This window comes from Perna viridis, chromosome 13, assembly GCF_037379345.1.
Source record: "Perna viridis isolate PV_CMFRI_1.1 ecotype Kerala chromosome 13, ASM3737934v1, whole genome shotgun sequence".
NCBI lineage: Eukaryota > Metazoa > Mollusca > Bivalvia > Mytilida > Mytilidae > Perna > Perna viridis.
Genome location: NC_142457.1, coordinates 26854765 through 26926853, shown reverse-complemented (window position 1 = coordinate 26926853; position 72089 = coordinate 26854765). Strand labels below are relative to the sequence as shown.

At 33.3% G+C, this 72089-nt stretch overlaps 3 protein-coding genes, 2 long non-coding RNA genes and 1 pseudogene across 21 annotated transcripts in view; 5 read left to right on the top strand and 1 right to left on the bottom strand.

Annotated features, from left to right (window-relative positions):
* LOC148600149 (uncharacterized) overlaps positions 1–355 on the top strand; it is a 7849-nt gene extending 7494 nt beyond the window's left edge. For all 12 annotated transcript variants that reach the window (XR_015917923.1, XR_015917918.1, XR_015917919.1 and 9 more), the window contains one exon: positions 1–355. This exon is cut by the window's left edge and continues 715 nt beyond it. This is a non-coding gene — a long non-coding RNA (uncharacterized LOC148600149).
* A 9971-nt stretch (positions 356–10326) lies between these two features.
* On the top strand, positions 10327–26962 carry LOC148600148 (ras-related protein Rab-5C-like). 2 transcript variants are annotated; one of them, XM_088556983.1, is made up of 6 exons: positions 10327–10462; positions 14852–15069; positions 17365–17516; positions 18558–18680; positions 20587–20680; positions 22885–26962. In XM_088556983.1, exons 2-6 carry the CDS (start codon positions 14907–14909, stop codon positions 22995–22997), a joined length of 645 nt encoding a protein of 214 aa, XP_088413109.1. In that variant the 5' UTR covers positions 10327–10462; positions 14852–14906; the 3' UTR covers positions 22998–26962. The 2 variants fall into 2 exon arrangements, with proteins under 2 accessions (XP_088413109.1, XP_088413108.1); XM_088556982.1 differs by lacking the exon at positions 10327–10462 and adding an exon at positions 10602–10731.
* A 1374-nt stretch (positions 26963–28336) lies between these two features.
* On the top strand, positions 28337–39654 carry LOC148600147 (ras-related protein Rab-5B-like). Of its 2 annotated transcripts, none has more exons than XM_088558050.1 (6): positions 28337–28599; positions 32477–32680; positions 35599–35750; positions 36758–36880; positions 37807–37900; positions 39083–39654. In XM_088558050.1, exons 2-6 carry the CDS (start codon positions 32518–32520, stop codon positions 39193–39195), a joined length of 645 nt encoding a protein of 214 aa, XP_088414176.1. In that variant the 5' UTR covers positions 28337–28599; positions 32477–32517; the 3' UTR covers positions 39196–39654. The 2 variants fall into 2 exon arrangements, with proteins under 2 accessions (XP_088414176.1, XP_088414175.1); XM_088558049.1 differs by having other exon boundaries at positions 28339–28599; positions 32462–32680.
* Positions 39655–43248: 3594 nt separating this feature from the next.
* Positions 43249–50213, top strand: LOC148600146 (G protein-coupled receptor 157-like; annotated as a pseudogene). The gene is made up of 4 exons (XR_015917882.1): positions 43249–43272; positions 44094–44391; positions 48827–49039; positions 50047–50213. The product of XR_015917882.1 is annotated as a G protein-coupled receptor 157-like (transcript).
* A 1357-nt stretch (positions 50214–51570) lies between these two features.
* Positions 51571–58939, top strand: LOC148600145 (uncharacterized). 3 transcript variants are annotated; one of them, XR_015917871.1, is made up of 5 exons: positions 51571–52585; positions 53224–53350; positions 53785–53925; positions 54400–54496; positions 57982–58911. It is a non-coding gene; the product is annotated as an uncharacterized LOC148600145 (long non-coding RNA). The 3 variants fall into 3 exon arrangements; XR_015917872.1 differs by having other exon boundaries at positions 53234–53350; positions 53785–54496; positions 57982–58939; XR_015917870.1 differs by having other exon boundaries at positions 53785–54496.
* A 3980-nt stretch (positions 58940–62919) lies between these two features.
* On the bottom strand, positions 62920–68902 carry LOC148600144 (uncharacterized). Its single transcript, XM_088559172.1, has 3 exons — positions 68606–68902; positions 65123–65323; positions 62920–63640 (listed from the first exon to the last, which is right to left on the bottom strand). The coding sequence occupies exons 1-3, from the start codon at positions 68886–68888 to the stop codon at positions 63381–63383; spliced, it is 744 nt and encodes a 247-aa protein (XP_088415298.1). The 5' UTR covers positions 68889–68902; the 3' UTR covers positions 62920–63380.
* Between the last annotated feature and the right edge of the window lie 3187 nt (positions 68903–72089).

Genomic DNA, 72089 nt, shown 5'->3' with positions numbered 1-72089 from the left:
CAACAAATAATGTTCTAATGGTTATTGATGTCAATGGATTTGAAAATATAGTACTTCTCGGAGCCCATTTGTTTTTGAGAAAAGCAAATATTCGTGGAATTTTAGTTAACTTTTCTTCTCACAAAGAAAAAAAATCAGGGCGCGATATTACGCAGATCATTGAAAGAATAGACCTTCAGCCTTATCGGTTAATTGGAAGAACTCTCGTACATTTAGATACAAATAAACTTGATGATTGGCCCGACCTCGTGTTGTGGCTCTGAAATGTTATTTTTAGTTTCTTCCGAGGCAGCTTGAACTCATCGTTTAGATATCGCAGTCTTTCCACTTATGCAATATATATACCATTATTACATGTCATTGTTTTAAATGTTTCAATTAGTTCAAAAGGGGGACGAGGGTATCATCAATCGTTTTGGTTAGAGGTTCATTTTACTACTTCAATCTTTAATTGCATCTTTATGGTTTTGCTCAGCATGAAATCCTGCCAATCTAATCATTTCTTATGTATTTTGTTAATTTTTTAGAATCTTTGTGGTGAATTTTAGCTTAAGTTGAAAACAAAAGAAAAAAGACAAACATCCATAATAAACAATGAAGACTTTATACGAAATGCCCAAAGTGGATAACAGTTTATATTTTCGTGTAACATGTTGTAGTTGTCCCTTGTTGCCGTGCGGATACTGTCGATTGCCCATTCGTTGTGAGCTTTTTCCCTTAAAACAAATTAATTGCGTCTCTTGAAAAACACACGTGCCATTTACGAATTTATTGTTATTAGTCATGAATTATGTGTTTTTAGGTAAGTATACAAAAACTCATGCATCACCAGGGCATTTTTGGACAATGGAATACATTTTATTGTTTTCAAATGGAGCTGAAGATACAATAGTACTTGAACAATTCGTGTTTAATCTTGAGATATGAATGTTCCTGTGTGTTCTGTTGTTTCATTCATGTTTAAGGTAATGCATTATTAATGCTTGGAACAGCTCCGATTGTTCTTTAAGTTTGAAAGATGAATAATTTTCAATTATAAAATTTTCAAATATAAAAGGCTATTGCAGAAACTCAAGATTGAGGACTTTAAGGCAAAACCACCTGACTGTTCTTGCAAAAACTCTCCATTCAAGTATGGTCCTTCCGGTCACGTGGTTACGGGAGATTTAACCATCATCGATAAAGAATCTGCGTAATATCCTTTCTAAAGATCCCAAGTACCGTGAACCACGCTCCATAAATTGGAATTACACATGTATGACTTTAATGTTGTTATGGATGCAGTGGAGGACTATGCAAGAAAATGGATCAAACGAGGACATTGATTATTTGTCAGAGTGGATAAAGGCTGTGAGGTCTTTAATTTCGAAACGATTGAAAACTTTAAGTAGGTCAATGAGTGCCAATGCTACATCAGTTTTCAAAGACCCCGATGTATCAAAAACATTGTCTACTATATATGACAGATATGTTGTCGTTCCAGCAGACAAAGCCCATAACAACATTGTTTTTTCTGTAAAACGTATTACATCCAATGTTTTTTACCAGAGGTAGCCGTAGAAAATAGCTGTGATAAAATCTATACTGCAACTACACTCAAAAGAATAGATAGTGGATAATCATAAATCTGTGCTATCCTTTTTTGCTCTCTCTACCAAAGATATTGATTGTGATTTACCGTCTATGTACTAGATTCCTAAACTCCTCAATATTCCATACAAACAACGTTACATAGCTGGATTTGCAAAATGTACCACCAAACGTCTTTCAAAACTTTTAACTTCTATACTCACAGCTGTCAAAGAGGGTCTCCAGTCTTACTACAACACTTGTTACTTCCGTAGTGGTATTAATTCAATGTGGATCCTATAAAAAATTCGAAAGATCTTTTGGAGACCCTCAATTCAAGATTATTATCAGAATATAATAGCATAAAAACCTATGATTTTTCAACACTGTATACTTTTATTCCTCATATTTAGTTAAAACCCCGACTTTTCAATATACATTATCATTGTTTCTCCAAAAAAGATGGTACACGTAGATATAATTAGTTCTTGGTACCGATTCCTCATACTTGTGAAAAACAATTCCAAATCATCTTCCAAATATACAGAAGATGTTTTCATAATGCTGGAATATTTGATCGACAACGTATTTGTTCAGTATGGTGGACGAGTTTTTCAACAAATGGTCGGCATTCCAATGGGAACAAATTGTGCTCCTGTACTGACTGACCTATTCCTACACTCTTATGAGGTTGACTTTATAGCTGATCTGATCCGAAAGAAAGAACATCGTTTAGCTAGATCCTTTAATCTCAGTTTCCGCTATATAGATGACATACTATCGTTAAACGATCCTAGATTCGGGGACTTTGTACCTCGCATCTACCCCAAATAACTTGAGATAAAGGATACTACAAACACTGTTGTCATATCTTGACCTACATTTAGAGATCGATAGTAAAGGAAAACTATTAACCAAACTTTACGACAAACGTAATGACTTTTCATTCAGAATTTTCAATTTTCCTTTCATCTGTGGCAAAATCCCTTCAGCACCTGCGTATTGAGTTTTCATATCACAACTCATACGTTATGCCAGAGCTTCCGGTAATTACGCAGACTTTGTATCGAATATTTAAAAAGACCGGCCAAGCTTGTTCCCATAGATTCCAATTGGCTTGTTGAACACCTGTACACCAAAATCGACAAAACAATTGTCGACCAGAAATTCCAATCAACTTATTGTTGAAAACATATTTTATAATTATTGATTCCCTTGATTACTCCTTTACTCTAAAAATATGCCGTATCTCTACCTACTTTATAACATATTTTCTAGTTCTATTTTTGTATATAAAACATTAGTGAATTATATTTTAGTTTGTCATGTCTATATACGTTGAATATAACGAGAATGTGTATTGTGTATACGTTAAAAGACAACAACTCCACGGGGATGAAAATGTCTGACCAAGGCCATCGATTGGTCTTCAATGAACGAGGAGGAAATCCTCAAACCACAGGACAGAGTGCAGCTTGTCCCAAAACATATTTATATACAGGTACAGCGAAAGAGTTGTCCATATATACTCGAGTAACATAAAAATAAACTGAAAGTGAAAACGAAACAAGATATACAGGGGTCAGAATTTTCTGACCTGGGACAGGTGCAAAAAATGTGGTGGGTTTAAGTACTTAGGCGTAACCACAACCTTCCCCTTTAAAATCTGGCCACTCTGGAAAAAAAATATTTCCAAATTAAACGCTTAAAATTAGTTCAAAATGTTCTGAGTCGCCTGTTACAACGGATATAAATAACTGAATAGTACATTTGTATTTTAAGAGTGAGTTCCGTGTATACGTTGAAAAATTTTGTGAATGTTTTTACACGCTTGTGATATCGAAACCTTGATGTCGTAATCTCTCGATTATATCAAGATTTCTTTCGTTAAAATCCGAAACATTGTTCAAATACGAGTAAATCGAACAAATTGTGATATGTAAACACTATATGATGATGACATCTAAAAACGGATAGTTGACAATAGGAATGAAAAATCATCCCTTTTATCGTAAATTTTAGTATCAAGTTTACCATTATCGATATGAATTCTTATCAAGAAACAGGCACACTTTTTTTTATTAATATTTACTTCATTCAAAGACAGTTCTACATGATATTACAAATGTATATCTTTAGTATAAATATTGGTCATCGTTGTTTAGAGCCAAAATATCGTCCAAATATCTAAACGTGTTATTAATTTTTTGGTGCAGAATTAGTTCCATGGGAATACCAATAACTTGACGATAAACGGTTTAGCTAGTTAGACAAAAGCTACTGAACGCAAGAGCGGATCCAGACACTGAAAAGGAGAGGTGCCAGTCGGTTTTTTTTCAGAAAAAGGGGGTGCCAGGACATTAATTACTATTTTTATTGTCAATTTTACACATGAAAATAACAAATTTTCAAATCAAAAGGGGGTGCCAACCCCCTGCACGCCCTGGATCCGCCACTGGGACATTCCAGTGATGTCAATAGAACAAGTACGCCGCTAAAATTCTTCGGTCGTCACTTTAACAGTTAACTGAGCTGACACTATAAGATATACAATATTGATGTTCTCCCTCTTTAATTGAAGGAGCGGCATACAGTGAAAAAAATAGTCACTGTTCCGTAGTTCATCTTTAGTTTAGGGGGTTCAGGCTACTTGTACATGCAGAATGTCATGTATAGACACCTTTTGGTTACTCTTTGTTGAATTGTCATTTTGCAATGTCCTGCGCAGAGGATATTGTCCTTAATTCAACGCTTAAATTCATACCTCTGACACACAGTACGAAACCTCGCCTCGTCACAAATGAGTATAGTACAACGGAAACAGCTTCGCTAACATGCCTTATGAGAACTTTCACATCCTGTATAGCAGTTTATACATGTAAGCAATCGTCGCAACTTCGGCCGAGTCCGTACCCTAGTAGCAGACTTACTCGAGGTTTACCGATTGAGTCTATAAGCTAGCGGAGTGATACATATAAATTAGGAAGCAGTTACAGGTCTGCGCAGTAGATTGGTTTTGTAGGGTCTATAATATAGCGGGGTCGTCATCATGAACTCGTGGATCGTTACGGTGTATCCATCTGCGCTATGAAAACTGATTTGTTCAACGTGTCATAGTTTTCCTTTCCTCTTTCGTCTACCGTGGACTTTTACTTTTTATGAGCAACTCGGCGGGTGTTTCTAGAAAAGCAGAGGACGCTTACCTTACCGGTGCACCTGGTCCATGCTCCCAGTTTTTAATGGAGTCCGAGTTGCTCATTTGCTTTTGTTACTTTTTATGTATAATTTTAATTACTTTATGTTCTTTGTTGTGTATGTCTGTTTTCCATGTCTGGTCTTTCTTCCTGGATTACGTTCTTTTGATTACCGCTATAATCTTGGTTCCCTTGATTACTCATATATTTTGTCATGAACCCCTCATTTGAACCTGTAGTATTTCTAGTGGTCTTATTGAAGGTACTTATTTCGCAACATTTCACAAATATAGTCAAATAATTTCTGACAATTAGGGAAATTAAAATTGAATTGTTTTCATGAAAAAACTTAATGATAATGAAAATTACTAAAAAGAAAAAAGATAACAGAGACACACCTAGCTGAGACTAGTCGACCAATATCGTTTGTCACTCGCTGTCATACACAGTAAGACAGGATTTTTATTTGTTATAGTTAGTCGCACAGTAAAATAAAATAAAATAAAATAAAGTAAAGTAAAATAAAACAGGAAACGAGCATACGGACCTTTTGCTGTTTATTAGAGGGCAATGGAGGGCTGATGCTCCCAGTTCTGCTCTCAATTCGTGTTGCTATTTATTTTAGTGGCATTTGTGTACTAAAGTATTTTATTTTCTTTTCGTATTATATTCCATTTCAGCTTACCTGGTCGAAAGGAACATGTTTGTTGCTGCATGCTATTTGGCTTCCCTCGTCCGTCGTAGTCGTAGTCAATTTTTCGACTCTTCTCCTCTGAAACAACTTAGCCAATTTGGACCAAATATGGTATGAATGTTCCTTGGGATATTCTGCATAGAACAGAGGTGGGGATTTGTGATCTGTCGAAAAAAGAACATGACCACCGTACGCGTTACTCCCAAAAGCGTTAGGTTAAGCCTAATTCTGAACAGGGTATATGTTCAGCACGATGAGATCTATCTGTGGTCAAATTGTCAGGTAAATTTGTTTAGTCATGTTGGAGTTACTGTCCTTCTTCGACACTTTTTGCTATTTTTGATGTTTTTACTTAATTTTATTTCTCCTCATAAACTACTGGACAGAATTTAAAGAAAATTGAAATGATTGTTCCTTAGGTATGAGCGTAAGGAATTTTTATCCCATAAAAAATACGACCGCTTTTACTAAACAATAGAATGTTGCTTATCGAACCAGGTGAGCAATTCAGGATCTTTAGAGGCTCTAGTTACTTTCTTATTTTCATAAGCAACCCGGACCATACAGTTTTAATATGTTTAATTAGTTTTTAAATCACCGACTCTAAATAGAAATTACTTGACTCGACTTGACTAAAAATTTGGATAATAATTGAATATTTGTTGCATTAAATATCTATTTTGACTCATTTGTTTCGTTTTGTTTCAATTTCATTTCTTTTCGATTTGTTTCGTTTGGTTTCGATTCATTTCCTTTCGTTTCGAATTTTACATGTACCCGTCACAGACAACGCTCAGCAGCAGAAACATTAAATCACAAAAAAACAATGTTCAGTCAACAAGATCGTATTGCGTTGTAAAATGCAGTGTTGTGCGTTTCATTCTATCAATATATCAATTTGATTTAAAATTAGTCATCTGGTTGGTTGATTCTCCCTAAAGCTAGGTATCATATAGGTTTTTGTGTAAACTGATTCGGTATACTATGACGACTTCGTATATAGTCAGATAATTCACAAGAACCAACAAATCAGCCATTTAATATTTTAATGCACTATTTATACACAAGTTATTACAGTATTTTTACAAACTTTAAAAAATAAGTTTCCGTACATTACCGTTTCCGTGCCAGAGTGACACTCCATTTTTAGCTCACCTGGTCAAAGGCCAGGTGAGCTATTGCCATCACTTGGCGTCCGTCGTCGTCCGTCGTCCGTCGTCGTCGTTGACAATTATACAAAACTCTTTTCCACTGAAACTACTTGACTGATTAGAACCAAACTTAGTATATATGTTTCTTGGAGTATCATGCGTAGAACTGATGTGGGGATTTTTGATTCGTTGAAAAAACACGGCCGCCGTAACTAAAAATAGAACATAGGGGTCAGACGGCAGATTTTTGCATATATCTCCAAAACCAGTTAGCTAAATTCTGACAGGGTAAAAGTGTTCAGCATGATGAGATTTATAACTGGTCAAATTTTGGTTTTAATCCGTTAAGCCATGATGGAGTTATTGCCCTTTTTCAACGATTTTTGCTATTTTTAATGTTATTTCATTCAAAAAACTCCTCCCCTGACTCTACTTGACCAATTGAAACCAAATTTGTTATAAATGTTCCTTGGGGTAGCCTGCATAGAACTGGTGTGGGGATTTTTGATTCGTCGAAAAACATGACCGCCGTTACTAAAAATAGAACATAGGGGTCATACAGCAGATTTTTGCATATATCTCGAAAACCATTAGGTTTAGCTAAATTCTGTAAAAGTGTTCAGCATGATGAGATCTATAACTGGGCAAATTTTGGTTTTAATCCGTGAAGCCATGTTGGAGTTATTGCCCTTTTTCAACGATTTTTGCTATTTTTAATGTTATTTCTTTCAAAAATCTTCTCCTCTGACACTACTTGACCAATTGAAACTAAACTTGATATGAATGTTCCTTGGGGTATCACGCATAGAACCGATACAAAACTCTTCTCCTCTGAAACTAGTGGACTGATTAGAACCAAACTTGGTATATATGTTCCTTGGGGTATCCTGCATAGATCAGATGTAGGGATTTTTGCTCGTCGAATAACATGCCGGCGTTACTAAAAATAGAACATAGCGGTCAGACAGTAGTTTTTCGCATATATCTCCAAAACCGTTAGGTTTAGGCAAAGTCTTTCTATAGCTGAAATGATCCTTATTATTCCAGGTCAAATGTTGTCAGATGACTCCTTGTAAGAGTTATTGCCCTTGAAAGGGGAAAAATGACTTTTCAGTCAATATCTTGAAAACTATGATAGAATAAAAGAAACTTTCAATTGTTTAAATGATCCTTCTGATAAGCTCTACCAAAGACTTCTTAGTAAAATTGTTGGACAACTTCTTGTTAAATTTATTGCCATTGAAAGGCAAAATTCAACAAGGTGGGCGATTCAGGCTCCTGGTAGCCTCTTGTTTTAATTGTTGCCGCCCTATTATTTGTCGCAGTTCTTGGATAACATCATCATATTATATGCAAATTGCTATGGATTTGCAGAATTTTTTTCTGGCTGTGCATTGCTCTTCTGTATGCAAGCGACACATACATCGACCCAGATCCCACACATATTTTCTCATTGATTATTTTGGTGATTACTTTCTTGGTCACCAAACTTTACGAAACATTTGAAACCGAACCTCTATTGGACTTAAAAAATGTCCAGTTTAAACAAGTGTACAGTTGTCCTTTAATGTTTTAAACACATTTAAATTGATGTAAAGGGACTGTTTAAAGTGGCAGATTTTAGGTTTCACTTTATAGTAAAAAACACTGAATTTTGTTGTTGTACATAGTCCTGCTTTCGGTGTCACACAAGATAAAAAAATGCACCCCGACTGGTATAACAGTGTTTATGTTATTTACTAGACAAATTTGGGTCGCACATATTTCGAGTAAGTTATATAATAGTCTGGGTTCATGTGTTTGCGTTACATGTGTTTTAGTACTTTAATTAGTCGGGTTGCACATGCACCGAGTGTGACATGACTAGGGTGTAGGTGATCTTTTTATGTTTTGCAAATTAAAACAAAATAAACAAAAACAAAACACCTGCGACAAAGAAACTTATTTAGCTTACTCGCTGATTTATACATTTTCAATTCTTATTTTGCCAATGATTAAGATTAATGTTGAATAAGCTTTAAAATTACGTTCATCTGTGCAATGATTTTTTTTTATATTTTGTTCAGATCTTGGGTTTTGTCAGGTGACCAATAAAATATTTAAAAATGTATATTATTCGACTTGTCGTCACATGTTTTGCAATCACATAAGTTAGAAAGAAAAGCGTGGTAGCATACATCTATACAGGTACGAGATCACAATTATCTGCCCTTAGCTTTTCGTTGTATACGAATATAGTTCCTATTTTAATAGGTTTTTTTTAAAATTATTTAGACAATCTTACCTTTAGAATTTATTATTCTTTTTTTGGTTCAATTGAAAGAAGAATAATGGAAGAAGAGAAGACCAATAGGTAAAATCTAGGAGGCGTTATGATAAAGTAAGAAAACCGAAACCAAAGATTATAGAATCCGGAATGGAACCGGGGCCATCATCATCGGCACCGTTTGTTGTCAAGCTGCCTATAGTCTTCAAACAAAAGGGGGGAATTTAAGTTAAACGTATCGACTATCGCTGAGAAAAGCATACGGGGACAATGAAGGACTCAGAGAAAAGAATCTTGATCTTACCAGAAAAAAACAAGACATTGCAGAAAAAAGATTAGAGAGAATAAAACATCAACGTGACCAGAGTCTGGAAACTTCTAGCGCTGTTGCAGACGAATCGAGCATGGAAAGCGAAATAAGCTTCGTCGAAATGAAACCAAGATCAAAAACAAATGCACAGATTAAATCCTTGGGTAAAAAGAAACAACAAAATGTAAGACGAACACTTTTGCTGTCAAATACTATTGTCCATAATTTCAAACCCTCTCTGAAACAGAAGAAAAAGAGGAGTAGTCATGTCGTGTGGACCAAAGCACTGGCAAAGTATCGTTGTCTCCTGTTCCCACGAAACTAATGTTTTAACAGCGAGTTTTGTAAGGCAAGATCAATCGGAAGGACTACTAAAATTGAATATGGGAAAGTTTGCTTTATAATTTATCGTAATACACTTTCAAATACTTCAAGTAAAATGTTACGGAGGTTATCATTACATACTGAAAACATTAATTTCAAGATGTTGAAAAAAGACACTCAAATGATTAAATATCATTTTTTGATTAGGTTTTGAAGCAAACCAAACAAGTATAAATGGATTAATGAAACACTGTTAACCGATAGTGCTATCTTTATTTAACCTCCGTAACAGAAGAGAACATATTTCAGTCAGCTGAAATCAGAATCTAGTATTACAAAATTGTATTGGAATAGGTTATAAGATTGAAGTATGATAATGAAATTATGTCTTAAGATAAGATTTGTATAGGTTACATGACTCATAGCGACAATATCCTAAAAGGAAAAAGTATATTAAGAATTTATTTAGAAAGATAGAAAGTCTACTGACCTTCTGTTGTTGAATTCTCAAACATGACACTTGTAAGATTACATGTTCAATAGTAATTATTTTATTATTTCGCATCTTTAAATATAACAAATTATTTTGGTTGCAAAACATTTTGTTACTGCTGAACTTCAAATTTGTGTTATTTTTTCTAATTGTGCCAATTATCTGAGAATGACTGAAGTCCTACGTATTGTCCAGTCAAGGATTTTTCTTCTTCTGGTTTTCGAACTTCAGTTGAAAATATATTGATAATTTACGATAAAGACCAGAAGTTATATATTTTATCATTATTTTATCTTTAAATGTTTTCGATTAAATATTATGCAAAGAAAAAAGATAGCAGAAGAAACCACGACTTCCTGTATGATGTCATGAATACGGGTTGCATTTTGATAAATCAAGGTGCTCGTCATATGATAATATTACTACGCCATATTGTCATCGCTGTAAACAAACATATTTCTGTAAGTTTTCGTCCTTTTCTATAACGTTTCGATCAAATTGTGTGATGTGAGAGATAATATAGTGTCTATATTTAGTTTTACCATGTATTTTATGGAAATTCCTGTTCTTTGATTTTTTTACGGATGTGCATCCGGAAGTAGGTCATTCGGCTGCATCTCAAAGGAGGGTGTTTCTACGTAGAAAGGGGGCATTGCGTGAATTAATTACAAGTTAAACACAACTGTCCTTCGATAAAATAAGAGTTAATCTATTTATTTACATAGATTTGGTAAGAATTCATTTAAAAAATTGCAAATTTATACACAATAATTGTTCAAACAAGACAAACAGTCAAAATCAATAACTGTCACTTGCCAAAAATAGCCTCGTTCTTCCGTGTTTACATTTTGTTTACATCGTTGAAATTGACACTTTCCTTCTATGCTCCTGTTATAACGATTCCTATGCCTTTGATATTAATGGAGCTTGTATACTTACCACGATTTTATCAGTATCACTTGCAAGTTAAAAGTATTAGTTGCTACACAGTCCTGTTGTTACTGCTTACAGTTTAAAGTTACAGTCAGTGCTGCCTCAAGTCAGACTCAGAGGTCCATCTCTCCATGCCTCCTCTACTATGTTGCCACAAACAAAACATTAGCCTTTCCTTGTTATGTGTACGTTTACACAGTTATTTTTGCATTAGTAAGCATAGAAATTTCAGTGCTTGCCTTTAGCCACTATCCCGAAGCCCAGGGCTAGTAATAATTGACTCTTGCTAGTGAAATGATGTGCACTTATCATGTTTCGGGCCTGTTGAATCCTGTACACTACTCTATTATTCTGGCTAGTTGTTGAGAATATTTAAGGAAAGGACTGAAATTTATTAAGTTGTAACATGGGTTCCATATCGTATTGGCATCTGAGGTTGCTGGAACATTTTTTCCATTCTCAGTCTCATACAGTACTAGCAAGTATCTTAAATCATCTTTTTCTCAGGAGAATAAATGTGAATAACAGTTGACCCTAGCTTTCCAAAGATGAAATGTACTATTCAGAAAGTAGATCTATTGTCTTGATCGAAGCAATTATTGCCAATCTAATCACCAAAACTTATTTTCTAAATGAGAAAAACATACTGTAAAAAGCAGAAATGCTCGTTGGGGATTTATTCATGTTTATTTCTTGGATAAAACAATTCAATGAAAAAAAAATCCCTAGGAAAATGCAGCTGCAAATATACAGTATATTTCAAATAAAAGTAATGCTGAATTAAAGTGCCATTATACTAAAAAAGATCCTAATCAAACATATTTACATAAAATCAATAGTAAAAATTTTCTCAAAACATGCAGAAGTAAACCTGTGTGTGCAACAAAGCATGTAATATACAATAACAGGAGAACTATAAACTGTCCTTGAATCTGTGTCATTTAATTAAAAGATAAAGAAGATCATTTACAAAGGTATAAACAATTGTCACTAATCATTTAATCCACTTGATGAAATGTTTCCAGATGTCAAAACAATAAATGAGCTTGGAATATTTAAAATATCTTTTCATTAAGTGTGACAGAGTCGTTGTTTACCCTTTTGTTTTAGTAAAATGCTGGACTTGAATATAACAGGACTTTTATATATATTACGGCTGACTTGTATAACAGAACTAAATTTCATCCTATTCAAAGTGATGAATAACGACATATATCAAAAACGTGGTAGCAGCAAAACATGCTTCTTTCAAAAGATTCTCAGATCTCCATTTTCAAGACTGGTTGGGAGCAATGCAGTTTACGTTGAAAGCTAACACGAGTTGATGAGAAGTGAAAAAGTCAATGCATCATGAATCCATGAAAATTTGTCCCTATGAAAACAGTTTCAAAGACAAAACCATGAAATTTTATCCCCACAAAAATTAATGATTATTCAGTAGAACAGACTTGCCTACCCTTACGATTTTGGCGTAAGGCTATGATATTTCGGGCTATCTTACGCCATTACGATTGTTGCCAAATTTCGGTATTTCTGGATTTTTTTCATATCCAGTCTCATGATCCGTATACTATACATACTTCTGCCATTTCCAGTAAACAAAAGAAGCATGTCAAAACATATTTAGACAAGGATTCCAAGCAACTAGTTAGAAAAAAGTCGAACCAATGGTCACCAAAGTTCAAGGAAGATTATACTGAACTATGGTCTGCCATTGTAAAGTCAAACAAAGGTGTCCACTTTGCATTTTGCACTATATTAGAATAAGCCATGTTAGCAAGGATAATTGTCGGAAGCATGTTTTCTCCAAAAAGCATCTTGAGATGGCATCACTGCAAGCTTCCTCTCATAAGATGTCAACTTTCTTTTCCCCACGGAATGAAATTACTGAATCTGATTGTGCAGTAGTGAATGCAGATACCTTCTTTACTGAATGTATCGTGAGTGTAGCTGATCATGCCAGTAAGCTTTTCCAAAATATGTTTCCAGATTCCAAAATATCTGCTAAATATGGTTGTGGTAGAAGTAAAAGTGGTGCTGTAGTGCATTTTTTGCCCAAACCTGGTTCCTTACTACATGTATTTTTTAGCTTAGCTTACTATTCTTTTAGAGGCAACTTACCATTTCTAATAAAGAGGGGCAGGCAAATCTGAGTAGAAGGATAGCTCAATTTTGAGAATTAATAATGTTTGTCTACAAAATTGGGCTTGAACTTTTCTAATTAGGAGAGAACAAAAAATTGTGTAGTAAGAATTTCTCCCCACAGTGAGCTAGTCTACTATTGTACATTTTAACTTTTTTTAAACCAATGTGTTTTCGGATGGCCTGCATGTACCTGCATTGTAATAGGTTGTGATAATTACATGTACATGTATGTTCATGTAGATAGCCAGTTAATTGACTTGATTAATTCTGTAGCCAAGTCAGTTACATGTATCACTGGCCTGTCACCAATTGGTCAGAGTTCAATCTTTTGTGGCAACAGTAGAACTTTTTGAGGTTAATATTGCTCTCCTCTTATATTTACCACCCACCAAACTGAAAAAGCCATGGTCTTCTGGATAGCTATTGAGCTAGTTGTGTTAAGAGTAATTCATGATATGATGATTCTTGGGGTAGTTGGAGTGGGCAGGACAACCTACCAATATTGTAGTAGTTAATGAGATTTAAGTAGCCAGTAAATTGTTCAACAGTAAAAGGTTAAAAAAGCTCTGGGATTTGGCTTGAAGAATATTTTTTTCAACCCCTGTAGGGGAAGAGACATTTTCTGCTGAAAATTAGAAGTCTATAGTTAAAATTTTCTAGTCCAGGGCATCAGATTTTCAGAATTTTCAACCCATGCTCTTCATTTCGCACTGACCTTTCCCTTCTCAAAAATAGAATCCACCTCTCCCAGTCTATAAACACTCCTCCTTTTTAACAGGACATATTCTGATAAACTGTTGTTTGTCTGTTGTTCCTACTTCACAGCTCAAAAACACTTCCACCAATTTTCCTGAAACTTTGCTGAATTGTTTCTTTCTATTGATGATTTTATAAATATTGATTCAAAGTTATTAAACTTTATTCGTACAAAAATGGGAGGATTTCCTTATTGGTCTATCATGTGAAGTTATGGTACTTTATTCATAATAATAAATGAGATCATTTCCTTCTTGGTACATCATGTGGAGTTAAGGGACATTCATTCATGGCCTTCAGTTGTTTAGAAGCAAGTGTGCAGCCATTGTTGTTTACTATTGTTAATACTGAGGCCGATCTAGAGAAGATAACAAATAAAATCCGGATGTACCACAAGTAATTAGGGTTGGTTGGTTTTTTATTAGTGTTTTTTTTCATTTTGGCATAAAACTCTAGGATTGGTTAAAACTTGCATCAGTCGGGCAACTGGAATTACAGATATTTTTTTTTATTTGGCCCGATTTACATGTATTCTCAAGTAGCTTGTGCCCTTACCTATCACCTTTAAAGGTACATGTGTATGTTTTTACATTAAAGGTTGTCCTATTGTGTGGAATTAGTGAAACTGTAATACAGACATATATGAGCATGATAAGTAAACTTATGCCAGGGATAAACACTTACAGTAGTCCGGTAGTCCTGCATGACCCTAATTTTGGAGAGGACTACTTGAAACAAGAAAAGGACACATCATTTCACTTGCCCAAATAAGTTTTTACCAGCCCTGGGCTTCAGGCTAATTGCTAAATACGAGGACAACCAAATCTTACAATGTATATATTTTTCAACATGCTCTGAAACTTCAATTTTGGGAAGTAGAATTTTCATCAGATTGCCCGATAGGACGGGGTTCATAAATTGTGAACTTCATACCCTGTACTATGTTGTGTTCTGAATACAGAAACTGACTTGCATACTCAGACATTAATAATATTTACAATCATTTTTATTTTTAGGTCATTTGTTTATAGATCAAAGACTTGATAATAGACTAAGAAGAAAAACAAAATCATGGCAGGCCGACCAGGCGCCCAGAGACCCAATGGGCAAGCACAAGGAAAAATATGTCAATTCAAACTTGTTTTGTTAGGCGAGTCTGCTGTAGGCAAATCCAGTTTGGTGTTAAGATTTGTAAAAGGACAATTTCACGAATACCAAGAAAGCACAATTGGAGGTATGAAAAGTCTATGTGTACAGTAAAACCTGTCTAAACTGAACCCTTTTTAGACTTAAGTTTAAAATTGGTTTGTTTACTAAGGTTCAAAATACATGTTATCTGATATACATGTGAAGAGATTTAAAAAGTATCTGGTTTAAAGAGTTTTTTTTTATATTGTTCGATGTTTCATATCCTCATTACCCTTTGCGCAGTTGTTCAGTACCATATTATACAGGTTAAGTTGAATATGCAACTCCTCAGAAACTGCTTTTACAGATTTTGTTAAAATTTTATTGGATTGTTAGACACCATTTGTAGTCTATCATATTGCTCCATCATTTTGATTGTACAGATTTCGAGTTATAGGACCTTTACACTTCAACCTTTTTGTTGCTGTGGGTAACATATGGCTATGAGTAGCTTGTTTTAGCTAGGAAGTGACATATTTTTTCACTTTATATGAAGAAACAATCTTGTCTTATGCACACCAAATGAAGTGCACAACAGTGGTTATTTCAGATAGACAGAAAAACAGTTTTCATTTCAATGTTGACCTATTTTTGTATATAACTTTGAACACGAACAATCATTCTTTTATCCTGTTTGAAGGGAACTTTTGGTTTGATGAAAAGTAATAAGAACTGTTCTCATAGGCAGATCCAAGGGCCCAAATGCCCCCCTCCCTTAGGTTGGAAAAAATTGGTTGATTGTGTAGGAAATCGCTGAGCCATGACAGAGCTGAGCTCCCTCTTAGGCCAGTCAGGAGCCCCCTTCTATGAGTATCTCTTGGATCTGCCTCTGGTTCTATTCTGTGATCTACATTTTGTAGGATAAAAGTTCTGATGTTTAAGTAAATTAACCAAAAAAATAAAATAATGATTGACCATTTATGTTGACAAAGACTGAAAATCTCGACAGGGATATAAATTTGCATTTAAGGATGGCAATTCCAGGACCTTTGTTAATTCCATACTAAAAGTGATAAGTCCATCTGATGTAAACCAAGGTCTTCGTTAGAGTTTCAGTGTGTGGTTTTGAAGGCCCGAGACCTTTGCCAAGGAAATTTTAAAAAGGCCAGGATTAGGAATAGAATATAGGGTCCAAGACTTTATTTCTAGAAAGTAATCGAAAGGATTCAAGACTTAATAAACATTATAAGATGGTAGTGAATTATTTAATAGTTTATATCATTATCTATATTTACCTGCATCAACTACATGTACATGTACATATAATGTCCGTCAATTGTTCATTACCACTGCTGAAGGCTCTATAGGGAGATTTGAAGTTAATCAGTGGTAATGAACAGTTGAGGGATATTGTGTATTGCTGATTCAGGTAAGTACAGATACTTCATACACAGGGTTTTTTTACCACACTTCCTGTGAAATAAATTTATGTGGTTTTACAAAATGTACTCTTGACTTTCTCCTGACAAAATGCTACAAGACTTTTCTTAAGTGTTATTAAGTTAACTTGATGTCACTGATAATTTTACATATCAATCTTCCAATTAGAAAATTTCAAATTTATTTGAAAGTAAAATTGCTCAGAAAATCTTCACATGTAAAATAGGATAAGTTACTGTGAATAAGCATATATATAATTACTTGTGCCAAGAATGCTAGGAGATTTAAGTCATTGGTGGAACAAATCTTACTGTTCTTCGACACTGATATTATTTTTATGGATTATTCATTTTTTTCAAATAATATCCATGGTTGTCAACAGTAGAATTGTTATGTAATAATGACAGAGGATAAAAAAAACCTGGACTTTTTCATACAACATTTTAAACATTTGTATAAATAAGTAAATATTATATTCATATACATGTAGGTATTGACATTTTTAAATGAAAAATGTTAAAACTGGTCAAAAACACGTATATAAATAGTCATTGTCTTTGCCAATTTTAGTTAACTGAGATTCCTTAGGATTGACATTTTCAAAACAGAAAAAATTACTACTTTAGAAGTTGTTTACCACTTGTTACATGGGAAAAAAATTGATGTTCAAAATTGATGCAGACTGATGATTTAAATGATTACCAAAAATGCCAAGACAATTTGTTACTTTAGATAATTCATCCACTACTATTGATAATAGCAATGGATTCCCTGAAACTTTAGTTTCAAAGTTCGGATTTAACAGCATGTCTACAATGAAGATAAGATCAGTATTGATATTTTGGTTGTCTGTTAAATATCACGCATATTTCTGTTTTTGTAGGGAGTCAAAGAATTTCCGATTAGTTGTATATTATATTTGATTTTATATGATATTATATTTTGTATCTGTTTATTTCAGCTGCATTTTTAACACAGACAGTTTGTTTAGATGACACAACGGTAAAGTTTGAAATCTGGGACACAGCTGGTCAAGAAAGATATCACAGTCTAGCCCCCATGTACTACAGAGGTGCACAGGCCGCCATTGTGGTATATGACATCACAAATCAAGTAAGTACATTTTGTACATCCGTACCTAGAGTCCTCGGGGTTCTCCATGGATGAAAATTTATTTAGATCAAGAAACTTATTGGCAATGTCATAATTATTTTTAGATTGGCTGAGTTGTAAATTTATCGTTGTTAATTGAGTCAGAATTAACAGCATTAAATAATTGAAGGCTGATGTTATTGGTAAACATAAATCATGGGTACAACAAGTTACCCCTGGTGGTGATTTTTAACCATGGCAGTCCCATGCTTAAAAAACTCGTGGAGAATCCTGAGTCCTTGAATGTTTTGTTTACCTTTATAGAAAATACAATGGACTATATGTTCCCAGAATCAAAGGAAAAGAATGGCCATTAAGAATTCCATGGGCCATGATTACATTTCAATAAAGGGCTTATTGGACTTCTTTTAATGAAATGCAAGGGCCACAGAAAAAGTGAAGGGACAAAATCCCTTCCAAAGTGATCCCAAAAATTGAGTATCGAAAATGTTATTACCCAAACATAGACTGTTTCCTATTTATAAATTGATGACCTGCTAAAATCAAAGTTATATTTTATAAATACTGTAAAACTGTGAAAACAAATTCAGGTACTTGTTACAGTCTTCGAAAGTGACTACCAGCCCTACAGCCATGGCTGGTAAAATTGTTGATTGGCTTGCAGATTTGGCTAAGATGCTGATGACTACTACATGTATATAAGTTCATTAAATTTTTTGAGCTCGGACTTGTTGTAAGAAATTTATATGGCAAAGTCTGTAATGTTACTTGTATCTGCTGATGACTGTAGCATGCAAAAACACTGAAGTTAGCAAACAAGAATTGTTGAAAGTGGTCAATTAAATTATTTTGAAGTAACTTTATGGCATATTTTAGCCTTCATCTCCAGGAATGTTCCATTTAAAACAGAAAACTTAGTACTACATGTACATGTATTGCAAAACCAGTTTCCAACATTGATAGATATGAGAACTATGGTCAGATATGGTTAAAAGGAGTTGGTTGACAAAATGTAACCTTTATATTCTCTGCTTTTTACAGGACACATTTGGAAGAGCAAAAACTTGGGTGAAAGAGTTACAAAGACAAGCGAGTCCCAACATTGTCATCGCCCTAGCTGGTAATAAATCAGATCTGGCTAACAAACGAATGGTCGAATTTGATGTAAGTTGGTTGTCATGCCCCGTTATGAAATTGGGCAGTATACCATAATTTGGGATATATTTAAGCATCAGGTTATTTTTGGGGTTTTCCGGCCAAATATGCATGTATTATTTAGGTGTGTTTAATTTAGGTGCATTCAAAATATCAAGTGTTTTATTTGGAATTTTTTTCATCTGTCATCTATTATTCTATCCTAAAAAAACCAGTTTTGGCTAATATGACCATTATTGTTATCACTCAGTAAGATAGCAATCAAATAACCATTAAACTATTGTCACATGACTTGCTTTTGGCCACACCTACCAGTACACCGATATATTAGCTGTTTAAATTTTCGCAAATATTATTTTTTGGTGCGTTCGGTTTTGGCTCTTTCCTGAGAGGCACCAGATAAACCAAAATAAAACGACCACTAAAATATTCTCAGGGTTTGTACAGGTCCTTGAATCCTTGAAAAGTCGTGGAATTTCATTTTGAAAATTAAAGGCCTTGAAAAGTCATTGAATCCTGTATTTTTGCCAAAAGTCCTTGAGAAGTCATGGAATTTTATTCAGATGACATATTGTTTTTTTAAGTGCTGAAATAACCAATCTACAGTCTTCTTTATCTCACGTTCGGGAAGGTAAGTGAAGGGGGAATAATCTGTAAGTGTTCAGGGACTGGTTTCCGTTTGTGAATGTCATAAAGGGAACCAGATTTAACCGGTGTGAAGACATCATGACCTTATAAAACAAAATGTCAAGAAACTGTAATTTTCAACCCAAGTGGGTTGAAAAAGAAGAATACAAGGCAAGAGTTGGCTTCAAAGGGGAGGTGGTGCAGGAAAGGCCAGGTGCACAATCTGTTCAAAAGACATTGACATTCCAAGCATACAGTCATAAAAGATATCGAGGTTAACTGAATTCCGTCACGCAGGACACATGTCTCTAACCTAAAGTTCTCATCAACTACGTTGGCCAAAACATATTGAAGGGCTGAAGTATTCATAAAATTAGTGCTAAGTTTTTTATAGGTCAAAGCAGTCTAATGTGCGTAAATCTGGTACTTAAGAAGCATAGATTTTGCTCCTGTTTGAAGCCGTGGTAACACATACCAGCTTTTTGAATGTGTTCAAAACATTTGGCATATATGTACATAAATATTCTTACAATAATTGAAAAACTTATCAAAAGATGCGTAATCATTTGTGGTTTTGGGTATGGAATATTTAAAAAAAATCCTTGAAAAGTCCTGGGAAAGTGGAGCAAATAAGGTATATGAACCCTGTATTCCAATTTATGGTATAGTGATCATGGTGTATGTCTGTTCGTCAATCTACACCTTCTGTTTTACAGTTTTTTCTGCAACTACTTTTCACAACCACTTGATATTTTGACAGAAACCTTATATGGGTATGCCATATCATAGTATTCAATTTCAAAGGAGAGTGACATTGACTTCCTGTCTGGCGACCTTGGTTTTTTTTTAAGTTTATTTTGTACAGATGGCTTAAAACAACCTTTCCTTAGAATCCTATTCATTCAAATAAGTATATATGTTTAACTGTTGTACAAATACTACATTTAGGTGTTGTTTATAGTGAAGATGAGGACTAATTAACTTTTAATAGTTGTCCCTCAAATATTGCTTGAATAACTAATTATACAGTTCCATATCTTAAAACTGTTATTATGGTGCAGATGTTGAATTACCTGTACTATAGAATTACTTGTACTATAGAATTAATTACCTGTACTATGAAGTATACTTTTATTCATCGCTTTTTTCTGAATTGCCAGTACTATAAAGTAGACTTACATTCATGGCTTTTTCTCCAGGGAATATACATGATATACATTAAATCACTCTGAAATTTTTGGTTCATGTAGAATTTTCTTTTAACAGTTGTTTATACTATTATTTACAGGAGGCACAAGCATATGCTGAGGAAAACAGTTTATTATTTATGGAAACATCTGCGAAGACAGCCATGAATGTCAATGATATATTTTTAGCAATAGGTATTGCCTTTTTCCCTGTCTAAATAAAAAACAGTTTATTATTTATGGAAACATCTGCGAAGACAGCCATGAATGTCAATGATATATTTTTAGCAATAGGTATTGCCTTTTTCCCTGTCTAAATAAAAAACAGTTTATTATTTATGGAAACATCTGCGAAGACAGCCATGAATGTCAATGATATATTTTTAGCAATAGGTATTGCCTTTTTCCCTGTCTAAATAAAAAACAGTTTATTATTTATGGAAACATCTGCGAAGACAGCCATGAATGTCAATGATATATTTTTAGCAATAGGTATTGCCTTTTTCCCTGTCTAAATAAAAAACAGTTTATTATTTATGGAAACATCTGCGAAGACAGCCATGAATGTCAATGATATATTTTTAGCAATAGGTATTTCCTTTTTCCCTGTCTAAATAAAGAAAGAAATCTGTATCCTGACATAGTTGAATTGCAATACAAAGAGTAATCAAGGGAACCAAGGTTATAGCGGTAATCAAAGAGTAATCAAGGGAACCAAGGTTATAGCGGTAATCAAAAGAATGTAATCCAGGGACAAAGACCAGAGATAGAAAACAGACATACACAACAAAGAACATAAAGTAACTAAAATCATACGTACAAATTAACAAAAGCAAATGAGCAACTTGGACTCCACTATAAACTGGGAGCATGGACCAGGTTTCTGGTAGGGTAAGCGTCCTCTGCTTTTCTAGAAACACTCGAAAAACAAAGCAATGAAAGTTACATATTATTTTATGGCAATTTGAATTAAACTGCTACCACTTTCAATATTGATATAGCTAAGTTTCTGGGTGATTTAAATAGCTTTAAAAACATAAAAGACTGCCCATATGACTGTATGATGTTAAATGGTAATTATGAGGCACATTTTGACATATTGTTGAGCATAATTTAACTAAGGGATAATTCAACATTTAGATTCCTAACTAGATTTAGATTAAAAAGGGGTACATGTGTACCAGTTAAATACAAATTGCCATAAATTATAAATGTGCTCAAATAAAGAAAAAACCCTTGGAAATGTTACATTCAAGTACATAAACTATGCAATTTTAAGTCTACACTTAAGTAACATTCCAGCTAAGAATCATGCAAACTGTGATTCATGGGTAAAAAGCCTACTAATTTTTATTTTTGATGTTTTGTTTGAATTGGCATAGTGAACAGAAATCAACATTTGGTTTTCCATATAACCTGTGTTCTTATGAGATAAAATTATATAGAATGCACTGTAGATTTCAAAATTAATGGAGATAACTTTATAAATGACTCTCAAATACAATAGAATCTATTGGATTATCTCCGAAGAGAAGGCGGGTATGAATGAACAATTACACATTTCATAATATAGACTCATAAAACAAATTCATTAAAAAAATTAAAATATGTAGCCTTTTTTGGGAGTTTGTCAGATTTTGCAAGATTCTTACAAAGACAGCTACTTAAAAGTAGTCCCCACTAAGAATTATGCAATATATGATTTATGGTTGGAAAGCCTACATATTTTTATTTTTGACATTTTGTTTAAAATTTTATTGTGGCTTTTTACATGTATATAACCCCTGTTCATAGGAGATATAAATTATAAGGAATATGCTATAGAAATCAAAATTAAGGGAGGTAACACTGCAAATAACACTGAAATACTGTAGAAACTATGGAATTTTTAAAGTAAATTATCTCTTTAGACAGACAGATTGAAATAATGCATTTCATTATATAGACCCATAAAAGAACGAGGTAACAAAAATATAAATATGTAGCCTTTTTGGGGGTGTATAACAAGTCACAGAATTTGCATAATTCTGATAAAGACTACTACTTAAATACTTAAACATGTATTAGTTTGTCAAATTTTGTAAAACATTAAAAATTAACTTTATTCAAAAATTAATTCTACGCATTGCATTTGCATATTTATTTTGTGAACTTGTAAAAGGATTGAGCATCAGCAATGTTCTATATATGTAGTGCAGGGGCAGATCCAGACATTTTGAAAAGAAGGGGTGCCAGCGGGGGTTCCTCTGAAAAAATTGGGGATGCTAGGTCATTATTTGCCATTTTCTGTCTATTTTACACATGAAAGTAAAAGAGGGGGCTAACCCTCCTGCACCCTGCCCCTTTATCTGCTACTGTAGGGACCTGAAACCAAGATCATGTTATTTTCTTTTCAACAGCTAAGAAATTACCTAAAAATGAAGGTGGTGGCGCTGCACAACCAAGAGGACATGGAAATATAAACTTAAATGGAACATCAGAGCGATCGGAAGAGGGCGGGTGTTGCAAGTAACGAGAGTTCCGGTTGTTTATTTACAATGTGATTCATTCATGTTCAGCAAGTTCACATACATTTTTAATTTTTCGCGCAAAGTTGGTGAACACCATTAAGATCGGGGCAACTGTAGGCATTTGATGGAGTTATTTGTCTATCTGGATTATACTGGATAAAACTGGATGCCTCTCTGCCATTCTAGATAAATCTGGAATGAATTTGAGCACTTTGGATATTCTTGGACCATATTTTTTCTCTCACTGTATTTATTCTTACCTGTCTGGATTTATCAAGACTGAATGAAGAGTTCCGAATGAAAAATTATCTTTACACAACAGAACCCTCATTGAAAACAAGTGGTCATATTTGCATGCATTTTATGTGTTTTTACAGTTCTGAAATGGTCAGAATTCAACCTTTTTTTAATGGTATTGAATTTGCATAATGCAGTTAACTTATGTTATTGATAAATTTTTAAAGATCATGTTCATAATTTGCTTCGTTTCTATTTATTCCTTCTGAATTGCGGAGACATAGTTGCCATGGTGATGTATACATTAAATAAATGAGAAAATTATGTTGAAAATGGATGCTTGCCCACTTGAGCCGAAAAAAAAGTAGAGCAACTAGATCTCTAGAGAAACTTTGGAACAAGTCAAAATGATATTATTAAATTGTCAAGCTGATTCGTGCCTGTTTGGCAACTTTGAGAAAAGGATAAATATAGAAATAAACAAAACTATTTATCTTGAGTTAAAGGTACAATTTAGCTGAGAGAATGGGCAATTTATGAGTTGAGCTTATTTGTAGGTGTTGAGTCTTATTTCCACCTCCACATTTTTTGTTTTTGTTTTTCTTACATCCAATACCACACAAATTGGAAATGTGTACAAAATATCTGTATATAAGTTTGTCTTAGAAGTATTGTGTAAGCATATGAAATATTTATTTTTTAAAGAACTACTTCTGTACTTGTAATTTTCATTTGTGAACTTTATATGACGGATGTAAGTGCTTTGATGAGGAGTGTCCTCTTCAGATTATATCTTCATTACAAAGATGTAAATATACATGTATACAAAGGAGCTACCACTCTGCATTGATAACTTGTTAACATATAAAATGTTTTCCTGTACACATAATTATGTATAATTGTTTGTTGACACTTTATGTGTGATCTATTCGAAAAAAAGTCAATTTTGTCAAAGACTGTGATATGCAGTGAAAACTTTCTATATTATTTAATTAGTGGTTTGAATTCACTGTCAAGAGTGGAAGGTCCAGCAGTCTTCTTTGCAAAACAAAAGTCAAAGTTATGATGTCACAATACTTTGATCTTCAATGATGTCATAACTTACGCTTACGATTATTGTGAAAAGGAGGACTGGACTTTTCCAGGTTTGAGTACAATGGTCCATTTAATGAAGACCATAAGGAAGTGTCAATAAAAAGAGTTTGAAGTTCCGCGACCTAAGTAAATGAAATTTCAAAGGTCCAAGCACGTCATTTTGTATGTCAGAAATTGAGGATACTGGGCCTTGTACCCAGCTAAGTGTCAGTCTCTGTAAGAATAAGGCAGTTGGTTAAACGTTGTATGAAAGAAAAAAATGAAAGTTCAATTTGACTATTTGCACTATCAGAATCGAGGCAAGACAAAATCTTCCATATCGCTTTGGTAAATTAAGTTATAATTTCAATGACAGCACTGACAATAAATATTTCATGGGCTGATATCTGTCAAAAATTTCATTTTTCTTATATTCTATTGAAAAATTTCTGAACAAATCCAGTGATGCAATGATCAAATAATGGTCTTTTCAAATAGAGAAGGCATTGTTGAGTGAAATAGTGGGGTTTTGACATGAATGGCTCTGATTTTTCCCTTTTGCCTGATTCTTACAAAAACTTACACTGATGTCAGAGCTTCAATTCCACTCTTTCTTAATGAATTGTCTGAAATTCTATGAACATGTATGCTCATACATTACTTCTAAGATGTTTTAGAATTAATATATAATTGTTTTGTCTTTGAACAAAGTGTAAAAGCGATCGGGAGGTCATTGTTGCTTGAGTGAACCGTGTTATGTGAGAAAATTGCAAGTTTTTCTTGTAATTACTGTATTGTGTGTTGTGTTTCTAGGTTTTTGTATTTATTACTGTGAATAACAATGAAATTAGAAAAGAGTTGCAACACTTTGAATTGAAATATTATTTGTTGTAATTGCAGATGATAGTCTTGCTAGAATACTGCAATTTTCTTGAATTACACGTACAGTCAAACCTGTTTCAACTGTTCTTTCTGGGAGAGCAAAATCATGGTCACATAAGACAGTTGGTCCAAATAAACAGGTTATTATTTTTACATGGAATCTACTTTACAGTAATGTTTTAATGGTAGCCTTTCAAGTCAGTCTATTGCTGAATACAGGTGGTCACTGAGACTGATTTTACATTAGAATCAGACAAACTTGTGAAATGTGAAACACACATGTTAATTAGACATCTACAAACATGAACATATAGTTGTCTGTAATTACTAATTATTGGGAATAAAAATGACCATTATCTAATTAGAATATTTTTCAATCCAATTTTTTGAAATCATATTTTATCTCTATTGATATTTAAGATTATAAGAGATGAAAAATTACACATTCCATGATGTTTAATAATGTTCACCTGCTGCCTGACTTTTACAGAGACTGGTAACTGTAAATTTAACAACACTTATTACATGGTCAGTGAAGTGTGCTTAAACTAAACCGTATTTTAAGAATATATTCATTTTAGACAGATTTAATTTGCCCTAAAACTCAAGTTCAACAGAAATTTGGTTTTGACAGTTTTTTTGTTGTATTCAGGTGAGCTGTGTTTGCATTGTACCTTTTTGAATAACAGGTCACTTTAAACAGCATAATTTCCGTTTTTCGCTGGTATAGTAAATAACAGGTCTCTTTAAGCAAGATAATTTCCGTTTTTTGCTGGTATAGTAAATAACAGGTCACTTTAAAGAAGACAATTTCAGTTTTTTGGCTGGTATTGTAAATAAGATGTCACTTTAAACAAGATAATTTCCGTTTTTTTGCTGGTATAATGTATGCCAAGGGCGGCATAGGACAAGTTGTTGTCACTAGGTGGTCATGTTTGTTCAAAAATAACTTTAGGAACATCATCTGTAACTAATGTTACTAGCATTTGGTCAATTTTTTTCTAGAATTAATCAGTTTATTAATTAACAAAATTCATTTCTAAAGTACAAAGTAGTTTATAAGGTTTGAGTGTAATAATTTGGGTTGTTTAGAAATATTCTAGCAATGATATATGACAAGAAGTTGATGAATTTCGACATACACTGCACTAGTTACTAGAAAAACTTTATCGTTTGTTTGTTGTCTGTAAGAATTGTGGCCATTCATTCCTGTAATTTTGTTAGGTGGAAATAGCTGTAACCACCCAACATATCATTCTTCAGAAAGCGAGGTCTCTAGAATAAATATTGATATGAAATATGTATCTTAGTAAATGTCATTAACAATATCCTGTAATTTCATTGGTCAAAAATATTTTTTTTATATCATATACATTTGAAAACAAATTGTACAAGGGAACACTTGCAGTTAACTTGAAATGCTAAATTTAGAGTCTATTTTTATTTTTTAATTTTTTTTGGTGGTCATTGATTGAAGTTTTAAGAATGACTGTCTTGTGTTTGGTATTTTTTTTAGGTGAAAAAAGAAAATTTGGTCTGTTTAATTTGCTTCAGATATTTTCATTATATTAATTGCTCACTAGTAGCCTGTCAAGGTTTTGTGGGTAATAAGTCAGTAATTATAATTGGCAGTGTTTCATCTTAATATATTGTAAAAGCATTTGATATTTCTACACAACAAAATTTCAGGAATAGTCGCAATCATTGCATTTTTTCTGTAAAATTACAAGGAATTGTGATATAAACCAGTGTAATAAAGAGACTATAGAAACATTTTCAATCTTTCCTTATTTAGCACTTGTGACCTAATTTGACATTTGTGGTCGTCATTGTCCAGATTTTCATTTTCTCAAATATCTTACCCTCTGGAATTACTGCATAGATTTCAAAGCAAATTTGTGTGATTCATCCTTAGAGTATCCTAAAAAACGTAGCCAAAATTTCTTGAAAATCTGGAAACTGATGTTGGCCCAATTGTCCTTTTTGATGCATGTTGCTCATTTTGATGTTATTTAAAAAAATCCCCTCTGGAACTGCTTAGAATTTAATGAAACTTGATAGGATTGATCATGGACGAAGTGTATACTTCAATAAAAACATGGCATCCATCGTCTGTTAATTATCGTCTCTGAAAATACTGGGAATACATCAGTGATAGTCGGTATGACTCTTTTTGAGGGTACTCCGCACCCAATGACATTTGGGATTTGTTTTGTGAAAAAATACGTCGTTACGAGAAATAGAACATAAGAATCAGATTACAGTTTTTTGCCTACATTTCAAAAACCGTAACAGGTAGAAGAAAAGTAATTTTTCTAAAGTTCTTCAGTTTGATGACTTTTCTTTAATTCGAAAATTTACATTTGATCCGGACTAGTTTTAGAGTTATTGGGCCTTTTATTCAATTTCTACCTGCAAAAATTTAGCGGTTGTATAATAGTATAATGGACAGATTCCAATCGGGTTCCAGAATAAAATTGACTGATGGTATTTGGGTTATTCTTTGCTTATTTGCGAAGCCTGTGAAAAAGTTCACATTACGCTACTACAGATTCACGATATAGTTAAAATTGATGACTTAAACGTATTAGAACAGAGAGAGGCCGTTGACACGCCTGAAATGAAATTTAAAGTGTGTAAGAAGTTCACTGTTGAAAAAAAACGACATTCTTCAACATATAAATCTATCCGGCAATGAAGTACAAGAGCTCTCCATCTTCAATGTAAGACCATTAAGCCTGACCATAGCACCATCAGGATATCTCTATATCAAAATAAAAAGCGAATCGACTGTGAAAATGATCCATGAAAAAACGGAAAAAATAATAGACACTTCTTTAACTGTCAAGCCGTGGATATTGTCCTGTGTCCATGTAACAAAGGACTATAAAATAGTTCTAGGAAGCGACGAAGAAGACAAGGTTGTACAGTAGTGTCAGGTGAAACCGGTAAAGAATAAAAGCGATACGAGAACGAGGGAAACAAACCCATATGGACATATCCTAGTCATTTAGCTATTATAAGAAACGGGAATATTTTCATATCAGATGATATCAATTGTAAAGGTAGGGTAATAGTGATAAAACAGAACGGAGATATCAAATACTGTTACGGTCTTCCTGATATTAATTTTGTTGACAAACATTTTAAACCTGTAGAATGGTAGTGACATCGAGATAAACGTTATTCTCATTTACTTAAATACTGGCTCTCTCCGCATATTGAACAACGAAGGAGACATATTAACATACAACAACCTTACATACATTGGCGTTATCAAACTACATTCTCTTGCTCTGTCTCCTTCAGGGAAAGTTTACGTTGGAGGTGTCAGTAGAGTATATGATCCACCAGACACTAAGGCTACACTATACGAAACGCAATATTCTGGTGTCTAGGAAGTTTATATAGGTGAGATACAGTTATATATTCTATTATCACCCAGTTGTGTAAAATATGATTAACATTGTCCCTTTAAGGAGGTAGACCTTGGGTAAGGGATATGACTCATGAAATCAGTGATATATATGTATTATATTCAATTTTACCAAAGCCTTTCAAGCTTTTGTTTGAAGCAGAATAAAATGAATCCAAGTTGATTAGATGCTTACATAAGATTGATGTAAAATGCTGAATACAAAAGTTCCAATGACTTTTAAGAGATATGTCCCTTTCCCTAGGGCCCCGTGCAGGTCCGGGTGTTAAAAAAATAGGCCAGCAGCAGCGCTAAGCTTGTCGTATAAGGCGACTAAATAGTGCTCAGAAACCTAGCCGGGGGCTAGGCGCTCTGCCCACAGAGCAACTGGGATGTGTGCCCCAGGTGGTGGAATGGGGTACCCCTGGCGTGTTACATGCTGGGGTTGTCTGGCTATAATACGGAAAACCTGACCGCAAACCATAGTGGTGCACCGTGTTGGGAAAGATGCCACGTTCCTCGCACGTTAAAGAACCCGGCTGTGGTATTCGATAGAAGTAGGAACCTTTGCGCTCCGCCACAGGAGGCTAAATTGCCCGACCTTACCCATCCCCCTTTTTCCAGTGGCAATCAAAATTTGTCGACCCTATTATCCTTGTGACCCATCCTTTTTTTTTCATTTCATGTTCATTTTATCATCCATTTCATGTTCATTGTCTGAATATAGCTGAAATATTGCTGCTCGGACGTTAAACCCCAACAAACAAACAAACAAACCTTTCCCTAGGTTTACCTCCTTAATACTTTATGTCAAGAATGGATACAAATCAATAACTGGAACAGTACGGAAATACAGAACATGAAATAACCTAAATAACTGACAAATAAAGGTACGTAGATGAGCACAAAAACTGGGAGTATGGACCAGGTGCACCAAAACGATAAGCGTCGTCTGCTTTTCGAGAAACATCCGCCGAGTTATCAAAAAATGTCACGTTGAAGGTAGCAGAAAGAGTGGAAAACCATGACAAGGTGAGCAAATCCGTTCTCATTGTGCAGATGGATACACTGTCACGATCCACGATATATATATATATATATATGATATCATTATATAGATAGCAGTGTATCAATTTCGAAACAATGTAATCCATTATGCTACCAAAACGTCACAACACATAAATCAATCCACCGATCACAAAAATTAAAAAATAGCAATATATTATGGCGGAAATATGTAAAATAGATAAAATAATCAATAACCAAAATATAAACACTCGTGCATAAAACGCGTTAAGATTTAACTCATGCACAGAACAAATTCTTGGCTTTCATCGGCACTCGTGTTCAAATTTTCATTACTAGTCTTTACTCTTTCCAAATAATTACCCTATTACTATGGTATGGTGTAGGCATGTGTATATATCTATAGAAGAAAGGGGGGGGGGGCAATATTGATCCTTTTAACCTCACTATATTCTCTTAAGCTTTAGCGGGGCTGATTTTTAATATGTACAATGCCCACAAATCTACGGAATAAGCTACATATAATCTGTGACGAATGCACATTTAATTGACGTAACAGACAGCTTTTGCAGAAATTCCAAATTTAATCATGCATTTCGTTTTATATCTGCCACATGAAGTCGCAAGGTTTTATGTGATATTCCCTGAAAAGTTATGAGTCCATCCCTACACCTGCCTGTCTGTCCACAAAGGTTTCCAGATGATACTTTCATATCTTAGTAAGGCTATGCTTCGATTTGAATGATAGAATCGGCTCAATATTTGTTTCAATGCGAGTAAGGTTCAATTAGAAGAGCTTCCTCATGAATATACATTATGAAGCAGACAAAAATGAGAAAATAATGGACTGAAAACAGTGAACATTTTCAATAATAAGTATTAACGCAAATATATTTCCATTTTTGATCCCGATATATGTTTTTTTTTTCACTTTTTGGCTGTGGAACTTTTCTTTTTTGTGCGTTCTATCAAACCCTTTCCGTTTAAACTAATGACCAATGCTTTTTTTTCCACATACATACACATTGCTGTTGAGCTCACTTTATGCTCACTATTACAGTATACAACATTTGCAATATAATATTTTATATATAAACATAAATATATTATTATGTAATGAAAGATAGTGCCAACATTTTGTATTAAGTACCATTGTATAAAATTTGAGACCGGAGGTGATTCATACACGTTAAAACCCCACCGATTTTAATTTTTTGTGCAGACCACTTGAATAATCAGTCTTGGTTGGACATTTGGTTGTTGTGAGTTTGAGATTAAAACAAAAATATAAGTTATCTCGTTGATTTCATTTAATTTGGTTGATTTCAGTGGGAGGTTAAAGTGTGTTTCTTGTCAAAACTTGAGATCTAAATACAAAAAGTCTATTGTCACATAAAAATGTATCATATGTAGACCGAAAAGGCATCATTTGTTCCTTTAGTTTTTCTACACCATGACTCACCTCTATAATAAACAGTGTCTGAATTTTATATAGATTGAAACTTAATTTTCTTCAAATAAATAATAAAGTGGTTGCTTTTTAAACATAACGCTATGATGGGGAGGAGTCGACAGGAAATAAAATTAGAAAACATATGTTATGTTAAAAATGCCTTTGTATCGAAATCAAATAAAACAAAAACAAAACAAAATAATGTTTACATAAATATCTGAAGAAGACTTTACTATACTGAAACCAATTAGGTATCCGTTAAAGCACATACGTCTCTTTTACTTTTGCTCACGTTCTAAACTTTCAATGGGAAACAAAATGAAATGAAGCTTCTTGTCATGAGTAAGACAGTGTTTTAAGATTAATCAATGGAACCAAGATTCTAAATGAGCAATAAAAACTGGGAGTATGGACCAGGTGCTCCGGTAGGGTAAGCCTTCTCTTAGAAATAATTAAAGTGCTGAAGAGTTTTTAAGCCTTCTTACCTTTCACGTACCACTTCGCGAATATAAGCTATACCTTGCAATAAAAATGAAAATAAGAAGATAACTATTGTGGAAAAGCAAAGAAGGATAAGATTTACCATCACCTCATTGCTAGAAAATAAATCTGTTGACGATACCCAGCAATTCTGAGTACGGATAGACAAAAAACTGAAGCCCTTCAAGTCAAAAAAATGTTTTTTTTAGGGGAATTAAAATTTGATAGACGAATTCTTCACAAGCAAAATATATGGCAGTTCAGTCTCATCGAAGAACCCACACTCTATCATTAATCTTGCATATATTTGGAATGAATTTTAACAAAACTTCGGTCGATTGGGCAACTGGAATCACACATTTTTTTATTTGTATTATCAAGTAGCTTGTACCCTGACCTTTTACCTTTAAAGGTAGATATTTGCTGCAGGGTATGACGTTAAAAGGTTGTCCTAATGCGCTGAATAAGTAAAACTGCCACACAGAAATGTATAAGCACGATAAGTAAACTTATGCCAGTCCCTTCATTCAAAATTCTCAATGACTAGCACGAATAATAAAGGATTGAATAGGATTCTACTAGTTTGAAACAAGGAAAGTACTCATTTACCTTTTACCAGCTCAGAGCTTCAGGCCAGTGACTAAAGGCGAGGACTCTTATACTTGCCTAGAGTACAACCAATTCATATATATTTTTCAACATGCATAAACTAAAGGACAACAGAATTTTCAATTTAGGCAAGTAGAATTTTCATCAATTTGTCCAATAGAACAAGGTTAATAAATTGTCAACATCATACCCTGTACTATATTGTATAACTACACAGTAACTGAACACAGAAAATGACTTGCATGCTCATACATTAATAATTTTCACTCATCTTTTTTTTTTATTTTTAGATCTTTTGTTTATAGATTGAAGACTTGATAATAGTCTAAGAAGATAAATCAAAATCATGACAAGCCAATCAGGCCCCCAGAAACCAAATGGGCAAGCACAAGGAAAAATATTTCAATTCAAACTTGTTTTGTTAGGCGAGTCTGCTGTAGGCAAATCCAGTTTGGTGTTAAGATTTGTTAAAGGACAATTTCACGAATACCAAGAAAGCACAATTGGAGGTATGAAAAGTCTACAGTGTACAGTGAAACCTGTCTAAACTGAACCTTTTTTGGTCGATTTACCAACTTCAAAACACATTTGAACGGAGATTTTAAAAAAAGTATCTTGTTTGCACAGTTTTTTAAGTGTTTTATATTCTCTTTACCCTGCGACACGAAGTAGCAAGGTATTATGCGATATCCTCCGAAAATTTGCCTGTCTATCTGTCCCCCGACAGTTTCCAAATGATAACATGAGAAAAGATAAGCAATTTATTTTTAAAATTTTGCACAGTTGCTAAGTATCATATAATACAGGTTAAGTTAAATTTTCAGCCAAATCCAATATGAAGTTTTCTAGTTAAGCCATTTTGAAAAATTTGTCGCCCCCCCTTTTTCATCATTTCATGGTGGGGTGTCACTTTATAATCCAATTATGCCTTATTTTAGTCCTCTGCTACTACCCTGCACTTGGACTTTTTCTTTGTTGCGGCGGGAACATATGGATGCGACTTGTTTGTTTTATCTGACTTATTATTTCACTATATCTGAGGTACATTAAATAAACTGCACAACAAAGATTATTTCAGGTACACAGAAAAAATATTGAAAAGAATGGAATGCAGTTTTCTTTTAAGATTTACATATTTTTTTGTAAATAACTTGCACATTCTTATATGAGCAATCATTCATTTATCCCATTTGAATAAAATTTTGGTTTTATTGAAAAGTAATGATAAAAACTCATAGGCGAATCCTAGGGCCCCAGTTGATTGTATAGGAAATCACTGATTCATGACAGAGCCGGGCCTTCTCTTAGGCAAGTCACGGGACTCCCTCTTTGCCCAGTTAGGGGCCCCCTTTTAGACCAGTCAGGTGATCCCTCTTTCAGGAATCTCTTGGTTCCACCTCTGGTTCTACTCTTTGATCTATGACTAAAGTTTCAGAAGGGTAAAACTGCCAAAAAAAAAAATAATACAATGAGTGATCATTGATTTTGACAGAGAATATTTACTTAAAATATCAGGAATATGAATTTGTATTTGAGGATGGCAGTTCCATGACCTTTGTTAAAACAAAGTGAACAGTCCACCTGATGTAAACCAAAGTCTTCATTAGAGATTCAATGTATGTTTTTGAAGGCTCAAATCTTGTGCTAACAAAATTTTAAAAAAGTTTTGTGGTCCTTTTCACAAAAATCGTAAGTGTAAAACTAGTCGTAAGTTATGACGTCACAATACTTTGATTTACTATGACGTCATAACTTACGACTAATTTTACACTTACGATTTTTTGTGAAAAGGACCGCAGGATCATAATGTCCCTAATCTAATTTGTAGTATTTAGAAAATTATCTAATGAATTCAAGACTTTTATTGTATATTGTAGATAGCAGTTTCCTGAGAAATAAATTCTATGATATATCTTGGACTTTCTTCTGACAAAATGTCACGACACCTTTCTCTTGTGTCATTCACTTAAACTTGATGTCACTGATAATTTTAAATATCAATCTTCTAATTACAAAATTTTAATTTTATTTGAAATTAACAAAATTACATAAAACATGTTTACATGTAAAATAGGATAAGTTATTTTGAATAACCAAAATATAATTACTCATGCCAAGAAAGCTAAGAAATTTCAGTCATTGGTGGAACATGGTCAACTCGTTAAATCTTAGTGTTCGTCGGCACTAATAATTTAATTTTTTTTATTATTCACTTTTTTTCCAAATAATATCCATATTTGTCAACCGTAGGACTGCTATGTAATGAAGACAGATGATCAACAAACCTGGATTTATTTCGCACTATAAACTATAGCAAAATATATCTCATTATGATTTTATAATGACATATAAGTAAATATTATACTCGTATAGGAATTGACATTTGCAAATGAAAAATGTTAAAACTGGTCAAAACATGAATATAAAAATCTTAATATAATAAATAGTTATTGTCTTAGCAAATGTTTAGTTAGCTGAAACTACTCTCAGGAATGACATTTTCAAAACAGAAAAAAATACTATTTTTGAAGTTTTTCACAACATTTTACGTTATACTCAAACTTGATGCAAACTGAGACCAACCAAAATTATACCCTTGTTTTGTTTCCTGTTATCTGACCGACGCATGCCTTGACCCCCGGAGTGGTTGATTTTTAATTCACGAAACAACAAAAAGTACCACCATTTGACATTGCACTGTTTGTAGTCAATGTTTGGTTTCCACAAAGTTTGGACGGTTAATAAGATGTTTTTGAAGTTGTTTTCTATAAAATATTGGAAACAATAAGTAAAAAAAAATAAAATAAAATTCCGACCTACCGACTCATTTGTTCCGACATGTAAGAGGAAACAAATATAATTTCATTTAGCCTGATGATTTAATAATACCAAGACAAGATGTTAATCACTACTATTGATGATGGCGATTTATTCCCTCAAAATAATTAGAATTAAACATATCAATGGTTTCATTCATTCACTTCTTGTAGAATCTAGCTACCTTCCATTCAACTTTCTATTCAGATGACCGTTTTAGAATCCCCTGGATCAGTTTTTTTCTTTGGATAATGCTTCTAAAATCATGAAAAATGAAATTTGATTGGCTGATCAGGAAGCTCATCAGAAAAGAAAGTAGAATGGAGTGTTGTTAGATCTGACATGTCCATACATTGACTTAATGGACCAATTCATAGGTCTAGTTTCGATTTGATTGGGATTCTCTGAAACTTCAGTATTAATATTTTAGTTGTCTGTTGAAAATCATGCACTTTCCTGTTTTCTGTAGTGGATATAAACAAATCACATTAGATGTGTGTAAAACAATTGTATGTTTCTGTGTTGCAGCATAGTTAAAAAAAAATACTGTTCAACTATTTTTATTGTCTGTTTAAAAATATATATTATATTTTATATATGTTTATTTCAGCTGCATTTCTAACAGAGAAAGTTTGTTTAGATGACACAACAGTTAAGTTCGAAATATGGGACACAGCTGGTCAAGATAGATACAACTGTTTAGCCCCTATGTACTATAGAGGTGCACATGCCGCCATTGTGGTATATGACATCACAAATCAAGTAAGCACATCTTGTAAATTTTTTCTGGCGATGTCATAATTATCTTTAGATTGGCCAAGTTATAAATTTGTAATTGTTAAATCCATAATTGACAGCTTAAAATAATTGGAGGATATTAATGGAAAACATTAATCATTATTAATGGGTATGACATTTTACCCCTGATGATGGTAGCCCCATGCTTAAACAACCAATGAAGAACCCGGAGTCCTTAAATGTTTTGTTTACCTTGATAGAATATGTAATGAACAAATGTTCCCTGAATCATGGAAAAGCATGGTCATAAAGAATTCCATGGGCCATGATTACATTTCAATAAAGGGCTTATTAGACTTCATTTAATGAAATGCAAGGACTACAGAAAAAGTGAAGAGACCACAAATCCCTTTCAAAGTGATCCCAAAAGCTGAGTATCAAAAATGTTACTACCCAAACATAGATTGCTTCCTATTTATGAATTGATGACCTGTTAAAAGCAAAGTTAAATTTTAAAATAGTGCAAAAAATAAAAAAAAAAAATTGGTACTTGTTACTTGTACATTGTTTCTATCTGCTGGTGACTTTATTCCGTGCAAAAATGCTAAAGTTTGCAAACAAGAATTGTTAAAGTGGTCAATTAAATTGATGTAAGGCAACATTTATTGCATATTTCCAATCATTTTGTTACCCTTAATTTACCTCCGAATATAGGCTGATTTCCCTAGAAAAAAATTATTTGAAAATCATGCAAAAATACTAGTTTACTCTAGCTTCTCTGTTCCCGATTTTCTTCCCATATCCTACAGGAAGGGACATTTTTGAGAAAGAGTAACAAAATCACTGATTTTTGCCTTCATCTCCAGGAATGTTTCATTTAAAACAGAAAATTTCTAACTTATAACTTAAGTGCTACATACGTGTATGACAAAACCAATTTCCAACATTGACAGATAAGAGAATTATTGTCAAATAAGGTTGAAAGCAGTTTGTTGACAAAATGTAACCTTTTTAATATCTGCTTATTACAGGACACATTTGGAAGAGCAAAAACCTGGGTAAAAGAGTTACAAGAACAAGCGAGTCCCAACATTGTCATCGCACTAACTGGTAATAAATCAGATCTTGCTAACAAACGAATGGTCGAATTTGATGTAAGTTGGTTGTCATACCCTGTTATGAATTTGGACAGTACATGGTGATCATTGTGTATGTCTGTTCGTCAGTCTGCCTTTTATTTACAGTATCTTTTACAAGTACTTGCCACAACCACTTGATATTTTGACAGCAACTTAATATGGGCATGCCATAATGTGGTGTTCAATAGAGTTTGTAAGTCTCGTTGTAGTTTCAGTTTCCCTTCCGGAATTTCCGGTGTAGAACATATTGAAATCCGAAGACCGATATGCATTTTAGTGTGTACTTCCAGGAAATTAAAACGCTGCTTCACAATGCAAAATCTTCTATTTTATGCTATTCTAAACATTTTTATCTCTTAGACCTTGATAATTGTCATTTTTAATCAGTATTTTTACTCAAAAATGGTACTTCGCTTTTAATATTGAACTCAATGCTATGTTAATGACGAATCTCCATACATTTAAATGGTAGATTAGGACCCATTCTTACGAAACCACGGAGTCACGTGACGAGATTTACATACCCTATATAAAAATAGAGCGACATTGACTTCCTGTTTTTTACCTCGTTCTTTCAAAGTCTATTATGTACAGATTCATGTACCTTGAAATGAAACCTTTCCTCAATATTCTATTCATTCAAAAAAAAATAGAAATGTTTTGATTTTTTATTGCGAAAATTAGGACTAGTTATCTTGCTATAATTGTCACTGAAATGTTGCCTAAAAAGTAATGATACAGTTTTTATCTTAAATCTGTTATTCTTGCGCGGTCGTTAAATTACATGTACTATGAGGTGGACATTTATTCATCGCTTTTTCTCTGGGAAATACACATTGAATTTATGTGTTGCAATATGATAGATGTAAAAAAATACCCTCAATAACATTTTATTTCAAAGAGAATTATCTCTTAACATTTAATTTTATTTTCATTTACAGGAGGCACAAGCATATGCTGAGGAAAACAGTTTATTATTTATGGAAACATCTGCAAAGACATCCATGAATGTCAAAGATGTGTTTTTAGCAATAGGTATTTCCCTTTTCTCTGTCTTAATAAAACAATCGATCTTGTTCATGACATAGTTGTATTACAATATAAATCAATGACATGTTCAAGTAACATATTATTTTATGGCAATGTGAATTAAACTGCTACCACTTTCGATATTAATATAGATAAGCTTCAGGGTGATTTAAATAGTTATCAAGGTAGAATCCTGTTCTACTTTGAAACTGCATGTATGTATCTGTATTCAAACATGAAAGACTCTGATATTCAATCTTAAATATGGAGGTCACTTTGGAACAATGTAGAGCATGGTTATTTATACATTTTGATTCCTAGCTAGGGTTACATGAGAACCAGTTAAATTCAACTTGCCATAATTGTGTTTAAAACATAAATAAACCCTTGAAAATGGTACATACCAGTGAATGAAATATACAATGAGGTCAACACTTAGGTAGTAGTCCTGCTACATGAGCACTGAATCATGCAAATTGTTGGAAATCCTACATAATTTTAGTTTTGATATTTTGTATAATATTTTATTGTTAGCAGAAATTATCATGTGACTTTTCATATAACCCCTGTTCATGGGAGATATAAATTATAAGTAATGAACCATAGAATTCATAGATAACTCTGCAAATGACACAATAAAACTATTGAATTTCCAATGTAACTTATCTGTAAAGAACAGAAAGATTGGAATGAGTGGTTATACATTTCATCTTATAGAGCCATAAAACAAAATAACAAAGGTAAAAATGTGTAGCCTGTTTTTGGGTGTATTACATTTTACAGAATTTGCATGATTCTTAGACAGAGACTTCTTAAATACTCAATAAAGTGCTTATATATTCATTAGTTAAACTTTTAAAACATTAAGAATTAAGTTTACTCTAAAATCAATTCTATACGTTGAATTTTAATCTTTATTATGTGAACATGTAGAAGGGGTTGAACATCTATTCTATATATATGTAGGGCAGGGGTAGATCTAGACATCTTGAAACGGAGGGGTGCCAGCCTGGGTTCCTCAGAAGAAGAGGGGAGGTGTTAGGACATAATTTTAAAAATGAAAATGACAAATTTTCCAATAGAAAGGGGGTGCCAACCCCTTGAACTGTCCCTGGATCTGCCACTGTAGGGGACCTGAAACATGAAAAGCTTTGCTAATCTTAGATAATATTATTTTCTTTTCAACAGCTGAGAAATTACCTAAAAATGAAGGTGGTGGCGCTGCACAACCAAGAGGACATGGAAATATATACTTAAACGGAACATCAGAGCAATCGGAAGAGGGCGGGTGTTGCAAGTAACAAGAGGTCCGGTTGTTTATTGACAATGTGATTTATTCATGTTCAGCAAGTTCACATACATTTTTAATTTTTCGAGCAAAGTTGGTGAACACCGTTAAGAACAGGGCAACTGTAGGCATTTGATGGAGTTATTTATCTGTCTGGATTATTCTTGATAAAACAGGATACCCTTCCGCCATTCTTGTTAAATCTGGAATGTATTTGACCATTTTGGATAATCTTTGACCTGTATTTATTCTTACCTGACAGGATTTATCAAGACTGGATGAAGCGTTCCGAATGACAAATTATCTTTACACAATAGAACCCTCAATGAAAACAGGGGTCATAGGTGCATGCATTTTGTATTGTTATACATGTTCTGAAATGGTAAGAACTCAACTTTTTTGTAATGGCATTGAATTTGCATAATGCAGTTAACTTATGTTATTGATAAATTTTCAAAAATCATGTTCATAATTTGCGTTGTTTCTATTTATTTTTAATGAATTGCGGAGACATAGTTGTCATGGTGATATATACCAAATGAGAAAATTGTGTTAAAAATGAATGTTTGCCCACTAGCAATGTTTTATGGAGAAAATATTATCAGTGATAAGACCTATACTGCTACTACACTATGGAAAACCATAAATCCTCTTTTGGTCTTTCTACCAAGGACGATGATTGTGATTTTCCATGTATGTACTGGATTCCTGAACCCCACAAGAATACATACTAACAACGTTACATAGCTGGATCTGAAAAATTCAAAAGATCTATTGGAGACCATCAGTTCAAGACTATTATCAGAATATAATAGCATTAAAACCTATGATTTTTCAACACTGTATTCTTCTATTCCCCATACTTAGTTAAAATCTTGACTTAAAAATATCGTACATCGTTGTTTTTCCAAAAATGGTATACCTATATACAAATATATAGTTGTAGGTAGAGATTCCTCATACTTTGTAAGAAATAATTCCAAGTCATCTTCCAAATATGCAGAAGATGTTTACAAAATACTGGAATTTTAAACTGACAACATATTTGTCCAGTGTGGTGGACGCGGTTTTAAACATATGGTCGGCATTCCAATGGGAACAAATTGTGCTCCTATACTTGCTGACCTATTCTGTCACTCTTATGAGGTGCATTTATAGCTTATCTGATGCGAAAAAAATATCGTATAGCTAGATCCTTTAATCTAAGTTTCCGCTAATGACGTTTTATCTTTAAACAATCCTAATTTCGGAGATTTGATACATCGCATCAACCCCAAAGAACTTGAGATTAAGGATACTATATATACCGTGAGGTCAGCTTCATATCTTGATCTTCATTTAGAAATCGATGGTAAGGGAAAAGTATTGACCAGACTTTACGATAAACGTAATGACTTTTATTCAGAATCGTCAACTTTCCTTTCATCTGTGGCAAAATCCCGTCAGCACCTACGTATGGAGTGTTCATATCACGACTCATATGTTATGCCAGAGCTTGCCGAAATTGTATCTCGCAAGACTTATGAGAAGTAGGCTTCTGGAACAGGGTTATGTTGCTACAAGATTGAATTCATCGCTACAGAAGTTTTATGGTCGTCATCGTGAACTCGTGGATCGTTACGATGTATTCATCTGCGCCATGAAAACTGATTTGTTCAGCGTTTTCTTTCCTCTTTCGTCTACCCCGGACTGCATTTTTATGAGCTACTCGGCAAGTGTTTCTAGAAAAGCAGAAGGCGCTTATCCTACTGGTGGACCTGGTCCATGCTCCTAGTTTTTAGTGGAGTCCGAGTTGCTCATTTACTTTTGAGACTTTGTATGTATGATTTTAGTGACTTCACGTTTTTTGTTGTGTATGTCTGTTTTCAATGTGTGGTCTTTGTCCCTGGATTACATTCTTTTTATTACCTCTAAAACATTGGTTCCCTTGATTTTTTAGGCTGAAATAGCTATAGCCACGCACCATATCGGAAAGCGAAGTTTCTAGAATAAATATTGATGTATGAAATATGTATCTGGGTAAATGTCATTAACAATATCTTGTAATTTAATTGGTAACAAAATTTTTTTTTCATATCATATACATGCAAAAAAAATTGTACAAGGGAACTCATTTTAGATTTTTCATTTTTTGGTGGTCATTGGATGACATAAAAAATAAGTCTTAAGGATGTTTTGTAATTTTTGTAGGTGAAAAAAAACTAATTGTATTTACTTTGCTTGAAGTATTTTCATTATATCAATTGCTGACTAGTGCTCATTCTTTCCTGTTTAGCACACATGCTCTAATTTGGCATTTATGGTCATCATTGTCAAAATGAATTTTTGTTTAATATCTTCACCTCTGGATTACTGTATTTTACTAGATTTTATTGCGAATTTGTTTGATTCTCCCTTAGGGAACAAAAGAGTAATCAAGGGAGTCAATGTTATAGCGGTAATCAAGGGAACCAAGGTTATAGCGGTAATCAAAAGAATGTAATCCAGGGACAAAGACCAGACATGCAAAACAGACATACACAACAAAGAACGTAGAAAACAAAAATATGGTTTGATTTTAGATCTAGCTGTCGAAAAAACATGGCCATCGTTCCTAAAAATAGAACAGGGGGCAATTAGCAGTTTTTCGAATATATCTCCTAAAACGTTTAGTTAGCCACATTCTTACATCACTCTTTGTTCAGCATGGTGAGGTCTATCTGTAGTCAAATTGTTAGAAAATATGGATACTGATGTTAGAGAAACAATAATCACAAATTTCTTTGAAGTCTGCCAAGTAGTTTCAGAAGAGACGTTTTAACAGACGACGAACGCAATGTTTTTTTCCACATATTAATAATTGAAGCATTAACTTTGTGCACGAACAATCTTAACAAGTTTAATTAAATTCTGTGATTCTGTGTAGTTTTTCCAAAGGGGATTTTTCGAAAAATAACATCAAAATGAGGAAAATACATAAAAAATGTCACTACAAAACTGAATTTCAATGGCAAATTCTTAAAAGATTTATCCCGTAACCACTTCATTGTTCCAAAAGAAGGTGGATGTAATTGTTGCTATGTTTAATATATATATATATATATATATATATATATATATATATATAACGTCTCAGAATGTGACGACTCTATTCGCTACACTGCTCCATCGGATCAAATTGATGCAGGGAAGATATGTAAACGTATAGAAAGGTCTGAAAAATTTCTAACGATGTTAGAACTGTCAAATTTGCGATGCAAATTTTTGGTCGTTCCCTCCGCGAGACTCGAACTGCTGTGACATTTATGGCAACACCGCCTGCACAAAGTCCAGCGCCCTAGACAACTCGACCAGCTAGGCTATATAAAAAATATAGCTTTCGCTGGCCGGGTCATTCCTCCTCGTAGGATTAATCTAGGGCTGTAACTTAGTACACGATGTATGGTAGTACGGGACAGTTTTATATATATATGTAAAGAATGGTACCCCATACCCAATAATATATATATAATTCGCGTTTTCAGTTTGAAGATCTACTCAGTGTGCAATACCGTTAATAGGAAGCAGTAATTGATACCAACAAATCTATTTTGCAATGAATCTATTTATATTCTTTTATCATAAGCCAGGATTAATATTGTTAATCTTTAAAGCAGTCATGCATGCATTTAGCACATTTCTGAAACAAATGGCGTAATTGAATGTCTAGAATGCATGTACGTAATGTGAGACAATTAAGTAGCAGTCATTTAAAAATTAGACAGGAGGTGATTTAGGCATGTCAAAAACCCACCAAATATACTTTTGTTCTTTATTCAGAAATAATTACAAACCACATCCCTTTCATTTGGATGTAGCGCTTTTGTAAGAGTTATTGTTCTTGATTTGTTCAAATGTGGTTACTTTTATTGTTTAAAGAATATATGGTTTTCACAAAAGTACAGATCTGAATACGGAAAACGCTATTGTTACTTGAAAATATAGCATTTGATAAAACATTGCTTATTTGGTTTTTTTTTCTAGATCATAAATCATCTGTTGCATAGGCAGTATCTGAATTTTGTATGGACTGGTACTTAACATAAAAATGACAGATAAAGGTGAATTCTACGTAAATGATTAATCTGCTATCATTTGAACAAATACATAAATGTTTCTTCGCATATCATTTTATAGGGAATTATATATTACAATATGATAAAATGGACTCGCAACAACCTGGCCGATCATAGCTAATGTGAATCTGCATTAGATTATGTATCGTGTAAAAAATGGACAATTATTAGTTTGGAAGAGTAATCAAGGGAACCAATGTTATATTGGTAATCAAAATAATGTAATCCAGGTACAAAGACCAGACATGGAAAACAGACATACACAACAAAGAACATAAAGTAACTAAAATCATACATACAAAGTAACAAAAGTAAATTAGCAACTCGGACTCCACTAAAAACTGGGAGCATGGACCAGGTGCACCGGTTGGACCCTTTTTTTCAAAATCTGAGACAGACACACTTTTTGTAAATTTCTTGATCAGCCTTTTTAACAAACAGGCAACAAGACAAAGCTTAAATGATCAACACACACGTTATCTCCTTAAATAAATAATAATAATATTACTTAAATCACTATTAGAATCACACAACTTTTCAGCAATATGAAACTTTTTTGTATCTATAAAAGGTCTGTTAACTAACTGTTCGACATTGTACTTTGAACTCAGCAAGTGATAAAGTATATATAAAGGGGGTGGTCCCAGTAGGTCATTAGTCGGTAAAGAAGAGACTCAACAATATGGCAAACTATACGACAGCATCGCCTGTTTATTTTAACAGAGTTGAACGCCTTGACATAATACTAATCATTTCAATGTCGTTGTTATCAATGGTAGGCGAGGTTGTTTTATTCTATTCTATTATTCTGGTTTAGGCAGAGTTTCTTATATGTCTCACAGTAGCTGACGTTTATAATGCTGGTGGACAGTTCATTGGAGTTTTTCGATACTTGGCCTCCGAGGACAGTTCTCAAGAAAAAGGTCTTGCATGTCATCCATTGAAAGAGGCTGGGTGCATCTTTCAAAGTTTCGTGACAACATCTTCATCTGTGAGTTCGTTTTACTGCACTGCAATTATTCCATCTCACTTGTGGTCGACATATGGTGAAACGGAAGACAGCACAGGATGGAGGAAAAATTTCTTTTATCATCTTATTAGTTGGGAAATTCTTTGTAAGTAAAATGATTTTTTTTTATAGTTTTCAACGGTAGTTAGAGAGCAACCACGTTGATGAATCTCATACCTGTTAATGTTTTAAGTACTCTCTAAGAATCTGTAGTCCATGGGCTGGGAGGGTCCACCGTGCATCCCCCCACTCATCAACTTCATGGTGATATTTAGGTACCTTTTTATCTCCCACCCATTACCGAATCATTTTGTCGCCAAAGAATATTCTCGGATTCTTTTTCAGTATAAGCCTATATTTGTACCCCTCTGGGTAAAAAAAGCCAAGATTTTGTGACTCAATTGTTTGAGAGTCTTAGCCTTCCTGTGATAGCATGTGTAAATAAACTAAACACATGTAGGTATCATCGTATATCCCAATATCGCAGCTTTATAATGAGACCAAGAAAATACTTCGTAATACTTCGGTAATACTTCGGGTTTTGCAGTAAAATGCGAGAAATGTACCCCTACCCCGCCGAAAAATCGCTTAATTTTTTTAAAAATATCTTTCAATGTAAAAACCCCTAGAGTATTAATGCTTCAGTAAAAAATGGCTTATTTGGAATTTTCTGTTTAGTTTTATCACAATTTATACTTCTGGGGTTCTTTTAATGAATTTTGGCGATTTTCATAGTTAGAATTTATTAAAAATGCGAAAAATGGGATTTTCGATTTTTCGGTCAAAAGTCACATAAATTCAACTCTACAGGTTATTACTCAACTAAAACGTCTCAAATTTGATATCATTTGATGAATAACTTAATTTTCTACATAAATGAAGCACGAAAAACTAATTTTCAAGAAAGGATTTTCAGAAACTGTTACAAATATCACCCCTACCCCCTAGAAAATTGGTCTCAGTATCAAACACAATTCTCATTCACAGCATACTGACATTGTAGAACTCATATGTTAGTCATTCATAACTACGATAATGATGTACCTAACATATCCGATGAATTCAAGCGCTTAGATTTTCCTTCTGGGGTGACATTACTATAAGATCGGAAAAATGGGAATTTTCAGAATTTAAGAATTTTCTACTATATCACCCGATATTTTGACTTTTTTCAGATTTCGTAGCTTAAACAAGCTTTTGTTGTGATACGGTTCTTTAATATAATGTCTTAGCTTAAAAATGAGTTTAAGTAATAAATATTTGAACTTTTCCAAGTCCAAGTAGGTGAAAAATTGCCACCCCCACCCATCAAAAGAATCCCTAAATATGAACCAAAATGTTAACTTTTAGCACGTAATCGATGTAAAAAAGACATGTTGGGTACTATTGTTTTAATTATCGATGTATTCAACATTTCTTTTCATTTTAGGTGACTTATGTTCCGTTTCAAGCTGACAATAACGAGTTTTTCATAAAATTGGGAATCTTCGGATTTTAATATTTTCTTCCATATCGATTACGTGCTAAAAGTTAACATTGTGGTTCATATTTAGGGATTTTTTGATGGGCGGGGGTGGCAATTTTTCACCTAATTGGACTTGGAAAATTTCAAATATTTATTACTTGGGCTCATTACAAAGCTAAGACACTATGCAATTGTATTTGAATATACAAAAGTACGGTATTTGAAAAAAAATGCCAATTATAGGTGAAATGGAAGGAAATATGAAATTCTGAAAATTCCCGTTTTTATGAAAAACTCATTATCATCATATTAAAACTGAAACATATGCCCCTGAAATGAGAATATATGTTAAATACATTGATAATTAAAACAATAGTGGCCAACATGTCTATTATACACCGTTTATATATTAATTATTAACATTTTAGTTCATGTTGAGGCATTTTTATTCATGGTTAGGGGTGGCAATTGTTTACCTAACTTGACTTGGAAAAGTTCAAGTATTTATTACTTGAGCTCGTTTTGAAGCTAATACTATTATACTAATTATATTAATGAACTGTATCACAAAAAGCTTGTTTAAACTACGGTATTCTGAAAAAAGAGTAATAAGGGGAGATAGAGAAGAAATTCTGAAATTCTGAAAATTCCACTTTTCACCCCAAAAAGAAATTAAGAATACCTAAAATATGAGTTTTACGGTGTCGGTATGCTGTGAATGAGAATTCTGTTTGATACTGAGAGCAATTTGCTGGGGGTAGGGGTAATATTTTTAACATTTTCTGAAAATCCTTTATTGAAAATTATTTTTTCGTGGTTTATGTATGTCGAAAATTAAATTATCTATCGAATTACACCAAGTTTGAGACGTTTTAGTTGAGCAATAACCTGTAGAGTTGAATTTATGTGTCTTTTGACCGAAAAATCGAAAATCCCATTTTTCGCATTTTTTTGGGATAAATTCTGACTATGAAAATCGCCAAAATTCATCAAAAGAACCACAGAAGTATAAACTATGATAACACTAAACAGAAAATTCCAAAAAAGTAATTTTTTACTGAAGCATTAATACTCTAGGGGTTTTGACATTGAAAAATATGTCAATTTAAGCGATTTTACGGCGGAGTACATTTTTCGCATTTTACCGCAAAACCCTAAGTGCTACCGCAACTTTCATGGTATTATTGTAAAGCTGAGACATTGGCTACATGATAATACATACATATATCAGTTTAATATGTTCTGTAGAAAAAAGTTCGTATAATAAAAGAAAAACTTTATAATAGATTTTTGCCTCAACGAGGTATAAAAAGTAGCCAAAAATACAAAAAAAATGTTTTAGTTTATTTTCTGGCCACAATAAATATTCGTAAATGGGAGGTATAAGGGTACCTGAAAATTTTGGTTGATGAGTGGTGGGGGGGGGGGGGGGGTGGGGAGCACGGGGGTTATCTCAGCCCGCGTACTACAGACATCATGAATATAAGATGAGGCATGAAAAAGAAAGACAGAGATTTCATTCGCATTATCGACGTATTTTTACCTCATAACCATCAAAGTGTTTGTAGAGTTTGCCTTTTTAAGATATTGATAGGTCAAATTTAGTTAAATAGATTTAACTTTTAATTTTCCGCACTTTTTTTCCTATATAAGCAGTAAGAACATATCTACGTCACAGATGCTTTAGGGTTAATTTAAATATTAGCATTATTTTCGTTTGTTTTCTAGATGCACATTCGTATTAAATGAATTTAAGGCAAAAAGACCAACTCTAGAAAAATTATCTGCCACCCACTGCCTGCTTCTCGCACATAATTGTATCACATTGATTTGTTAAGGAACATTTTAAAATGTGTTCTGCGTAATCCACTCCTATTAGAAAAAAACGAGAATATGTAAGGTGTATATATCAGAAAGACGACAACCCCATCAGACTGAAAATGTTAGCCCAAGGCCATCCATTAGTCTTCAATGAACGACGAGGAAATTCTCATACCGATCGGATTTAAAATCAATCCCAATTCTTCTCATGTGGGGTTGAGAATAATAGTTTATCATAAGTCATGCTATAAGGATACAACCCACGTCATTCCAAAAACTGCTTTAAAATATAGTGTTTTATTTTCTATGTAAAGATCCTATGAGGGAATCAATGTTAATACCAAAAAATGCCATCCTTAACTATTGGACAACAATATCATAACTATATCCCTTTCGAATGACGTATACGAGCAAATCAAACCTATTGTGATATGTTAACACCATATAATGGTGAGAAGGGGACATCACCATCTGAAAACGCTTAGTTGACAATAGGAAATGAAAAAAATCATCCCTTTTATCGTAAATTTAAGTATAAAGCTTACCATTATCGATATGAATACTAAGATCAGGAAACGGTCATAATTCATTATAAAGTTTTGCTGTATACATTATAACATATAAATAAGTGGGATAAAATATCATAAGATGTCTGCCTCTATGTGGCTCTGTATGGACTGTCGTCTTAATACTGTAGTATTAGTCAATTGGTCTGTATGATTTTTGAACAATGTTTCTGGCCACTAAATCAATCTAATTTTTTTTTTGAGTTCAGGAGTTGTAGCTATTTGAACATGCATGTGGCCATGAGGAAGACATCATTTCTACAAAAAAAAAAAATCAATGGAGTTTAAATTACAGTTTGAATGTCCTCTGAACAAATAACCCTTCTCATTTTTATTTTGATAGTACACATAAAATTTCGTCTTCTAAACGGTTGTATTTCAATTCCTCATTTCTTTTAAAGCGTTAGGTTTTTTTCAGAAATAGCTGATGTCCAATGCACAACTTTTCATGGTTAACATGGTTTGGTTCGGATTTTCGTGAATTGATGAAACCCAAGGCAGCTTTGTAAAAGTACAATCACAGAGTTTATAGATTAAGACCATGTTTGTTATTAATTCTTGAATTTGAATAATAACATATACTAGTACTAGAATTCCAAATACCTGTGTGAACGGTGATTATAATCTTTTATATGCTATTCTTAGGAGCAAGTACTGTTTGAGTTTTTAAGCTCGTTTTTATTTTTTAGTAATCATAACATCAACTGCTGCAGCTACGCATGCGTTAGGATCCGACTTGTCCGTAGGTTCTGGGGCCTGGTGTTGGATTTCTGCATGTCTGTCTTCCAATAAAGCGAACCCTATGGATGACATTTACTGGAAAAATGTGGGAAATCATTATGTATTGCGCGTGTTCAGGGTTTTACGGGCTATTAAAACGTAAACAGTAGAAAACTCAAGGCGTAAGTATATTCAGTGGCTGTTCCATCAATTTATAAAAAAATGGTGCGCTGTTAACTATAACTTACTAATTTTTACCGAAATTTTGCATGAAAGAAGAGGGGGGGGGTGTGGGGGTCCAACCCCCGGAATGTGTTTGATCCGGCAATTTAATATTTTACAAAGAAGTGAATGTACATGTGTATAGGTGATTTATCAAACACTAAAATACCCCTTTTTGTACCTACACCTTTTCACGAAATGATGAGTATTGTTAAAAGTTTGTAAAAAATATGTCTATTTACATGTAGTTAAGTAGCACTCCAGCTAAGGATAATGCAAAGTGGGATTCATGGGTAAAAAGCCAAACATTCTTATTTTTTTAAATTTTGTTTGAATTGCTGTATTAAACGGAATTCAATTTTTCATATAACCCGTGTTCTTAGGTGATAAAACTATACAGAATGAACTGTAGATTTCAAAATAAAGGGAGATAACTCTGTTAATGACACTCAAATACAATATAATCTATTGGATTTTCAATGTTGATTATCTCCTAAGAGCAGGCAGATGTTAATGAATAATTACACATAGCATAATATAGATCCATAGAACAACTAAATTACAAAAAATAAAAATATGTAGCCTTTTATTAGAGTGTATCACATTTTTCAGATTTTGCATGATTCTTACAAAAACAGCTACTTACGTAACAATAATGTCTTTTTTTCACAAAACCAATTTTGATTTAGCTGAAGACAGAAGAGAAAAGTCAAACAAAAAGAATAACATAATGGTAAATGACATTACTTCTCTTTAGCATGGAATCAGTTAAAATAGCTTCATATAGAGTAAGAAAAAACCCCGACCTCCAACGATAATACTCGCAAATCAGCGGTTTACATAAACCTCACTTCTGATATTCCGTCTTCAGAGAACCTAGAATATGTACACTATGCTGTTTATTTTTTAAAGTGTCCTTGACGTTTGAAAATCGTACTAATATTTGTTGTATTTTTACGTTTTTTAGAAACTAAAAATACGACATCTACGCATCGACAACTCAATAGTCCAAATCAGAGAACACGACAGATCCACGGATGAATTTTATTTCTTTGGCTTATCGAAGTCTTCCTGAGGATATGGGACACCATAAGATATTTCATTGCACTTTCCAAACGACATCTGGGCGTGGAATTTCCAAAATATCAAACAGCTGATCAAGTGTCGTTTCTCAGTTTCTAAAGTGAACGGTGATAGTGCCCAGGCGTTGTGTTCTTTCATTGTTTTCATTGCAATTGAAAAGGAAATGCGAGATATTTTGTGGAAACGACTTTGTTGTAGAAAGCGAGATATTTTGAGGAAACGGCTTTGTTGTAGAAAGGGAGATATTTGGAGGAAACGGCCATGTTGTAGAAAGCGAGATATTTTGTGGAAACGGCTTTGTTGTAGAAAGCGAGATATTTTGAGGAAATGGCCTTGTTGTAGACTAACAAGTCCACCCAAAGCCTCACGCCAAGACTTTAGCAATAGTATATTTAATATATCCTTTCCGGAATTAAACACTTTCTGCACAGTTCTCACATTTTTGTTTACTAGTGTCCAAAATACACGTACGCGTGACGAAACTAGTTGAAAAGATGCCCGATCATACCCCCGCTTTGTGGGAGATGCTTTGTTTACGATGTATATTGAACATGTTGTTCGCCCGTCTGTCTGTACGTCGGTCAACACGTTTTCGTATCAGTATTCTTTGTAACTACTTAACACGGTCAATTGTTACTTGGACATCAGCTTTGTCAGACTGAAGTAATATCAACTTCCTATTGATGACTTAGTTTATATTTTGACCATTTTGAGCGGTGAATGGGGTGGGGCGGGTGAAACCGGATATCCTTGGTTAGCTCTTCTCGCAGTATTTTATGTTGCAACAAACAAATTGTCGAGGAGTATACATACTAAATACATAAATACAAAAAGGCGTCGAGAACGTAAAGTGAAAATTAATTCACAGTGATTGTTTTCATTGACGTATACGGGACGCATTGTAGTGAAATAATTATTTCATCATGCACGCCTTAATGTATTTTTGCGAATTTAATTATAAACACATGTAATTATTGTCACGACAACCTTGTTTAAAGAAATTTGTTGATTTTGTTAATGTATAGGTACTTGGGGACAGGACAAAATTTGTCGCCCCCCTTTTTTAAAATAAAAATCTAATTTTTCTATCGATTTCGGCCATTATAGTGTTAATTTATGTTGTAATGACACACGTATGTTATAAACGACGTTTGCTAAGCACTGTAAGTTTGCCATCCACGGCGATTACAATAACTGATAAAGTCAGATTTTATTTTCAAAAAGGGGGAGTGCCGAGAAATTCAGTACCTATGAGTTTATATATAATTTTCACTGTCATTGTTTTGAAGTAATTATTATACATGGGACAGCGGACATAGTAAAGCGAGACAGGGAGAGAGGTGCGGGTGAAAGGTGAAAGGGGCGAAAAGGTGAAAATTTGGTCTGTTTTTGCCACAAATATATTTAATTCATCTAGCTAGAAAACAATTGAAATGCTATTGAAATTTATCCTGAAGCATTTGTGACGTAATTATTTTTGGACTGCCTATATAAGGAAAAAGTGCAGGCAAATTTTACAAACACTTTGATTGTTATTTCTGGAGGTTATCGGGTATACATACTTGGTTAATGCAATACATTCTCTGTGAATCTAGAGATTTTTTTAAACGAAAGTAGTGGTTTAGAAGGATTCCAAAATAAAGGAAGATTTCAACAATAAGGGTATAGGATTCCAACCGATTTAGTCGCATATCAACAAATTGTGAATGTTATGCATGTTTTGAAGCTACAATCATTAACAGAGAACATTCACATTTTGCACTTTATGTATAAATGAATCCAAGTATTTTCGTGCAGTGGATACAAATGTAGACAATCAGTAAGGGTCGAAGTACTCACAAATGCTTACACTGCTTAAAACACAAACATTGTTGAAAACCGGAAGTGTCAAATTATTCTCACTTGTCATTGTAAGAGTTGACTTAAATCTCAATCCTGAGGGAAATGGCGAGTGTACGTCCTTTCACTATTATGCTTTCATTCACAGTTTTGGTACTATTCGCTTACTCGGACAATGTTGATAGACTCTCGCTGCATTCACAGTTTTGGTACTATTCGCTTACTCGGGCAATGTTGATAGACTCTCGCTGCCGCTTTTGGATAAAATGGCGGCATCGCTGACGGCTAATATTGATATAACTATATAACAGAAATCAGTCATAAAGGACTATATAGACAAAAGCATAAAGGCAAAGGTCGAGGCGTATTTGAATGACAGTGTTAATTCTGTGAAAGATGATATAAAGGAAACAAAAACACAACTCGAAGCTTCTTTTGATAAAAGTGATGATTTCGTCCAGACAAGTATGAAGAAGACGAAGGCTCTGTTGAAGGCGGCACTAAATGATAGCGTCGATTTTGTGAACGATAGTAAGGAGAAGACAAAGGCCACAAACATACTAGTGATAATTATGTGTTAAAAGGTAAGATGGCTTTAATTAGACATCATAGGACTACCTGTTTATTAGAATATTTTTATTTTATTTGGTGAAGAATTCTAAATTTCTAAGGTTGTCTCCATGATGTGACTGGAAATCCAACACAAAAGACAAGTAATGACTGTTATTTTTTCTACCTGATTGGACTTAACCATAAACGGGTTGCATAATCTGTCTAAACAGAAGTAGGAACTGCTTACCCTACTGAAGACCCGATCTTATTCTGGCTTAAATGGGGTTCGTGCGAATGTACGTGTGCTTTGCTTTTATGTGTTCACTGAAGGTTTTTCTTCATCAATAATAAGATTTTAGGTTTAAACTTTCAAGATCAGAGGTATAATTAACATAAAACGTGTTATTCGTCAACATTCAACTTTTCAAATAATTAAGAATTTACCCATGACAATTATTGATATATTTAATAATCAAATAGTTATATATGGGCGTGGCTTAATGAATGCAAAATTTTACATGTTACATGTTAAATAATACAGTTATTACATAGGGACGTAAGCGTAACTTACAAAGTCAAATCGAGTGAATTGTTTTCGAATTTTTCAGGGATACACACATATTTACTATTTTGAAACATTAAATTTCTGCAATGTTATGAATTATTATAGTACATTGCAGTGATTTGCACAGGATGATTGTAATGTTAATGCCATTGTCGATACCTCTGAAAGTCACCAGATGTAGTAACCAAGCGGAGTGATCCTCAACAGGATGTGGTTTAATGGACAGCGTAAGGTACTGATCGAGAAACAGTTTTAGAAATATACAATTTTCAGTAGAAATTGCGATGACTTTATTACAATATGTCATATTATTGCTTGACTAAATGCAATAATATTTCATTTCAGACATAGAAACATTAAAAATCCAACTGAAACGCATCGAAAATTTGTTGAAAAATAAAGACAATTTCATGGGTAAGGTCAGGGGCAAATTAAATACATTAACATTATTGTTATATCTAAAATTTCAAAGCATGTTTAATTTCTAAATAATGAGTCTAGTGATTTGTGTTGTTCTGAACAAATGGACAATTGTTTAAACAATATCTGAAGCCTTCATCTTATTTTACTTCTTACATACCTATAAGGTTTTTTTTCCATAATTTTGATCACATGCAGTTATGTCTTTTGAAAAATTGATTTTTTCTTGTATTTTATTTATTAAAGGAGAATACTTTCCAATCGAATGTAGTGACCCAAAGATAAAAAGTAAAATAAAGACTGCCGGTATATACACAGTGTCTCCAGATGGAACGAATAAATTCCAAGTCAGATGTGAACCAAGGGGCTGGACTGTATGACACATAAGTATAATGAACAATGACCTTTGACAGTTTGTTCACTGACGACCCTTGTTTCTTTTTGATGTGTACAGTCAAATGGACCTACATAAGTTAAACATGTTGAACAAGATTTGAAATGTCAAGAAAAAAGTAGCATGAAATAACACACATCATCGGTGAATAATTTTTTCTCTTTCATGCGTTTGTAATACTTATAATCGAAACGTTTTACAGTAGTCTATCGCGTAGACCGTAAAACGTTATATTGTCTCAAGTTTGGATGGCCAGAATTTAGTGGACACTTGTGTAAAAGATATAAAAATGATACTCTTCAGAAGAAACATGAATTCATACACTGTACCCTCATAATTGGTTTGAACCAAATTACAGTATCCTTGCTTTTACTTTTGTAAGTAGATACACTTTATATATACAAGATAACAGAGTAGTCTTTTAACATTGAGTCTATTATAGTTTTTGGAATGATTATTCGTTTTAGATGATTCAAAAGCGGTTTGAGGTATCTACAGAATTTTACAGGGACTGGGAATCCTACGAGAATGGCTTCGGTGACTTGAATCGAGAATTTTGGCTAGGTACATGCTCATGAATACTTAGATACACTTAAGTAAGCGATTTCGGGATATAGATTTCTGTTGATATTTCTCCTCTTTTTTGCGAATAACAGATGTGTATTCCATGACGTAACACTACTATTCCCATACTCAGTTTATATCCTAACTCAAAAGCATTATACATCGTTGCTACTTCAGAAAAAAAGATGGCACACCTAGAAAGAGATACGTAGTACTTGATAGAGATGTCGACAACTTATTTGTCCAGTGTATGGTACGCGTTTTTCAGCAAACGGTCGGCTTCCAATTGGAACAAATTGTGCTCCTCTACTCGCTGACACATTTTTACACTCTATGAAACTGACTTTATAGCTGATCTGATCTAAGAGAAGGAACACTGTATAGTCAAATCTTTTAATCTCAGTTTCTGCTAAATAGATGAAGTACTATAATTTAAGTATCTTAGTTTCTCGGATTTTAAACTTTGCATCTACCCCAGAGAACTTGAGATAAGGGATATTACTGTCTTGACCTACATTTAGAGATAGATAGAAAAAGAAAAAAAAAGACCAAACTATCTGACAAATGCGATGACATCTCATTCCGTCAACTCTCCTTTCATATGTGACAACATCCCTTCAGCACCTACGTATGGCGTTTTCTCATCACAACTCATACGTAATGACAGAGCTTGTAGTATTTACGCAACCTTTCCGTCCTGTGCTATTTTTTTTTACAATTAGTCTTTTGGAACAGGGTTATGTTGCTCAAGATTGAAGACATCACTACAGAATTTTTATGGTCGTTATCATGATCATTACGGTGTATCTGTCTACACCATGTGAACCGATTTGTTCACAATGTCATAGTTTTTCATCCACCTTTCGTATTCCCCGGACTTTATTTGACTTTTAATGGGCAACTCGACGGGTGTTTTTAGAATAGCTGCGGATGCTTACCCTACCGGTGTATCCGGTCTATACTCCCTGTTTTTATTCTTGTCTGAGTCCCAAATTGATTCTCTTGATTACTTTTAGATGCGTTTTGTTCATTTTACTGGGTGAGAGGTGAATGTAATGTTCATGCAAGCTATACATTTGTATATCACAGGTCATTATAAGAAGAAATTTCTTCACAAATATAGAAAACTTTTCGGTATGCTGTACTCGTGTTTCACAGAGTAACTTCCATTACCAGCACTTTTTAGAACATAAAAATAACCAATAATAACAGGAAGTATTCAAAACCAAAACAAAAATCAAAATAGGAACTCAAAATTAGCACTGATAAGTTCTATATTTAATTGACCAAAGTATGCCAAAGGAGCTACTCTAAGTATTATAACTACCTTGTTTTGTAGTACTCACGATAAGAGTCATGCAAATGTGATTCATCGTTGGAAAGCCTACATATTTTTATTTTTGACATTTTGTTCAATGTGTTATACTTTTACAGAAATGAACATGTGATTTTTCATATAACCCTTGTTCTTACGAGAAAAAAATCATATATAATGTACTGTAGAATTCAAAAGGGAGTGCTCTTTGAATGACACTACAATACAAAAAAAACCAAAAAACTATTGGATTTTCAGTGTGGATTATCTCCTAAGAGTAAACAGATTGGAATGAATGATTATACATTTCATCATAAATCCGTATAAATCAACTATATAACGAACATTAAAATATATAGCCTTTTTTGGGGTGTATTACATATTACAGAATTTGATTCTTACAGAGACTGCTACTTAATTGATCAAAGTATGTCTAAGGAGGTACATTATTGTAGTACTTTGTTAAATAGAATCAAAGGTGTCTTCATGTTTCGAATTAATTTGTACTTCTGCAAATTTTGGTGATTTTTTCTATGATATTTCGGGTAAGAAATGTCTGACTGCTAAAATATTTTTGTTAACTAGTGGCAAAATCAAAATGCTGGCCATAAAAGGTTTTATTGTTTTTTTTAAGCCAAACCCCTCAATCATTGACCAGAAATACTTTGCCTTTATCAGGAGTTGTTTTTGTTTATTAAATTGGCAAGTAAATGTGCTAGTAATACCCTGGAACACCTTTTGATCCATTTCTGAAAGTTTTGGTCTGTGCCCAAAAGTTTATTATTATTAGTTTCAGTACTGGAAAACTTCAAATCTGTTTGTCCATTACAAAATATAAGTCGTCGTTTCAACCAAAGTGTCAACACGAAAAAATCCCCCTGTAATAATATAAGCTTTCCTAGAGGAAATGCGGGATACCTTTGTGCTCTAGTATTTACGAAATTATGAGAATAATACACTCCATAACTATGATACAATCCATAAGTAGGATACACTTCATAAGTATGATACTCAGCACAATTGTGATACACGCCATTTGTATAATACACTCTATAAATATGATACAGTCCATATGTATGATACACTCCATAAGTATAATACACTCTATAAATATGATAATTCCATAAGTATGATACAGTCCATAAGTATAATACACTTCATCAGTATGAAATACACCGTGAGTAAGATACATTTCATGATATGATACACTCCATAGCTATGATACATTCCATAAGTAGAATACATTTTATAAGTATAACACTCAGCAAATTTGTGATACACTCCAGTATTATAATACACTTAATAAATAAGATACATTCCATAAGTATGATACACTCCATAAGTATGAAATACACCATGAGTGAGATTTCATTTCATGATTATGATACACTCCGTGATTATGATACACCTCATGAGAACGATACACTCATAACTGTGATACAATCCATAAGTAGGATACACTTCATAAGTATGATACTCACAACATTTATAATACATTTCATTTGTATGATACACTCTATAAATATGATATACTTCATCAGTATGAAATACACCATGAGTAAGATTCCATTGACAATCAGTACATTAAAAATGAGACAAATGTTTAAATTAACTGACTTTTTACAAGCAACTCGGCGGGTGTTTCTAGAGGACGCTTACCCTACCGTAGCACTTGGTCCATGCTCCCAGTTTTTAGTGGAGTCCGAGTTGCTCATTTACTTTTGTTAATGTGTATGTATTTTCTTGGTTTTTGTGTGTTCTTTGTTGTGTTTGTCTGTTTTCCTATGTCTGGCCTTTGTCCCTGGATTATATTCGTTTGATTTCCGCTAGAATATTTGTTCCCTTGATTATTCTTAGTCCATATTTGAATTTGCGGATTACAAATGTACAGCAAAACAAATGCTCCTTTTATTGGTGTATGTTATTTGAAATTGTAACAAATGCCGATCCGTCGAAACAAAAAGAATATCGTCACAGTTATGCTTTTTAGTTTCTATATTATCATCCTCTAAAGTGTACATATGCAAATGTATATATATTAATATATTATATTTAAATGCGACATGTTTTAGAATACTCTTTTGGGTAAACCTTTAGAAACTTCAGGTACATCTTCAACCAAACTTTTCAACAGGCCTTATCTTCAAACGAGAATTAATATTTGTTTTAGGTCATGAAATGAAGTACCACAATGGACAAGCCTTCTTCACCTTTGACCAAGACAATGATAGATCCTCCATGAATTGCAGTGCTCATAAATATGCGCAAGGAGCTTGGTGGTATAGTGATTGCTTGAGGTTAAGTCTGAATGGGAAATACGCTCCCGTAGGTCACAAATATGGTGGCATTAAGTGGTATCCACGGAAACAATTCAGCTTTACGTTAATGTCTTCTTCAATGATGATACGCAAAGTTTAACGATGAAAACTTTAAAGCCAGAACTTATTCAAAACTTATCTATGAATGTTATGTTAGCTTTGCGCATGCGTAAGACCAATTCCCTGCTTAATGATTTAGCATTGTTTTTGGTGTTTGGTTTTGGGGATTTATGATAAAAATTTCACTGCGCATTAATTGAGTAATTCGTTGAATGTCGCTGTTTTAAAATACATGACATAACCAAATGTGTTACATGCATGCTATCATTACAAGCGTTAGCTATATCTGAAATCATCCATGATATCGTTGTATAAAGTATGCCAAAATGATTACACATAGGCTGAATGTGAAAACAGGAAACTAAACCGATTTACATACGCAAAGTAACGAACGGATGAAATAAATTACATATAAAAACTGAAAATGAGGAAAGCGAGATCACAAAAATAATAGTAATAAAATGATAAATGAAAATAAAAACGGGAGTGACATAAGGTGCTTCAGAACAGTGCACATTTTCTGTTTTGCAAGCTGCATCTGACGCATTGCCAGTCAGTGCAATTCAGTAATAGTCTAGCAACAATATTGTCTCTCCCTGACAGGGTTTAAAAAAGGGTCCCGTTAAACACAATTTAGCACTTAATGATATAGCACTTAATTCAACAAAGTATCATTCTGCAGATAATGCAGAAATTGTGAAAATATTAATCTAAATTAGACAAATTTAAATTACAAAATTATGAAAAAAATCAACATAAAACTAGGGAAAATACCACTTATATAATCAAAAACGTCGAAATTTGATCTTTAACTTTATATAACATAGCAAGAATTCGTGCGCAAAAGTAATAACGTGTCAAAAAGAAATGAAATATTTCTCTGTAATAAAGAGCAACATCACAGCTAATACGGCTGGTATTTTTGTAGCCAATCTGTAAGACGTGAAATATTATGGAGGTTATTTTTGTCTCAATTCACATTGGGCAATCATATTGTGACTTCTGTAGTAATGATATTAACACAGGCTGAACAAACCACTTCTTGAGGTTATTCTGACAATATCCCCGCTCTACAGAGTAAGGCTATGTACAAATCAACTCAACTGTGAAATGTATATACTATTGGCTGAAGATGTTGGTATATTGTCAATGAAAAGGGGGAAGTTTACTTTTGGAAAGTTTGTCATCACGTTTGTCGTAAAGTTTCGATTTCACACATCCTGTATTATCTTAGTACAAATTAAGGAATAAGAAGGTTTATGAATTGTCTATCTAATTTCAAGTTCTTTCCGGGAGATTAGATATAGATAATCATTGAAAATAGGATTAGTCAGAAATAATACATTATCTATATGACAGAACTGAATATTGAAGGACTGAGCAACTCGCATCTCTTTTTTATGTAGTAGCTCTTGTAAAAGTTTGCTTCACACCAATGTAGGAACAGATCGGCAAAGCATAGCGCACAATTCGTTACCATAGTTGCAATGAAAGAGGAAGATGGTAAATTATACAAGTTATGACCAAAATTAATGACAATATCAATTTGCACTAAGGAACAAATAGATGAAACACTTTGATGGAGAAGGTTGAAAAAAAAACTTTTTTCGGTTTATTTTTATGTCTTAAGATTCGTAAGAGAAACATAAAAAATAAAACAAATTCCATTATACATTTAAAGGAGTCATCAAGGGAACCAAGATTCTAGCGGAAATCGAAAGAATGTAATCCAGGAACAAAGACCAGACATGGAAAACAGACACAAATAACAAAGAACATTAACATCTAAAATCTAGGAGCATGGACCAAATGCACCGGTAGGGTAAAGTACACTGGTGTACTATTACAAATATTAAATCTATCCGTGTATAAATGCTTTTAATAATTACATTTTATCTGTATAATGTACAATTTTAAGCTTCATAAATTTGCCAGGTCATTTTTTTTAAGTACGAAACAGTGCACAAAGAAAAAAGATTACATTTTTGTCCTCTTACTTGGAACCCCCAAAATAAAGTAAGACCTATAAGTAGTTGTCTGAAAATTTTTCTCGTTTTAAGGCTTTGGAACCGTTTTAACTGCATATTAAATGTTGCATAATGTAATTTAAATCCCAGTTTTTTTTATTATCTTACAATAAATATAACGATTTCTAGATAAAGATGTTATGTGATGTTTTTATTTTATCTACACGAAATTGTTTCTCGTGGATTTTTTGCCAGAAATGCTTGGGTTTTCAAAAGGCTTTGCGCATAACCGTTTCATTTGATAAGTAATCTAACCACTTTTGCCCCCAAGTTTTCACTAAACTGTCCAGTTTGCGACCTCTTTGTTCGTGTATCAAGCTGTGCCCTTAGAAACATTTAATTTAATCAGTTACGTCTATTACAATAGTTGTCGACTTTCTTTATCTTCTCTCCCAATTGCATTTATAAATATTTCATGTTTAACAATAAAAAAGGGACGATTTAAAGTGGTTCCTGAAAAAAGGAGTTTCCAGTCTATTATTTGCTCATTTTTGTACAAAAATTGTACAAAAAAGGGTAAGTACAATTTAGAATATGTAATTCGTGGCTATTGAATGTAAGAAAAGAAATTTTGAATATATGAGAATAATCTTCATATATATCGCATTTAACGCAATGTAAAATGTGTGTTCGAACGTCTCAGGTATGTTTGATACACGGTTGGCGTTCGCCGAAAACGTGTACTACAAATGTAAAGCCTATGTAGCGGGCTTGTAACGTGTTTATGTCGACATTCATAGTCTGTGTAAAGCATTTAACGAACACAATGCATGTATGTTACAATATGGACGGCGTTTCAGAGACGTTTTCGAAAGCAGAATCGCCCGACAGGAAAGACAACTTACCCAGTACTGGATACGCCCACGACAAGCCTCAAATTTATAGTGAACATTTATAATACCATTACAATATATCAAGCGTACATTCAACTCCAAACGTTCGTTCATTGTATACGTAACTTAGAAATGACATTTAATATATGTCGCCTGTACTAAAATATCTATGACTGTAGTTTTCTCTATACACTGGATATGCGTCTTATGATAAACACTAACGTATACTAGTAAGTTCAGCACAACGTATATGGTAGGTTATGTCCGAACACAGTTCGTTAATGAAGTCCAGTTCTATTTCAGGACTAACACACTATCCATTGTTTCGTATTAGTGTCCGAAGTTTATGATATATAAAAAAAAGTTTTTTTATACTCTCTGATGATTCATTTTTTTCTTTTCTTATTTTAAGCAGATAGACCGAGGGCAAGGGACATAACTCTTACAAATTATTTGTACGTTTGTGTAATGTATTTAACACCAATTGCATGTAAGCATCAACGGAACCTGGATTGATTTAATTCTGTATCAAATGAAAGCTTAAAAGGCTTTGGTGAAATTGAATATGATACAAACAAATCACTGATTTCAAGAGTCATGTCCCTTACCCTAGGTCTACCTCATTAAAGGATTCATTCGTGTCGCTTGGCAGTTAATCCTGTCAAAAATCATTATGTGTTAATTTGCCAGAATGTATATATTAAATATATAATCTACAATGATAGCTCGTTGATAATTAAATTTGTCACATCGAGAGAAATACATGTTATTTTTTTTAAATATCGAGCTAAAGCTATATATTCTGTTTTAATTAATTTTAAAAACAAAGAGAATCGAATTGAATATTGCATATAACTATTCTTAAAATTATTTTAAGGGTTTCACAGCTTCTTTTTAAGGTCAATAATTTCATATAATCAATAATGGATGACAAAATTTATACAATATAATAAAGAAAACAAATAAGTTACAAACATATAGCGTAAAACCACGTCCCTTTTTATTTCGACCAATCAGTGTCTAAGAACCCTCACCACTCTTGGAGCGTGAAAACGAAATTCCAGCATCAATTCGAGGCCGTTAAACCAATTAAAATTTAGAGAATATGTAGCAACATTCAAAGCCGTAGTAAATATTCCAGATTGCAAGACACAAATGCGTGAAATATCGTCCGGTAAACATTGAAATTTTGACACTTGTCTCGTATCTAGATCAAGTCCATATTCAGTGGTCATGTTTTTGTCAACGCAGTCGGTATAGTTCCGCCTATTGATCTTAAAGACGCTCTTCCATGGAAACGCCAGTCACCTGATCGCAATTCTGTTTCCCAATTGGCCACATACTGATGAAAAAGTGGAGTTAACTGCACCGGCTGCCTTTTTGAAAAGATAGTACTTGTTTAATAATATATATCTGACGACACCTAATCAATAGGTGTACATGAATCTAGATACACCACCATGCATGTTTCTGGTGTTTTTTCCATTTTGCCTGACTTACACTTGAGAGCAGTCGTGAATGTTAATTTGTATGCCGTTGTTCTGTGCATGTTTCATTTATATTTCATATGCAGTTAATTGTTAAAAAAATCGGTTGATTTGCTTATGTAAACTCTTTTGTGCACTCAAATAACAGATTGCAATCACTTGAAATATTTTGTTGGCATGTAGGAAAGGTTAGACACCTAAATCAAGTTAATACTATATTCTTTCCATGATAACAAGCACAGCTGAAACTGCGGCGAGACGCAGCGGGATCGGAGAGCTCTACAGCTACATGCACTTGCAAGATAGCGGGGCGCAGAATGTGGAGATTAGAAATTCATCGTCATTGACAAGTTACGGAGTGTAAAATAACAAAAAGAGCGTACAATTTTATTCAGTGAGAACGTTACATTGCAATCACTTTACTTTCGTCCCAAACCAAGACAAAAATATGAAAATGAGAGAGTTTTAGGTAAAACAAATAACAGAACAAATGCATTAATGGTTAAAAATAGACATGATTATTTTATTCATTGTTAGAGCATTTTTTTTTCATTTTAATAATAACATGTCTTTTTCCTAATATATATGGAAATCCAGCCATCTCTACTGATTGAATGAATTGTCTATACCTGTTCTGTTCTGTTCTGTTCCGCCTTTTACAGTGAAAACAAATATTTTATAGTATAACCTACTTCTCGTCAAGAATAAATGATGTACTTGCTTTAATACAATGCATACTTTCTACCAAGTTGTTAAAAAATCTACAAAATGTTTTATACACAAAATTAAATGGAAATCACAAGGCTAAAAGAATAGTTTAAAAATGAAATATATGTATTGTAAGTTAAGACTTTATCTCACAAACAGCTCCAGTGACAAAGTCGGCTGTAAAATCGTGCCATCGATATGCAACGGTCGTTGAGGTCCCAATTAAACCTTCATACTTTCCAGGAGTTTCAAGTGGTGATTTATAAGATGGTTGGTCGTCGCTATTGTCCCAGTAAAAGAAGGTCATTTTCGTCCCATCAAAGTAGGTCCATTCACCTGTATTCTCGTTTTGCATACCTTGTATAAGCATTTTATCTCTGTCTCCGACGACAGGATCTGAAGCATTAATGCATATTGATTGGTATGGATACACGTATTACATTACAAATATGAGCTTTTAGACAGGTTCCGGTTAATTTTCCGGAGAAAGGATTGGTAAGGATGGATTGACTTTTCATACTGGCCAGATTATTTCTTCATTATGAGCAATACAAGAACATTTACTTAGGGAATAAGCACTTTCCTTTGGTTCAAAATATTTGTTCATAGTTGTAGCTGTCAGAATTATTTTTTGGAGCAAAATTCCGGACCAGAAAATTTGTTCTTATAAATTCGCCTCCAGAAAGTCAAATGGTCTGTGCCCTTTTTATCCAAATACCAATAATCGGTATTTAACCATATGCGTAAAAAGTAATCAAGGAGACCAAAATTCTGGCGGAAATCTAAAGAACGCAAATCCAGGGACAGACAGAGAAAACAAATACACATAACAACGAACATTAAAGAATTTAAAGTAAATGAGTAACTCGGAATCTACTAAAACCGGGAGCATGAACAAGGTGAACCGATAGATTAACACCCACCGAGTTGTTCACAAAAAAAGTTAAGTTCGGGGTATACAAAAGAGGAAAGGAAACTATGACACGCCGAATAAATCGATTTTCATGATGCAGATGGGTACACCATTACGATCAAGATCTAATAAGAACGACCGTAATGTTTTTGTAGTGATGACTTCAATCTTGTAGCAACATGACCCTGTTCCAGAAGCTTAATTGTATGAAGTCTAGCGCGGTGTAAAAAGTCTGCGTAATTACGACAAGCGCTTTCATAACGTATGAGTTGTGATATGAAAACACCATACGCAGGTGCTCAATGGGATATTGTCACAAATGATAGGAGAACTGACAATGTATTAATACGGAATGAAGTGATCGCATTTGTCGTATATATATAGTTTGGTCAATAATTATCCTCTTTAATCGATATTTAACTGCCTAAATCGAGCCGCTATTAGACTGAAGGTTTGTTTGGTAAAAGCCGGGTTTGATTTACACAGGTTAACATTGTTTTTAATCTGCTGAGAAGATGTCTGGTTTAGACAGATTTCCAGTTTATTCAGAGCTTTGTTTCTACATGTTTACCGATATTCATATAAGACTTGTTGTTCATCATGTAAGTAAAAATCGTATTATTATTGTTAAGATAATTGCATGACGGTATTTAGGTTACATATCACTAACTGAACCAATGAGCTTATAGAACGTACGCAATAATAGCCATGTACTATTTTAAGTGCACTTGTGTTATGTTGCTGTGAAAAAGTGCACTTCAAATCTGCACAAGTGAACTTATTTTTGGCAGAGAATCATATTTGCTTTATTTCTTCATAAAATGGTCACTGTAACTTACTGAACTAAATATTTTGTATCAGTTCTGCATGATTACCCCATTTGTAAGACTTGTTTCTTCTGAATCTGTTTTCAATTTTCTTGTGTGATCCTTAGTACATGTATGAAAAATCAAACAATTATTTACCAATTGCTTGCTGCATGCAAAACTGTTTCAAGTATTGATTCACTTTGATCACTTCGCCCTCTTCTTCGGCACACATATTTGGAACATCCGACGGAGACATCGGCCCAGATCTGTTTATATAGGAAAAACAGAATGTCAGGCAGTATTGACTTGAAGTGCTTTGTAAGTTGCATCTTTCCTTGAAGTTATAAATTTGATGATCTGAAATGTGTAAACAAACTTTCTAAGATGTTGAAAAATATTTTTTTCAATTTAACATAATTTGTAAGATAGATCATTTTTTTGCAATTTAAAATGTGCCGGGTCTTTATTTTGTTATCCAGATCTTTTTGTCACAGTACCCCCTATACAGAAGAGACGCTAGGGCCAAACTTTATCACATTTTTTTGTACTGTAAGTAAACAAGCCATGGAAATGACCAATTAAAATGCCACATGATCCTGTGTTTTGAAAGTTTCAAAAGAAAACTTGGCTTATAAAACTGAAAGAGTAATATCAAACAAATTCTTGATTTCTAAAAGTTTATTCACTAGGGGCATAACTGATCACATGGTTTACATTTAAGGCAATGTAAACTTTTTTTTATTGCATTTATTCCTATAACCTAGAAAGTGGGTTAAGGTAAAAATAGTAAAATCAGGCGGCGTATTATTGCCTGCTGTGATAATTTACATACGTGAGCAATTTTGCACATGAACAAATTTACCCGATATTTGCACACGTGTCAAAAAGTAAATATGCTAAATGCTCACATGTCTTTTTTGAAATTTGCGCATCAATCGAAATCTAATATTAGAATTACAACGTTACCGCTAGTTCAGATTTCTATGAAATGAAAATTATGAGTTTGTATGAAGAACATTATTTTTTTAAATTTTAATTTCTGCTTTAATTATTTTTTTATAAAAGGATATTTATGTGTGTAGGCAATGTCAAACAAATCGATAAATAATTTTCAAGAAATTCATTTAAATATGAAATCTACATTTTTTAAAAAAAATTTAATTTCTGCTTTAATTATTTTTTTATAATAGGATATTTATGTGTGTAGGCAATGTCAAACAAATCGACAAATAATTCTCAAGAAATTCATTTAAATATGAAATCTACATTAGTGCATTTTCAATTATTTTGTGCAAGTATTTGTAAGACTCAGGTAAAATCAGAATCATGCATGTCCAAAACCAACCGATCTGACAATGTAATTTCATTCAAGGGTGCTCTCTCCACTTGAAAATACCATTATGTGATCTCTGCATCACTGGATTTGCTTACAAATGAGACTTTGTAAGTTAACTGGCCTTAAAATGTTTGTTTTCAGTGCATTTCAATGAAATAACTGAATTTACCAAAATAATATGGCAAATCTTGTCTTTTTTTGTGCTGATGGTGTTCAGAGTCAAAATTAGACTTCCAAAATGGTGATTTTTTTAATATCATGGTTCGCGTCTGCCTGATTCTCAGAGAGACTGACACTTATGAGATAACACGAGCGTTGAAAAATGAGTTTGAACTAAAATTGTAAAATTCGAAATGACTTTTTGGACAACCTGTTTCCGAACTGTTGGTGCAACAGAAAAGCATGAATATTATCCAATGTAACTTTTTTTTGACATGATTAATTTTGAAAGTACTTTTTAAGCTGATATATAAAAGTTTGACATTTGTTACTCATTCATTGAGCACCCAATAATGTTCATTGTTTGGGAAAAGCAGCGAGGAAATTGTAACGAAGAATGAGATATCCATAGTAAAGACAAAGTACCATTAATACAAAAATTAATCACAAGAATGACACTTATAAATCTAAAGAATTAATAAGCAACCCGGGCTTGATAAAAAAATACAACTAGGGTGTAGATAAGGTGCATTAGTATGATATTAATTCTACCGACTTTTCTGTGTTTCCCTCAAGCGACTGTCGATCTGTTCGTATATATATGATGTCATTCAGGATTTAAATAAAGGAGGAAAACTCCGCCTTTGCTTAAAATTCTTCTAGTATATGACTTTGAAAAATAAAGTTACAAAGATTTCTGTTGTAAATGGATTATCTAACTTATATATATATTATCATATAGACCGACTAAACATTTCCAATTTATAAGCGACCTATTTCCGATTTTTGCCCTTTGCGTGAGGGGAGGGGCGGAATCTTAACCCTTGGCAAGCAAAGTTGTTTTTACAATTGTATGTTATAAATTCAAGATTCAGTTTGGTAAATGGTTACCGTCAATATATCCACCAGGGCTCAAGAAAACGTTCTTTATCATATGAAATTGTAAATGTTTAATACAAATTTTCAACCTTGTAAAAAATGACAACAGGAGTAATAATACTTTTTTATACCAATCAATTCAATGCTCAATCCAATTACCCCAACTGCTCTGTACATGTATAATTGTCTTTAGGACGCAAACAATTAGTCCATAACAACTTATATACATTAAATAACAGATGGTTCAATTCCTCCTTTTTTTCTTTCATATTCCTGATCCTCCTTTACCCTGGACAACGATATTTTCTTTGAAGAAATATTCTATAAAGACTATGTTTCCATAGTATCCTATTTATTTAATATTTTATATTTAATCAAATTTATCATGAAATCAAGGTTTGTCATTAACACCCGAGTCTCATTCGCTTATTCATGGCTGTATCGTTAACGTTTTATTTGAAGTTAAAAAAAATGTAAAAAAAAAAGAAAAAAAATGATTATTGTATGTAAAATAATAAATAAAAAAACCCAAAGTCTTGCCGCTAAAATGTTAGGTACTCTTAATCGAATCGAGAAAATTGTGCTGATTTCATTTGTTATTCAGTACAGAATATTAAAATGGTATTATTCTACGATGTCTTTTATTCTCTTAAGGAGGTAGACCTAGGGTAAGGAACATAACTCATGAAATCAGTGATATGTTTGTATCATATTCAATTTCAGCAAAACCTTTCAAGCTTTTCTCTGAAACAGAATAAAATCAGTCCAAGTCACTTTGATGCTTACATGAAATTGATGTAAAATAATGAATGCAAACGTTCCAATGATTTCTAAGAGTTGTTTCCCTTACCCTAGGTCTACCAACTTAATATTTGAAATTGCACTAAAATGCAACCAATTTTAGGGAAATTTTTGTTCAGTGATTAAATAGCCAACTGTTGTCGGAAAAATTCCTTTTTTTTTTTTACATATTTTAAATTTTAAATTCTTAATATTTGACCCCTTCTTTAATTGATCCCAAGCAGAAAACCTTACCGCTTTTAACTTTACTGAGTACAATTAAAAGTTATAAAAATCCTTAGCTTTCCGCTGCATTATTGATGGAATGGAAATTATATGTTAAATGTCTGGATTTTAGTTCGGCGAGCTACAATTTATTGCGATTCCCAAAACCTAACGAAATAAAAACTTCGCTTTTCACTTAACGGTTTTCCGACAGTTACGTGATTGAAGCTGTAACAATAAACAAACAAAAAATGACAAACCCTGAACAATGTAACGATAATTCCATCCAACATCAGTCGCGATAGTCGTCTCCACTGTTGTTATAAAATCTCGGTCAAACAAAAGACAAATACTAGAAATTTCGTTATAATCAACTGACAAGCAAGAGTATGTCATGGTGCACACAACCACGCATTTAAGTTTACTTTCAACTTCTATTGATTTGATTGGAGTTTCCAGGATTTTCTTGTCTGCAAAGTCTGAATTCATTGCACTTTTCATATATTGAATCATATGATGTGAGATAGAAAATGTCGGGAACATCAGAAAAAGTAGAATCATGAACAACAACAGATACGCCATGGAGACTTAAAGCTTAAGAACTATATTTTAATTAAAGTGAACATTACTTTAATACTATCTTTTTTCCCTTTTGCTACTGGATATGCTATTTGGTTCCTGCAATAAGTATATGAATAATTCATAAATATTAGCATGATCTTTTGATATTAAATTTCAACACGACAACACCTTTCGAATAATACTTACCTATAAAACAAGAAAAATCTATATAGCATCACGAAAAGTTGAATTTAATAACATGTTATAATTGTAATAATAATCTGCTCTATAAGATTTTATCAAACATTAACGATCAACAGCTCCATCGACATTTTGTGCCAATGGAACGTGCAATAAAAATTTCAATTGATAATACCACGATCAAATAAACGGGAATAACAAAAATGATAACCTCTTGACAATACTCAAAAGGAATATTAAATAACGTTTCAACTATATATATGCATATTTTCTCCATTTGCATTTGACAAATATTTGTCTTTTTTGTTGGTCCATGTTCTGTAAGTGTAAAACCGCCTGTACGTGAACTGTATCTTTTTTTTTAACAATTTAGATATTGTAATTTCTTTTTCTTATTCTCTGTTGCGTTCTCATCCGAATACAAACAATATTTTTATAGTGTTTTTTTATACATTAGTTTTTGATCTAAGCTTTTCCTGAATGACCCCTTTGACCCTTTGCGTAAACATGTAAATGCAAGGATGAAGTATAATTTGAAGGAGGTAATGAAAAAGGGATGGTCATCTTATATTCATGTTTTTGGTGTTTTTTTTTTTTAAAGAAAAGGTTAAATGAGGTCAACGTAGCAAATGTGGTGTCTTTTATCCCAATGTGGTTTTGGATAGATAATGAGTAGGTCTTTCTCCAAGTTATCCGAAATTCCTCTGAGTTCTTGTCGGTCACCAAACCAAAAATATTTTGATTTTTTTTCAATTTGAAATGACAAGTATTTTAATCATCGTGATAATTGAAAACATTTGTCTGTAAGTAATAAAAATCATATATTTCACGTATATAACTTGCATTCAGGGAAGATAAACATTTTAGATACCTTAATAGCTATGCTTATGTACAAACTAACTCACCAGTTTGTACGACTTACTTACTTAAACATACATCAGTAGCACATTTACACTAAAGATCAACACAGGAAAAATTGCGGCATATTTTTCATATGTTTTAAGAGTAATCAAAGGAACCAAGGTTATAGCGGTAATCAAAAGAATGTAATCCAGGGACAAAGACCAGACATGGAAAACAGTCATACACAACAAAGAACACAAAGTAACTAAAATTATACATACAAAGTAACAAAAATAAATGAGCAACTCGGACTCAACTAAAAACTGGGAGCATGGACCAGGTGCACCGGTAGGGTAAGCGTCCTCTGCTATTCTAGAAACATCCGCCGAGTTGCTCATAAAAAGTCAAGTCCGGGGTAGACAAACGAGGAAAGGAAAACTATGACCCGTTGAATAAATCAGTTTTCATGGTGCTGATGGATACACCATAACGATCCACGAGTTCATGATGACGACCATAAAACTTCTGTAGTGATGACTTCAATCTTGTAGCAACATAACTCTGTTCCAGAAGCCATTTTGTTAGAGTTCTAGCGCGATACAAAAAGTCTGCGTAGTTTCGGCAAGCTCTGGCATAACGTGTAAGTTGTGATATGAACACTCCATACGCAGGAGCCGAAGGGATGTTGCTACAGATGAAAGGAAAGTTGACAATTCTGAATGAAAAGTCATCACGTTTGTCGTAAAGTTTGGTCAATAGTTTTCCTTTACCATCGATTTCTAAGTGTAGGTCAAGATATGAGACTGACTTCACAGTGTCTGTAGTATCCTTTATCTCAAGTTCTTTTGGGTAGATGCAATGTATCAAATCCCCGAAATTAGGATTGTTTAAAGATAATACGTCATCTATATAGCGGAAACTGAGATTGAAGGATCTCGCCAAAAATATTCTTTCTTTCTGATCAGATCAGCTATAAAGTCATAGAAACACATTTTTTGGACTATACCATTATGTGCTAGAGGGATCAAAGGAATCAATATTCTAGTGAAATCAAAATAATGTAATCAGAAAACAAACGGACACAACAAAAGCAATTAAGCAACTCGGAGTCCACTAGAACTGGGAGCACGTTCCAGGCCAGGTGCACCTGTAAGGTAAGAAATTTTTTCTAGAAATATCCACCGACATGCTCATAAAAAGTGCAATCCAGGGTAGACGAAAGAAGAAAGGAAATATATCCTTGGCTAAGATGCGTTTTAAAGTCGGCATAGAGAATTTGTTTTGGAAAACTTCTGCAGTTGTCGAACTTATTTTTTTTCTTTCGAATTTCCAATGGAAATAAAGAATCGAAATATGATGTGATGAGATACACTACCTACTGATTTTTTTAATGTTACTCAGGTCAAGGTCAGTACTTTTTTTTTAAAAATTTTTCAGTATTCTAAAAACTAAAATACTATGCATGGATTGTGTGCTATTGTTCTATTATTTTCAAATGTTTTTAACTTACTGTGAGAAACTTTAATTCGTGGATACCAATTTTCATGGATTAGGGAAGAAACACATGTTCGTAGATATTTGAATTTGTGGTTTTGAGGGGTTCAGTATACACATCAAAGGAAAACTCCTTTTCATTGGGAACCAAATTTCGTGGTTGGGCCTACCCACGAAAACCACGAAAAATGATACCCCACGAACAATAATACTTTCACAGTAACAAGTTACGTTCAACTCTTTCTATGCAGGTTTTGATAGTTATTTGCCCCTGAAATGTTCATTTTCAGTGCATTTCAATAAAATTGATCCAGCATGATATAGAAATCTGTTTTATCCTTGATTCTGATTGTGCAAATAGTCATATTACATATTACCATCAAAATGATGCTTTTTCATACTATATTTCCCCTACCGACTTATTGGTAAAGGCACTGACACTTAATTCACCGAATTCTCCCCCAATTACATTTTCTGAAGAAATATTTATAAACAACAAACTGCAATCTAAATTTACTTTCGCAAAATTCTGCTCTGTAAATAACAAAACAATAAGGATCTGATGACTCTAAATATTACATTAATATCTAGCTGAAGTAAAGTTTCTGTTTTACATTGCAACAAGTGATTATGATATCAGAATAT

Excerpts from the sequence above, each read along its gene's own strand:
- LOC148600148 (XM_088556983.1), top strand. The coding sequence starts at position 14,907 with ATGGCAGGCCGACCAGGCGCCCAGAGACCCAATGGGCAAGCACAAGGA. Across the intron at positions 15,070-17,364 it reads CCAAGAAAGCACAATTGGAG|CTGCATTTTTAACACAGACA; the intron begins GTATGAAAAGTC and ends TGTTTATTTCAG. Across the intron at positions 20,681-22,884 it reads TGATATATTTTTAGCAATAG|CTAAGAAATTACCTAAAAAT; the intron begins GTATTGCCTTTT and ends TCTTTTCAACAG.
- LOC148600147 (XM_088558050.1), top strand. The coding sequence starts at position 32,518 with ATGACAAGCCAATCAGGCCCCCAGAAACCAAATGGGCAAGCACAAGGA. Across the intron at positions 35,751-36,757 it reads TATATGACATCACAAATCAA|GACACATTTGGAAGAGCAAA; the intron begins GTAAGCACATCT and ends TGCTTATTACAG. Across the intron at positions 37,901-39,082 it reads AGATGTGTTTTTAGCAATAG|CTGAGAAATTACCTAAAAAT; the intron begins GTATTTCCCTTT and ends TCTTTTCAACAG.
- LOC148600144 (XM_088559172.1), bottom strand. The coding sequence starts at position 68,888 with ATGTTCCCGACATTTTCTATCTCACATCATATGATTCAATATATGAAA. Across the intron at positions 65,324-68,605 it reads TTATCGTTACATTGTTCAGG|ATCATCAAATTTATAACTTC; the intron begins GTTTGTCATTTT and ends TACACATTTCAG. Across the intron at positions 63,641-65,122 it reads TTGCATGCAGCAAGCAATTG|ATCCTGTCGTCGGAGACAGA; the intron begins GTAAATAATTGT and ends TTAATGCTTCAG.